A 62,840-nucleotide genomic window follows, 5' to 3' on the forward strand; every position below is an offset into this window, starting at 1 on the left:
GTTAAATCCAAAATAATAATAATAATAATAATAATAATAATTGAATGAAGGCATATAAAGATTATTGAGCACAGCACGGGGTGTAATTAAAGCACATATTTGTGTGAAGTTAATGTTAAAATTTGATTTCATGGGCACTGTCATCTTTGATTTACTCCTAATTAAGCATTGGTCAATACTATGAGGGGTAATTAAGCAACATTTCCGACGTAAAATACAAATTCAAAATATATATAAAAATTCTGAATAATTCTTGGTTCTTCTGCAAGATGGAATCATAAATCACATACTTCCATTAATGCCTTGTGTTCAGCACATTTTGAAAAATATGAAGATACTGCACATGCGCACTAAACACTGGACATACGGTTACACAGACCTAATATTATTATATTATTTATTATAGGATCATGTATCTCCAAAGAGATATTTCCATGTCATATTAGCTACTCTTTAGTGACCGCAGTCAGATTTTTACATGACTTCCCTTATAATATTATGGCGTATACGGCCTTCCATAAATCGAGTCACGTTTTTTACAAGAGCTAGTTCAGTTCTACCAAAGTCACGAATGAAAAACACTTGAAAAATGATATTTTATTTAAGTATTTTTCACGTGAATGATTCGACAACCTGCTTACATCACGCAGAAAACCGTTGCATAGATATATTTTCTTTAAATATCAGATCGCGGGCTTAGCACAAAATGGTTGTAACTTATATGAAATAAAGAAGGCTTTACAACCGTTTTGCACTAAGCCCGCGGGATGTATTGTCAAAATGCATAATAAAATATCCTTTACGCATTAACAAAGTTCATTAAAAAAAATCACTTCTTAGGTTTCAACGGTTTACAAAACTAATACATCAGAATGAGCTATACATAACCTTAATTACCTAACTCTCAGTGAGCACCTTGAACTTTTTATTGGTTGTCTCTGACCTACTGCAACCAATCAAAATCAAACTGCATTGACCTAGTATTACCTTTCAAACTAAAATTGTATTTTATTTCATTGAATACAACATTCTCTTCTATATTCTTTCAACCAAGATATGAAAAATAATTTCACAATGAAAAGAGTCCCAATACTCCTTACTTAAAATTTCCTTGTGCACTGTCTCAGCAGCATTGTATTTTCTTTTACTCTACTGCTATTTGTACCGTCTATTTTTCAGAATTTGCTCTTTTGCATGCTTGATAAAAATGGGAGTAAGAATTTTAGATAAAGGAAAGTGACACAGAAAGAAGTAAACAGTAATCTGGTTCCCGTCGTACTATGTATTTTATCGACAGTGAAGGGACAGGTAATCCAGACTAAGTAAAGAGAAGACCATTTTTTCATTTTTCTGCAGAAGATACGTATTTCATGATGGGAAAATAAGTGTCTGGAAATCTGTTATATTATTCTAGAAAATGTCTATATAACGTTATCAAGTGGATTCTGTTGAAATAAATGGTAGCCTGATTTATTGGTGTTCAACCTAAATGAACGGAATCGTTACGGTCAAGACTGGGGTATATCCTCATCTTCTTCGTAAAATCTCACAATTCGTGCGAATCGGTCAAATTCCACAACTTGGTCGTAAAAACAAATGTATTTTAATAGAATATCGAGAATTTAAGTGAGCACAGGACCACGTTAAATTGTGTAACAATGTTTGTTTATTTGAGCAAAAAGGTAATCACTTGGAATATGTGTTTATTTATTGTCAATCCTTGTTGCTAATGAAGCGTTAGACTTTGCGTTCGATTCGTACTGCAGTTTTTCGTACTCAAAACTGTGCCCGTCTGAATATTTATTTTGATTCATCTTTCATGTTATGTTCACCTTCAGGATTGAAGTGACACATGATTGCCAAAACTTATTTTGCTTAGGTGGTTTGTTGGGAGTAAGCTGCAATGTCTACATCTATCTACATCTACATGATTCTTCCAACAATCATTAACGATTATGACTGGAAGGCGCTTGTCTGGGCAGTGTTAAAAATGAGAAAACTCATTAGGTGCAAAGAATAAAAATTACTACAGGTGCTAAGTTAAAAACATAGTGAAGGAAGTTACTGCAGATGTACAGTAGCCAGCCGCTCAGCAAATATGTTGAGGCTGGGGCTGGACTGTACATATTGAGGAAGGCCATTCCATAGTCTGATTGTACGGGGGAAGAAGGAGTTCATGTGGTATTGAGTACGGGACTGTGGAATTAGGTAGTTCAGGTTTCTGGTCGGAGTTAGATGGTTATGGTCGACGCATACATGATTCGTTCAGATTTTGTAAAAATAGATGAGAGAATGCGCCGTTGTTTTAAAGTTTGCCAGTTTAAGGTGTTAATCATCTGGATTACACTGCTTGTATAATTATAATCGCTAAAGATAAACCGTGCAGCTGATCTTTGCACTTTTTCGACTTTGTATGAGAGGGACTTTTGCCAGGGGTGCCAGATGGATGAGCAATACTCGAGTTGTGGACGGACATAGGTGTTATAGGCTTTCTCTTTGACCTTTTTGTCTTTTAGAAGTCAAAGAAAAACTGAAAATCCCAGCACCTTCATATTAATCCATGAACTCTGTGGTGATATGATACAAGTTTATTAGCTATTTAAGATTGAATGACAATACCACTTGTGGACAGCTGTTTAAACTATTTAGTAAAATTTTTACTAAAAATCATGCAAGAAGGATACATGTATTTATAAATGTGCTATAATTTTAGGCAGTGGCTAAGATTACGGTACCGTAATCCTTACCTCAGGTTCTAGGATTACGGTAGTTCCGTATTCAGCCTAGATAATCCTTTAAGGATAGACTAGGATTACGGAAGTATTTAGAGTTATCAAATATATGTTAAGACAAGCATAAATGATGTTGTAAACTTACTTATTTCACTTAAAATAGCGAAAACAAAATTAAAAAAAAACGTGTACGGATGTTGATTTCGCCCGATTCTATACCCGCAGAAATCTTAAGTGACAGGCAAAATCAAATCATAAAATTTAAAGTATATTTTTGAAAATCCTTTTTAGCTGTTAATAAGAATATTATTCTTTGTTTGTCTGCCTTTTTTTAAAAAGAAATGATAATAAATATATTTAGTATAAACAACTCATAAAATTTAAAGTATAGAAACTTTGACCCTCATATTTCTATAATATTTCCGCACGCCCCCATTCATATATGGTTTTTAAAAGTTTATATCCTGTTTTCTCATATTCTCGGGGGCCTAAGGGGTTGTTTTTATTCCCAGTAACAGATTTACCATTTCATAAACAGCATTTGGGTGCTATTTTGTAGAAAATTCACTTGTCTTTCAGATGGAGTTATAAAATATTACTGAAATTATCCCATTTAATTATTTTGTTCCTGTATTTGATACCACCCTCACCCGCAGAAATGGACCAAGAGTTTCTCGTATTCCCGTGGATTTCGATTTGACTTTTCATCACAAATAAGTTGTAGAATTTAAAACATTAAAATTACCATTGTGTTATAAAAAGATATATTCTGTTGTAAATACATCAAGAAATACTACAATTAATTGTATAATCAATAATTTATGGCACATTTGCTAACACGGTGTCACCACCAGAAAAAAATAAGGATTTTTTTGAAAACTGAGTAAAATGCTGATAGTTTCGACAATATGCATTCAAATCACTTGAAATTTTCAGTGTGTCAGTTTTGTAGCATTCCTGTCTAGAAAATAACAAACATTAAATTATTTGACAATTTGAAGGCAAAAAAACGAGAATATGAGAAACCCTGAGAATACGAGAAACAGGGATACTAATCCAAAATGGCTGATATCGATAACAAGAAATGGTAAGAAAGCCATGAAAAGAAAAAAGCTACAGTAAGTGAAATAAGTAAGTTTACAACATCATTTATGCATGTCCTAACATACATTTGATGCCTCTTAAATACTTCCGTAATCTTAGCCTATCCTCAAAGGGTTGTCTAGGAATATGGAACTTCCGTAATCCTAGAATTTGAGGCTAGGATTACGGTACCGTAATTGTAGCAGTGTTTTTTTTCTAGCCAATTTGGGACTGAAATAGGGCCCCAGTCCCAATGGAAAATAGTATGTTTTTTTTTCCCAATTTCAAGGCTAAAATTCCCAAAGTTAATTATATTTTCTTTTTTTTCCAACTTCATCAAACAAGACTAAAACTACAAACATTTGAAACACAGACAGTTTGATAAATTAATGCATAATCATAAATTATGGCCATTTTCTTTCTTAAATGTGACATTTTAACAGAAGATATTAGTTTTAACAATTCCCAAATTAGGCATTTTCCGATGCATTTTTCCCAATTGTAAAGGCCCCGGCCCCATTCCCAAATTAGTGGGGAAAAACACTGCGTAGCCACTGCCATAATTTTAACTAAAATTAACCTTTCCCTTTATAAACATTTCTTTTTTACACAGGGTCATATAATCTTGGAATAATAGGTGTATATAATCAAGGCTGGTATATAAATGCCAAAAGACACCAAAAAACAGAAAGATACCGGAAGATACCTTAAGACACAAAAACCACTATAAAACTCATGAAAAGAATGAAATAAAATGTTTATACATAAGATATAATTATGATGTTATTGATAATCATATATAAATATTACATTTGATGACTAATTGGATTGTTCAAAAAAACGTTTGATTATTTTTTTTTTTATTAATTTGACCCTAATTTATGGTTTCAGAAATGTAGACCATTATTTATTTCATCTGTTAAGATATTAATGCAAATAAGATGTAAAATGTACACTGATATCCCCAAGACTAACATCTTCGACAGACGTAATTTAATTTTGACAGTGTTGTTATTTCTGGTTAATTTACATAATCCCGTGCATGTCAAGCGGTGATCACATAGTATTTTAGTAGAATGCACAAAGTTCTACATGTGACCTCTTTTCATCTCTTTATTTAAAGAAAAACAGAAAGTTAATCAATATATTAATATCATCATATTGTTGTATACATTTTTAGCTCACCTGTCAAGTAGAGACAAGACCTATGAGCTTTTGTGATTGTCAGTCGGCATCTGTGAAACAATAGAGACCACATTTTGCAATCAGTTTTAATTAAACTTGCACACAACCTATGTTGGTATAATATCTTAGTTCCATTCGAAAACTGGCCAGATCCCACCATTGGTTCCAGAGTTATGGCCCCTTATAGGGCCAGAATTTGCTATTTCGGCTTTTGCAGTCATATAGAGACTTCTTTTACGGTTTGATTTGATACAGACATGCACAGAATGTTTATCTTAATGATTTCTAGGCCAAGTTCAAAACTGGATCATGTGGGGTCAAAAACTAGGTCACAAGGTTAAATCAAAGGAAAGGTTGTGAACACCATAGAGGCCACATTTATGACCTTCATGAAACTTGGTCAGAATGTTTATCTTGATGATTCGTATTTGCTATTTTGGCTTGTGAACACAATTGAGACCACATTTTGTAATTGATTTTAATAAAATTTGCACACAACTTATATTGGCATAATATGATCTCGATTCCTTTCGAAAACTGGGTTTCAGAATTATAGCCCCTTTGCTATTTTGGCTTTTGCGTTTACGGTTTGATTTTATACAAACTTGCAAAATTGCCTGCTGCACAGTTAATGGGCCAAATGTGTTAGCATCAAAGTCAAAAATTAAAGTTAAAGATTTTTTACCTGTTAAGCCTTTTTCATGAAGTTGTATGTTTTAACTTCATGAAAAAGTAAAATAATAGATAACTTTTTGCTAATTTATGTTTTTATACATCATTTTCTATCAGTGGTTGGGCAAGGGGACGGACGTTACATGGGAATGTAAAAAGCTTGTTTCTGAGGCTGTTTACTGTCATTTAGATGAGAAAATTCACCAAATCAATAAACCAGTACATCTTTACAAGAAACTTATAAAAAATTTGCCAAAAATTGAAAAAAAAAATTTTTTTGTTATTTTACCTGTCGAAGCAGACAAGGAAAAAAACAGCCATACTCATATTTTTCCCGTTACCATTTATAATATTATACTTAACTGGATAACAACCTTTTAAATGAAGACACAAGAACATAAGTTATTAAACAATTCAGTTTTTTGTATATTTCTTTTTTATTTAGGCTTCAAAACTAGTAAAGAGAAACTGATGGCAAAGGGGGACGGACGTTACATTATGAGGGGACGGACGTTACACTAATTATATACATTTGTTTTTCAAGCTTTAATGTGGCTTTACTGAATAAATACAGATTCTGTTAATGTTAAACCTATCTAGATGAATGAAAAATGATACAAAGTAATAAAATAAACAGAAGTATGCTGAATTAGAGTTTTAAAATATGGAGAGAAAAAGAAAACAGTATTTTTTTATCAGGAAATTGATAGTGTTCATCCTATGTATTCACTGACTTAATGAAAGGTGTTTCTAAGTTTTCATTATACTGCTAATGTAATTCAATAAAAGATATGTGTGTGGTAATTAATGGTACATGTTACTGCTAGAGTTAAGTAAATTAGGATGGATGTTACAAATTCACCATAATTTCTAACAATTTATTTTTCAAAAACTATGTTGAAGCATAAAACAAAACGAAACAGAACAAAATGAGAAAACGTATTAAAATATTTCTTTTTATGAACATGTAAATGATATGTATCATGTAATATCATACACTTTTAAGAAAGTGACAGTAGTCATCATCCCAGCACAAGAAGGGGATAAGAGCTCTGACATCAAACACTTTTTGAACCGAGGTGAGGAGGATCATTTTGTTTCAGTTTGAATTTCACAGATACCACTATAAATCATATTCATAGATTAAGAAAAATCCCTGAAGTATGTAATCTGAAAGTAATGCTGAAAATGCATTTAGATAGACAGTATTTTTTATTCCCCAGTTTTGGGGATTGAAGGGCAGGATCCATTAGGAGGGGAAAAATATGCTGTAATGACTAAAAATATGAGTTTGAAAAAAAAATACCCTGGACCCTGTACAACAGTTGGTACATTTACTTAAAATATCTTTGATTCATTGCCATGACACATCAGATTTTGTTAAGGAACTGACCATAATTTAGAATTTTATTTATTCAATTTAAGGGTCTACACAACCGTATGGCCATCATCACTGGCATGAGCCTGTATCATAAAATTAGTTCAACTTAAAAGAATTTCACACATTTAGTCCCACTCCTAATCTGCATATGACAACAAGCTCCTCCCCTTTCTCAGTTTTTCAAAAGAAATCACTTTGTATAATATAGGAGAGATCGCCGTGACGTCACGCGTTAACATCTGTTTTTCTGGTGGTTGGCAAAACAAATGATTTTAACACCGTTTGCGTATTGAATCAGAATTTTTAATTTTTAATAACTTTTTTGCTCATTTATGGATTTTCAAAATTCAAAAAGATTTGAAATACTAACAATCTTCATATTTTTGTGTCCAAATATCTTTTTTCAATGAATAACCGTTTTAAATGACATATAATTTTAAAAGCGGCGTAGTGATTTTCACAACCTTTAGAAAAACAGTGTAAGTTACGCGTTCATAATTAATCCATTTTATTTCGAAATAACAATTAAAAGTAATCAATAAATTGCTTGTTTTATAACCTTTCCATTGATCAAAAAATTATTTATGTAATTTGTGTTTTAAGAAAGTTTAGACTGTTAGAAAAACATCACTGTTTACAAAAAACATGGACAGTCGGCTTCTGCCCACCCGATCACTGTCTTATCAGTTCTAAAAATAGAATTTGTTTACAAACACGATCTCTCCTATACAAGGTTCATTAAGAGAGTCAGTGTTTTTACAAGGACTAGGTATGGATCCAGAAATGTATATACAGGGTCCAGTTTTATGGCACCTTGTATAATAACGCTTAAGTTTTCCCAAAGTATGTGTTTATACAAGAAGGGTAAGTGTTGTTTTAGAATCTTACAAGGATCCAGAGATATACACATGTATAAACTGGGCCTAGTTTAGTGGATCCATTTTATCAGTTTTGTATATTTTTCTCATGTTGTTTTTATAGCCAACTGTTGTTCCAGCAGGGGTCTCGTTACATGTGACATATTATTCTTTTGAATAATGGCCTCATATTTGTAAATAAATGTTTTAGTGGGAATGATTTAACACATAGCATCTTTATTTATCAATATATAAACTACAAAAAGTTACTGATGGATAACAAAATCAGAATATAAGAAATATTCAATTATCACAATTTTTGTAACATCCGTCCCTTTTTTGTAATGTCCGTCCCCCCTATTTTTCAGATGAAGATGATACAACATCATATAAATCTAAATGAATCTTTTTATATACTTATTACTTATTGATGCATGTCCTATCAAACAGGAGTTAATTTCATTCAAATTTACTCACATAGCATAAAAAACTAAGATTTTTGCTCTAATTTTCTGTTTTTTTTTTTTTTTAGTTTTCAATTTAAAATTCTCAAAAGTATGGAAAAAAAAAATTTCAACATTTTTTTGATAATTTCATACTTTTTACATACTCTTGTGAAATAATAGTATCAGAAATTACCATCAAAACATGAAAACACTTCATTTTGTACAAGATTAAGAAAAGCATATATAGGGGGACGGACGTTACAGGGACGGACGTTACACATAACTTTTGATATTTCGTCATTTTTTTCCCCAGCAAGGCTACAGATCTATTTATTTTTCATATTTTCATGATAGGTATGTCATTAAGCATATATGAAAGAAATTAATATCAATATATTCATATTCAATTACAAAATAATAGTGGGGGACGGACGTTACACTTTTTTCACGCAAATAGTTTTTTGGGTGGTAAAATAGACTTTTTTACTTAAATGTCCATTGATAAGTGCTGCAAGCATTTTTTTCGTATTCTACAAATACATAGTAAGACAGTGAGCAAGAAAATTATTTTGAATATGTAAAATTAAGACATTTTGTGTTCAATTCAAAATTTAGCATTTTTGTTAAAAACAGTAGTGTTACACGAGTCACTTTTTATTATCATATTCATAAAAATGTAACGGCTTTAGTGATCATCAATGTTATACATCATTTTAAAGGTAATAAAATTATCTGTTTAAAGGTATTAAAATCAAACTTATATTTTGTTATTTGAAAATACTGTAGCATTTTTGAAAAGTGTAAAAATCCAATGCTAACGCATTACATGAAAAAATGGCCAATTTTCAGCCATAAAATGGCTTTCAAATTTTTTTTGGATTGATTATGTGATTTCTTTTTTACTGCAGCATTTGAATACTAATAAAACACATTGAATACAGTTTTAACAAAACTTGAAACAGATGTTCCTCTATGAAAAAAATGCAGTTACATGTTTTTTGAAAATATTGGCCCATTTACTGTGCAGCAGGCAAAATATCTTTAACAACAATTGATCTTTGATTCCAGGGTGAATCCGGCAGATCCAATCATAGGTTCAGGAGTTATAGTTCTGGCTGCCATAACTTAACTGACGCTATTTTTATTTTCTGATGGTCGCGTCCATTAACAGCATATAAACATCTCTGAGCTGAATTTTTTTAGCTACAGGAGTTACAACCCATGATTGACCCCTAGAGCCAAAATTTGTTAATTTTTACCTTGTGAACATGATAGAAGCAATATTTAACATTCAATTTTAACCAGATTTACACACATTTAAGTCTCAAGATCCCAGTTCCTTTCGAAGACCTGTTAGATTCCATCATAAGTACTAGTAAGAGATACTGCCCCTGAAAGGCGCAAAATTTTCTACTATGGCCCTTTTAGACATATGGAGGTTTCATTTATGCTTTGATTTGATATATACTTGCACAGAATGTTTATCTTGATGAGTTCGAAACTGGTTCATGTGGGGTCAAAAACGAGGTCACCAGGTTAATAAATGAAATGAAAAGCTTGTTTACACCCTAGAGGCCACATTTATGACCCTATCTTCATGAAACTTAGTCAGAATGTTTATCTTGATGATTCCTATGCCTGGTTTAAAACTGGGTTATGTTAGGTCAAAAACTAGGTCACTTGGCCAAATGAAACAAAACGCTTGTTAACAGAGTTGAGGCAACATATATGACCCAATCTTCATGAAACTTGGTCAAAATGTTCATCTTTATGATTTCTAGGCCAGGATTGAAACTGGGTCATGTGGGGTCAAAAACTAGGTCACACTAGGATCGAACGAAAATGCTTGTTAACCTTGTAGAGGCCATATTTAGGACCATATCTTCATGAAACTTGGTGAGAATATTTATCTTGATGTTTCCTATGCTAAGTTTAAAACTGGGTCATATGGGGTCAGAAACTAGGTCACCCAGTCAAATGAAAGGAAAATCTTGTTTACACTCTTGAGGCCACATTTATGACCCTATATTCATGAAACTTGGTCAGAATGTTCATCTTCATGATTCCTAGGTCAGTTTTGAAACTGGGTCAAAAAACAAGGTCACCTGCTAAAATCAAATGAAATGCTTGTTATCACTACAGAGGCCATATTTATGACCCTATCTTCATGAAAATTGGTAAGAATGTTTATCTTGATAGTTCCTATGCCAAGTTCGACACTGGGTCATGTGGGGTCAAAAACTAGGTCACCACTTAAATCAAAAGAAAAGCTTGTTAACACTGTAGAGGCCACATTTATGACTCTGTATTCATGCAACTTGGTTAGAATGTTTATCTTGATGATTCCAAGGCCATGTTTAACAGGTGAGTGATATAGGGTCATCATGACTTCTTGTTTATTTAATCCCAAAACTGGTACCACAATGACATTCATTCAATCACTGAGAAGCATGAAAAAGCTTTAGAAATTTGTCCGAAGACATGACCATCTTTGTTGTTATTGGTCATGTTGTGCTTTTTAAAAACCTATACCATACAGTTATAATATATTGGCCCGATTTATATGAACCATTGCTGAATAATTATAGAATGTTTAAGACATTCTTAAATATGTACTTGCAGGGGTTTTTATCGGCCGTTTTTATATCCGTTATTCGGCTATATTCCCAATGCCAAAAAGTGTATTTTTCCCAAAATGAGTGCAAAAATTCCCAATCTACATTCTGAAAAAAAATTCATCAAAATTGCACAAACATTGACCAAATTATGGACAATTTTGTAATGGCAGTATGTTAAGGAGGTTGTACAATGTGAAACAAGTGTGTAAGGAAGTGCTTAAATACATCTTTACTATATCCTATGGTACTAAACATTTCCCAATTTGGAACATTTATGCGTCAAAATTCCCAATTTAGGGGGTATAGGCTATGTTCCCAAATTAGCTAGAAAAAACCCTGACTTGCATTCAAGATTGTATATGCTAATAATTGAGAGTTCAGGGAGATGTTGATAAAAAATCAATGTTAAATGGGTGTTACTTGATTAATATAATGGTTGGGTCCAAAATTAATGTTAGCAGGATTTGCAGTGAGCATGGCTTTCAGTCATGTACCCTAAGTTTATCAATTAACATAATGTCCAGTAAATGCTGATTTGTATACGACCTACCAACAACTAACTGAAAATATATTAAACACCGTTGAATAGTGTTAAAATGTTGATATAAAAGTGCAAATCAATTACTGTTTTACATAGTGCTTACTTCAGTGTACGGTAAAGAGTTTAAGAGCGATTGGTGAAACCGTCAAATACATAATCATATGAAGTAAAGTGCTTTCAACTATCCATTTTTATCTGGAATGAACTTGCAAAACTCATATTTTCGGATACTAACCACAAACAAAATGTAGATGTACGTTTTGTATTCTTTTGGCGACTGACAGTAAGCACTTTAATTATATTCCTTCCAAACTTTGCAATCATTTTATTCATTACGTCGTAGAAAACCAATATCGCAGGGTTATATTTACAGATAATCTGTAAGATCAAGATTTTTTTATCAGTTTATAGATTTTCCGGTCACTGATGCAGGTGGCTGCTTCAGACAGGTGGAGACTAGAACAGAAAGTAAAATTAGGAAGTTACAGTACAACCTCTCCAGAGCGACCCTCTCCTAAGCTAAAACCTCTCTATAACAACATCACCAAATTTCCCTAAGTTGAAATATACTATCAAATTTACCTCTGCAGAACAACAACCTCTACATAACAGTTAATATTTGTATCTCCCAAAGGGTGTTGCTCTACAGAGGTTGCATTGTATTTGACTAGCTGTTTAACACTAGAGGCTGTTTAATACAGGCAATTGCTGAGCACGTTCAACTTTGTGCTTAAAACTGGCATTTCATGCACTACATTTATTTATTATAGATTGCAATACCCAACAACACAAAGTTGAGATGTGTATCGTGGAACAAAGACCAGGGCTACATCGCATGTGGCGGAGAAGATGGACTCTTAAAAGTACTCAAACTTGAGACCCAAACAGGTTTGTGAAGTTACTTATTGCCTATCAATATGATTAATCACTAATAGCAAGCTGCATGGTGCGCGATGTAACAAAAATTTTATTTGAGAACATAATTTTTATAAAGTACGGTAAGTATGATTGTACATTAGAAATTTGTACTTGACTAGATCTAAGGTTTAATTATGAAACAGAGTTTTAGAGATCAGACTAAAAGTTCTAAGCACCTGATTGGTTGATTTTGATATCAGTCTATATATTGACTAATGACAAAGCTGAATACTTAGACTGGTTTCTAAAATTAGTTTATAGCCCTGTACCCAGTCTAGATTAGTAATAGGTCATTGGCAGAAAGTATTTTTCAGGAACCCAAAATAAAAATGCAAACTTCTTTGATCTTATTTATAATGCTGTATGGTTAAATACTGTATTTAATAAACTTTCTCAAAAGCATTTAAAAAAACTGTATAGTTTGTGAACAGATCTTAATATCGTCAAACCTGTCTGTAAAGACCACCCTTGGGAACTGAGAAAAAACTGGTTTTTGTTGACAGGTTGTCCTTCAGTACAGGTAAATTTACATGATTTAAGTTGAGCTAATTGGAAAGAAAAATGGTGGTACATGTGTATTTATACAATTGTGGTACCTCACTAGTTAGCACAGGTTTATTTCTAATTTTTTATAGTTAAATGAAAGAGGAAACGGTGGTCTGTATAACATAATATAATACATGTTTTATAGTAGTGGAAGTTATACTGAGGTGATCTTTAGTGCAGAGTTGACATGAACAATTTGTCAAAAAAGTGTGTAGTATTTTCTACCATATTTAAAATATATTCAGTACTTATTTTACCCTTGCGTAATTAACATAAAGAATGAGTATTTTGAGATAAAATTTGTGATAAAAGTTTGATTGAGAACATACAACTGACTAAGTGAAGCCTGAAGAGAAAAAGGACATTAAATTATTTTGTTTCCGATTCAGCAAAGAAGCTAATTTTATCAGATAACAGAAGGGTGAAATATGTGATTTATTATTCATTTTTGGTGACTGTAAAAGCAGAAATTTTCGTGAGGGTTTAATTTTTGCAAAGCCCTACATCTCGTGAAAATTAATCCTTGTGTAAATATTTCACCATAAGTATAGTACAAATTAGTAGGATACCATTTTTCCAATGTCGTGAATATTTAACCCCGAGAACATACTCAAAATTTCATATTCGCGGAATTTTAACCCAGCAAAAATTTGTTCTTTTACAGTAATATGCCTATAAAATTAATAAGTGTTATTCTTCTGCTAAAAATTGTCTGATAAATAAATTTAGTCAATTGACTCTTTAACATTATGTGCACTGTTTTGAAATGCAAATTTCGATTTTGAATAATTATAATATATATTAAAAAGTATGCAACAATCTAAGGTTAAAATATCAACATTTTGAACCTTGACACTTCATGTGTTTATTAAGGAGAAAGTGGGTAAGTGGTTAATGTCGCTGTCATTGAATCGTTTATCCTTTGGTTTGAGCCATACTAAGCTTGTAACTTTTCATGTGAGGAATTCATCAAGCTTGCTTGCAGAAGATTGATGGTTCTTTCCAGGAATACATCCATGACTGAAATAGTTCCAGGGTTGGGTAATATCCATGGTTCTTTCAAGGTATACATCCATGACTGAAATTGTTACAGATTGTGTACATGTAATATCCATGGTTCTTTCCAGGTATTCATCCATGACTGAAATTGTTCCAGGTTGGGTAATATCCATGGTTTTTTCATGGTATACATCCCTGACTGAAATTGTTCCAGGTTGGGTAATATTCATGGTTCTTTCCAGGAATACATCCATGACTAAAATAGTTCCAGGTTAGATAATATTCATGGTTCTTTCCAGGAAAACATCCATGACTGAAATTGTTTCAGGTTGGGTAATATCCATGGTTCTTACCAGGTATACATCCATGACTAAAATAGTTCTAGGTTGGATAATCATAATGTCCATGGTTCTTTCCAGGTATACATCCATGACTTAAATAGTTCCAGGTTGGGTAATGTCCATGGTTCTTTCCATTGTATACATCCATGACTGAAATAGTTCCAGGTTGGGTAATATTCATGGTTCTTTCCAGGAATACATCCATGACTGAAATTGTTCCAGGTTGGGTAATATTCATGGTTCTTTCCAGGTATACATCCATGACTGAAATTGTTCCAGGTTGGGTAATATTCATGGTTCTTTCCAGGTATACATCCATGACTGAAATTGTTCCAGGTTGGGTAATATTCATGGTTCTTTCCAGGTATACATCCATGACTAAAATAGTTCCAGGTTAGAGAATATTCATGGTTCTTTCCAGGAAAACATCCATGACTGAAATTGTTACAGGTTAGGTAGTATTCATGGTACTTTCCAGGAATACATCCATGACTGAAATTGTTCCAGGTTGGGTAATATTCACGGGTCTTTCTCCACCATTAAAAACTGGATTAAATAAGACGTCATATAATATGACTTGAAGAGAGTCTGTGTAGGTGCGGCTTAAAGTTCAGCAAAATGAACAAACAAAAAAAAACAGTGGTTTTAAAATGTATAATAAAAAACATGCATATCCCATACAGGTATGAACTCTTGACCTCTCTCATTACAGTTCTGTATATTTACTTTTACAGGAAAGGATGTGAAGGCAAAGGGTCTAGCAGCCCCTAGTAACCTCTCCATGAATCAGACATTAGAAGGGCATAGTGGTAAGATAAATTCAGGGATCTATTATGTAGTTTGAGGATTCTGTTATTATTAATATCTTGAAAGTGTCTGTAAGTATTTGTTGATCGAAACGAACCTTTTGCCTTAAAGAAAAATGTTAAGTTAAAAGGTAAAAAAGTCTTGTTTAGCATGCCTTTATTAGGTAGTCGACGAAAGTCCTGGCCTAAAATGGATGGAGAAACTTACTTTCATGTGAGCCTATGACAGGCATCATATTTACCTCCCCAGCATTTAGTTTAGGCAGATACTACTGGAAACAGCATTTATTTAAGTAAATCACCTAGCACTGAACACTTGTCACGTTATCACCTTCAACTGGGAAGTGAACCTGGATTGCTGGCATTGCAGTCCAACCTGCTAGCCACTGCCCACTAACTCTCTTTTGGCAATTCACCTGAACTGTTCAGAAGTTGTTAAGATTGTCACCTTTTGATTTTCCATCAAGGCCAACCTTAGAAATACCTTTATTTCCCCTCATGCGACCAGTTAAATTAAATTTTTTGTGGGTAGGTAGGTGGAGGGGAAACAAACAGTGTTTTATTTTAGGCCAAACCAAGCTGAATCTGTTTCATCATTTAATGCTATTTTGTACTTTTCTGTTTGCAATCTTAGGTTATATTACATGTATAGCATGGGCACGTGTAAAGAATAATTTGCCACGTGTTGCGTTCAGCGATTCAAAGGGAAAAATATCTGTATGGGTGAAGAAAAAATTTGGTACGCATTGTTTGAAAAAAGATGTTAAAGTTTTTGCAAATGTTTCCACAAGATAATTTCAGAGCATGCTATTTTTGAATTTAAAATAAACACAGTATCTGATAAATTACTACAAAATAATAATAGTATGTTGTCAAATTCAAAATAGCCTTTCTGACAAAGGTTACCGTACTATCTTTTATCAATATGGCAGTTACAAATTGCAAAAAGTTAAGGATGTCTAAATTAAATATCTGATTGTTTCATGTGTGTAACAGTAGAAGTAAATCCTGTTAGCATATGCATAGATACATAGACTGCTATACAAAGCTTTTAAGTGTATCTGATTTTAAATGCACCAGACAACATTTTGCTATAAATAGCATTTTGGATATGAATCATGTCAGTATTTGAGTATTTGAGTTGCAAGACTTCAGATTTTTGTAGTGTGATGGAATAAACCTGCTTTTAAAGACATTTCTTGGAAACATACTGTTTATGTTGTTCTTTGTGGTTGTTTTGAGTGCCAAGAAGTGAAAATTCTGTAAACATTTAAAATTTGAAATATGTTCAAATTTATATTATTGAAGTACATAAAAGAACGCTTATTTCTTTGTGTGAGAAAGGTTCAGGTTAAAAGAAGAATCCGATATCAGGTTCCTTGTCTGTAAAAGGCTGAGATTGGGGACCAGACTTGTCACCTTAGTGCAAAAAGTGGATAACTCCATTGACTTAAAGAAGGACTTATTCACTTTTAACACTAAGGTGATGCAGTCTTTGAATTTGGAGACCAGTCCCAAAATTCAGCCTCTGATTGGTTGTTTCTGAGCATGATCTTGAATCGACCAATGGCAAGGTTGCATTTAGACTGGTTCCCAAAATTAGATTTGAAACCATGGAGTCAGGTATTTAATTCCACATATATTTTATATTCTCCATATCACATCTTGGTAAAATTGTTTCTTTTTAAAATATTTGAGTTGATTCTATGAGCATTTGATGTTTATTATGTTGCTGGCATTAGTACATGACAAACTGAACAATGCAAAATTTCTTTGAATCAGTCAGGCAAAAAGGTACTGTATTATAATGAAAATAATATATTGTCTAGTTGATATCGAAAAGAGGTTTTCCCGGGCCAAGAAATTTAATTTCGTGGTAATTTAACCATTTGCTATTACGTGTCCATTACCATAAGAAACATTGTTTTGGAAAGACCACATGCTTTATTTTACTGCATGCTTTAATTTTAACTTTAATGTAAAATTCATAGCATTAAAAAGATAAAAATAATACAGTGGCACTTTGTTAACTTGAACTTGTCGGGACCGACAAAATTTGTTTGAGTCACCAAACAGTAAACATTATACAGGGATTTTGCCGGACCTGACGATGAGTTCCAATGAAAGGTGTTGTTTGATTTATCCAATTTGAAACAACGAAGTTTGAATGTATGAGATGGTACCACTTTGCTTGGCATAGTTTGTTTATTCTTTAAAGTTCCGTTAACTTTGTTTATTTGTTTACCAGGAGCTGTTCAAGTAGTTACATGGAACGGTCAATACCAGAAACTGACCACAAGTGACCAGTATGGTCTCATCATTGTTTGGATGTTGTATAAGGGTAGGAACCAATTTTGTCTTACAGAAATTCTGAAAATGGTTCACATCATGATATTCATTTACATGTTCATAGTACCCAATATTTTTAAAATAAGATAAGTTGAATATAAGTGTTCGATCAACCCAATCCGTAACAGAGTTTTTCCTGGCTTGATTTTGCAATGTCCAGCTTTCATCTTTACTGGTACATCATTCTAAAGGTCTCTGAGGATTTTCAAATTTTAGGATTTCTTCTAGAATGTCAACTTTAAAGCCAAAAATATATTTTTCCTGTTGTAAAAGTCTGGCAAATTCACTAAAATATCTCCAGTTTTATAACAATCAGTCAACAAAAAAAAGCTAAATTTTTATTTTTTTTTCAAAAATGGTCAGAATTTAAAAGCCCTATCTTAATCATTTGATGATGTTAAAGATATTTTGAAAAGTAAAAACTTTCCTAGTACCATGCTCGGAGTTCTTTAGAATGATATATGACATCAGTGGTTTTGTCTTATATTTTAAAGGAAAAGAAATTAAGATGGAAAAGTTAGATAAAAGAATAGAGACCATCTTGGCAATTTGTAAAGAAACTAAATTGATTTAGTTTCATCTTTTATGTATTATTTCATTTTTCATTTTTTTTTTATGAATTTTTATCCATAATTATGCATTTTAACAGACATTGATTTATGGAAATTGCTTAATACACAAATCAATAATTATGGTCTTTTTTTATGACAGGCTATCTCTTTTTATGTTGACTTAACCAACATAATTTATCAACTTTTTGATAAAATACTTCTTCACCATTTATTATGTAATTTTTTTTAATGGAAAATTGAACTCAATTTCACTTATATTTATATTGTTGTGATACTTGTATTGGTAGATATGTGCAGTGCATATAAAAAGCATAATGATTTAGAAGAGTCCTTTTTTTCACATTAATTTTGCCCTTTATATTTCAGTATTGTATGGGGAACAATGTAACTTTTCATTGATTATTAGAGTTTTTTTTTTCTGTATCCATTAAAGTTCTAGTTGTTATTGTTTCATGTTATAACTTGGTCCAGTTTTTTCAGTTCCAAATTTTTAAGCATTTTGTTCGTTGTGTTTTTTTTTGGTAAATTGTTTTCTTAACTTTTTTGTCTCTTTGTTAATTATTTTGTTATCAAAGGCACTGGCCTCCAGATAGTTCGAAAACAAAAAAAGAGATTTTTTAGAGACCTGGAAATTTATGCTGTATTTCTTAAGAATGCTTTAAAACTTAAATACTGATGTCAGACTATATGTTATGGAAACACATGAGAATTAGTTGTGTTTGCTACATTTTACAATGAAAAATCCCAAAAGTCTGACAAAAAAGTATATTGTGTATATTGTGTATAAGTAAAATTTCATTTATATCAAAGTTCTGGCAAATTGAATATTTGATATTCGTAATGTTTAAGTTTCAGACTATAAACATTGATGAATACGGGCCCTGTTTTGCATAAATAAAACATTTTTTAAAGAAATGTAGTGTTTAAGGAGGTAGGTTACCTTCATATTTGTATGTGCGCATGTCCAACCGGAAGCTAATGTGACGATTTACGACGACGTTTACGACAAACTAAATGTGTTTGTATATTCATTCTTCTGAAAAAAAATCATGAATCTGTCTTCGATCTGATGCTTTATGGTTTAATAATGCAGAAATAATGAATAAATTGCCGCAGAAACGCTTCAAAACAATGTTGCCTTAAAATGACGTCATTCACGTCATGACGTTACGTGTCAGTTACCGCGCAAAATTAATAGCTTTTATCTTGAAAGTACGTAATTCTGTACATTTTCTTTATTTTAACTATTTTCAAATAACCATTATTTGCTGAAATATTTTTATGAGTCTTTTGGTCTGAATAATAATCAATATTTTGCTTCTTTTATGTAGTTATATTGAAATGTTATGCGGAATGTAAGAAAATGGATGATGGCAACCAATGTTATTTGGAATATAGTTGGGTGAAAGGTTACTTGTTACGGCCATTTTCAAATAAAAAGTCTAGCAAGTTTGATTTGTAATACCTATTTTTCAGGTTCCATTGGTAATTTGTTACTTACATACTAAAACTAAGATCTAAAATTGTTCAAATTTCGGTAGAAAATTGTGGTTTCTTGAATTGAATTGATGTTACCATGGAAACGAAGCCCGTGACCTATGTATCTAAATGTAAAATTCAAAAGCGTTGACACTGGTCTATTTAAGAAACACAGCTTCGACTTTTTATTTTCATTTCAACAATATCCATGAGAATAATAGCAGCACGCTGAACGATTTTTCCATGAAAAATGGCAGACGAGGGGTACTGCTGTACGTATTCTAAGCTGTGAAATTTGTTTGAATAAATGCAAATAACACAAAAATGTAACCTACGTTAGAAATAATATGTTTTAAAGCTACATCAACTAGAAAGATAATCTTATTCAATATTTTTTTAAAGAAATTACGACAAACAGCAAGATATAAGCTATTTTAAACATCTCTGTTGTCATGGTTACTTTAAAATTTAAGAAAAATAGGGTACCATGTAAAGTGCTTGGTATTTTGCTAATAATATTACCCAAATATTTCATGTTGGTCATTAACAGAATGGCACTGAAGCCGTCGAAAACCCCTATTTTTATACATAGTTGTTTAAAAATGATAGAAAATGCATTACCATGGAAACACGAGCCCCGCGACATATACATTTTAAGCTTATATTAGAAGGATAACGTGCATACCGGTAAAATTATCAATTATGCAGATTTCTACGGATATCAATGAAACTAAATTACACTGAAAAGTGTTAAATATCCGTATTTTCCTTCTTCTTTCAATATGAAATACCTTTGGAGGGTCATGTTCTTCAAACCTGGATAAAAATTGAACTTGAAGGGACAGAGACAAACGAAATTGAGATTGTAACAGTTAAAACTTCATATTACACGAAATACAAAATCATGCTGCGGTTCAACTAATTTGAATTTACCCTTGTAACAAGGTATCCTACCTCCTTAACCTATTATGAGTCACATAGTTGATCAATTATTATATGTACAGGTTCATGGTATGAGGAAATGATCAATAACCGTAACAAGTCTGTGGTGAAGAGTATGGCATGGAATGCGGATGGACAGAAGATCTGTATCGTGTATGAGGATGGGGCAGTCATTGTAGGCTCTGTGGATGGGAACAGGATCTGGGGGAAAGAACTTAGGGGAACCCAGTTAGCATCTGTCGAGGTATACAGTACATACATGCCATTTTCTTGTCACTGTCAAATCATATAATTTCGTGGGCATGAATGGAAACCTCGTAGGAGTATGAATTTGTGGATTCCAACTTTTGAACATAAAATGAATGGGAATTTTACTTGTTCGTTGGAATTAAATTTCGTGGATTGACTCGACCACGAAATCCACAAAAATTAGTCCCCCATGAATATTAATGATTTCACAGTATTATAGACATTTAGATTTCATACTTGTTAGTTCATGTAGGAATCACTGTTCATTTCAATAAGCATTTGAAATGTGAAAATTTAGCACATTGCAATTGTTCACATCATTTCATTGGCTGCACAAGTGGAAACTGCTGAAAGAAATCTGAAGATTTAAAGGTGTAGACTGAAGTGTATTGAGTATATTTATAATGTATACTTGTGCATTTTTTCAATCTGGCGGGTTGGGGTTTCAGGACAGTCCACTACATTATTGTGCAGGGTATGTAGTACATGTAACCAGTGTATCGTTGAATTTTAGTCGTTGGTTACTGAAGATCACGGAATTAAACAATTATATTCCTTTACCTATTTTGCTCATTTTTATGCCCCCACTTTGGGGGGTGCATATAGATTTGCTCTTGTCCGTCCGTCCTTCCGTCCGTCCGTCTGTCCGTCCTTCCGAAAATGTTATGTCGCGCGTAGCTCTGAAAGTATTTGACGTACAGTCACAAAACTTTACAGGAATGTTGGTCAGCATGTGTAGTTGTGCACCTGGGGTTTCGCGTCCGGATTCATTCAGTCATGTAGAAGTTATGGCCCCTGACTTTGTAAAAATTGGTCATTTTGAATGTTGTGTCGTGCCTAGCTCCAAAAGTATATGACCTAGAGTCACAAAACTTTACAGGCATGTTGGTCAGCATGTGTAGTTGTGCACCTGGGGTTTCGCGTCCGGATTCATCCAGACATGTAGGAGTTATGGCCCCTGACTTAGTAAAAAATTGGTCATTTTAATGTTGTGTCGCGCATAGCTCCAAAAGTATTTGACCTAGAATCACCAAAGTTTACAGGAATGTTGGTCAGCATGTGTAGTTGTGCACCTGGGTTTCGCATCCGGATTCATGCAGTCATGTAGAAGTTATGGCCCCTGACTGTAAAAATTGGTCATTTTAATGTTGTGTCATGCATAAGTCAGAGATTAACTCTGCCCCGCCAGGTCGAATAAAATGCACAATATAGGGCTTTACTATAAGTAAGCACACAAATACAACTATTGAAATACCAGCCTTTCTATTATCATCCATTTAATCTAAGGGAAGTTGCTTTATGGAATAGATCTGTAATTTCAAAAACTACAAACATTAAGATGCTATGGAGGAAACAGGAAATTTACAATAGAAAATTGGGTTAAAACACAGAATTAATACCCAAAGGTTTTGCATTTTATGTTGAAATTTGAGCCGCACCATAAGAAAACCAACATACTGCATTTGCGACCAGCATGCGCATCTGCTGTTTGCTTTCAAAGCTCATTGCAATTGGAGAAACTGTTAGCAAAAAGCATGGATCCTGACCAGACTGCACAGATGTGCAGGCTGGTCTGGATCCATGCTGGTCGCAAATGCACTGTTGGTTTTCTCATAGTGCGGCTCATTTATATCAGCCTTTGTGATTTCTTACAGTGGTCTCCTGATGGGAAGAGTTTACTGTTTGGCATGGCAAACGGAGAGATACACATTTATGATAATCTTGGAAACTTTATTGTAAGTATTTTTATGCTCCATTTCAGTTGATTTATTTAAAAAATAATATATCCCTGGCAGAGATTTGTTGTCGTATAAAATCATTGTTTGGGGTTCAGATGCAAAGGAAATATATTAAGAAGGTGCAGCCTGAGTGATATAATAATACGCTTCTAAACGACAATGATTTATTCAAGAGCGAATCACTGTTTGAGATGTATAATTTCGAACTTAACATGGTATCAATGATCATTATCTACATCCTTACCGACACTCACCTATTATTTGTCTGTATTGAGTGGCTTTCTTTTTCCAGCATGCTTCTATGATGTTTATGACATAGTAATTATCATATAGCACTCTGTTATTTCAAATGGATCTTTGTTCAAAGATTATACTAGCAAATTGATTTTTGTTCAGAGATTTTTTTTGCAAACTGATTTTTATTCAAGAGTCACATGAGTTTCAAATAGTTAAACATAAAAAATCATTCATTGAACAGAAATTATTTATTTTACATGGACTGTGTACAAATTTCTAACAACTTATACCTGCATTTACTGACTGATTTCCAAGATTATAAAACTTAAGGGTGGACCAATTAAATACTGTAAAAGTCTATTATTTTGCGAGGTTTTTATTTTTGCAAAATTTCACGAATGAACCTTCTGGCTAATTCATCTGTCTCACTAAATTTTCTGTCTTAATATTATTAAATTAAATTAAATGTAATTAATATATAAAATTATTTATATACATACCGGGAATTCCCAATTTTATTCGGCAACCTCGCGAATTAAAAAACTTGCAAAAAAAGCGGAAATCGGAAAATTGCGGGAAAAAAACAACCTGCAAAATATAAGACTTCTACAGTACTAGAGATTTGGAGACCTTGGTCAAAACCTACTCATAAGATCTGAACCCCTGGCCTCCTGCTTAATAGTAGCTCACTGCTGGGTCACTACCATATATCCGTGAAACATTTACAAGAGTATTCTAAGCAACATCAAGCTTTGTTAGCAATTGTGTTAAAATGAATAAGAATTGATTGATGTGTATCATTCCTTGTTTCAGACCAAACTGAACATCTACTGCCTAACCAACTGCACAGGGTCTATCAAGATTGCTGGAGTGCACTGGTATAATGGTTCTAATGGTTACGTTGAGCCTAACTGCCCGTGCCTTGCGATTTGCTTCGACAATGGTAGATGTCAGATTATGCGCTCTGAAATTGATGAAAGTAAGTATTAAAGATTACTATTTTTAGATGCCAATGAAATTATCTGAAAGAATAGTCTCTATGGCAAATTGCTTCATTTTGCTGATTTTATTCCTCTTGGTTAGGGTTCAAACCTATCAAAGGTAAAAATGAAATTGTCTGAAAGAATGATCTCTTAGACAGATTAGTGCTGATTTTATTGCTCTTGGTCACTGTTCAAGTCTTCACAAGGGTCAAAATCTTCAGAAAAATGTTTGGCTGACTTTCAGAAGGCAATGGTTTGTATTACAGTTGTGCACCAAAAAGTGAAAGCACCTTGACTCTCCACCAGTGAAGGTGGGAAGAGTTTATGTGGCCTCAACTGACTGTTGTGATCTCGAGACCAAATAAAACAGAAAGCAAAAAAAAAAAAAAACGTAAAAAATTACAAAAAAAGGATATTACTCTGCCATCAGAGTAAAACCGGGTCAGACCTGTATTAATCAGCCAGTCAAGGAAGAAACACAGGGTGGCTGTTTAAGGCAGGTGACTGCTTAAGTTAAAAGTAGAACAAAAAATCTTGTTGGGAAGTTAAGTGACTGGCTGTTGAAGGCAAGTGGCTGTTTTATACAGTAAGCTACTATGCAAATTTAGCTTTAGAACTTAACCCTTATCTGCTAAATTTCTATAATGAACGTGTCCATCTTTCAATTCTGACAGTACCATTAACTGTTAAAAGGAATGCATACCAAAAAGATACTGACTGAATGGCGAACAGTGCAGATCTTGATCAAACTAAACTGGCCACAAAGGCAGAATTAATTGCTTCCAGCATGATAAGAGTTAATACAGTTTTACAGCAGTGTGCTTGACTGTTATCAAAAATTTCCCCAATACATTTATTTCTCATTAGTTTGAACAAACTACAAAATATTGAGCCCGCCCGCTTAGCTCAGTAGGGAGAGCGTTGGTCTACGGATTGCAGGGTCGCTGGTTCGATCCCCGGGCGGGGCGTATGTTCTCCGTGACGATTTGATAAAAGACATTGTGTCTTACATCATTCGTCCTCCACCTCTGATAATTCATGTGGGGAAGTTGGCAGTTACTTGCGGAGAACAGGTTTGTACTGGTACAGAATCCAGGAACACTGGTTAGGTTAACTGCCCGCCGTTACATGACTGAAATACTGTTGAAAAACGGCGTTAAACCCAAAACAAACAAATAAACAAAATATTGTAAGAGTATATAGAAAATCTGGTATTTGATAGGGCATAAGCACATTTTTAAAGTGGTTTAGATATTTTATCTCACAGAATGATTTAATTTTTATAATTAACATTTTTTCAGCTCCAATCCTCATTGATACTGGAATGGCTGTTGCTCAGTTGGCCTGGAACCATAATGGGGCTGTCCTTGCTGTAGCTGGTTCCCAGAAAGCTATTGGCCAGGATAAGGAAGTCAATGTTGTTCAGTTTTATGGTCCATACGGAGAGGTGAGTACTGTGTAGTTGTCAAATATCAGGTAGCCAGGAACCATAATGGCTCTATCCTTGCTGTGCTGGTTCCCAGAAAGCTAAAGATAAGGAAGTCAGTGTTGTTCAGTTTTATGGTCCATATGGAGAGTACTGTGTGGAAACTAAATATCTGTAAGTCTGGAGCCATAATGGCTCTATCCTTGCTGTTGCTGGTTCCCAGCAAGGATAAGGAAGTCAACGTTGTTCAGTTTTATGGTCCATACTGAGAGGTGAGTATCGTGTGGTGTAGTTAAAAATCAGGCAGCCGGGAATCGTAATTGCTCTGTTATTGATATAGCTGGTTCCCAAACAATTACAGGTCCATTTTGGAGAAATAATTTCATTGAGCTGTAGCCTGGAACTGGAAAGCTTCTGATCTGTACATAACCGTAACCACATAACTTTAAAGACTTGTTTAGTTTTAACATGTTCATAATAAGGTTAATGTTTGTTTTATCTTTCATGAAAATGAGAAACTATTTTCAGTTTTCTTATATGTCATTTGAAGACACCAGATATGTTATGTTTCTCCCTAATATTTCCATATTTCACTGAAAAGCATGTAATAAATAGACTCTAAGTAGTAAACTGCTGTTTGCAACCAAGTATATTTTTTGTTTCTCTGTGTAGGCACTGTATACTGTTCAGCACAGTATATGTTACTAATTTTTATTCCAGCATCTGAGAACACTAAAGGTCCCGGGCAAGCAGATGTACTCGTGTTCCTGGGAAGGTGGCAGTCTACGTGTCGCCCTGGCTGTAGACTCTTTCATCTACTTTGCCAATATAAGACCTGACTATAAGGTTAGACTTACCATATCATCCGTTTAACCCTTACCCTGCTAAATTTCTATAATGAACTTGTCCATCTTTCAATTTTGACAGTACCATTAACTGTTAAAAGGGATGCATACCCAAAATTGGACAGTATCATTTACTGTTAAAGGGGGTACTTACCAGAAAAATACTGACTGAATGGGGAACAGTGCAGATAATGATCAGACTGCACAGATGTGCTGGCTGATCATGATCTACACTGGTTGCAAAGGCAGAATCAATCGTGTCCAGCATGATAAGGGTTAAAAAATGTTTGTTTTAAATTAGTCATTACATGTATTTTGATTTTTTATGCCCCCACTTTGGGGGGGGGGGGCATATAGATTTGCTCTTGTCCGTCCGTCCGCCTGTCCGTCCGTCCGAAAATGTTGTGTCGCGCGTAGCTCTGAAAGTATTTGACGTAGAGTCACAAAACTTTACAGGAATGTTGGTCAGCATGTGTAGTTGTGCACCTGGGGTTTCGCGTCCGGATTCATTCAGTCATGTAGAAGTTATGGCCCTTGACTTTGTAAAAATTGGTCATTTTAATGTTGTGTCGTGCCTAGCTCCAAAAGTATATGACCTAGAGTCACAAAACTTTACAGGCATGTTGGTCAGCATGTGTAGTTGTGCACCTGGGGTTTCGCGTCCGGATTCATCCAGACATGTAGGAGTTATGGCCCCTGACTTAGTAAAAAATTGGTTATTTTAATGTTGTGTCGCGCATAGCTCCAAAAGTATTTGACCTAGAATCACCAAAGTTTACAGGAATGTTGGTCAGCATGTGTAGTTGTGCACCTGGGGTTTCACGTCCGGATTCGTGCAGTCATGTAGAAGTTATGGCCCCTGACTTTGTAAAAATTGGTCATTTTAATGTTGTGTCGTGCCTAGCTCCAAAAGTATATGACCTAGAGTCACAAAACTTTACAGGCATGTTGGTCAGCATGTGTAGTTGTGCACCTGGGGTTTCGCGTCCGGATTCATCCAGTCATGTAGGAGTTATGGCCCCTGACTTAGTAAAAAATTGGTCATTTTAATGTTGTGTCGCGCATAGCTCCAAAAGTATTTGACCTAGAATCACCAAAGTTTACAGGAATGTTGGTCAGCATGTGTAGTTTTGCACCTGGGGTTTCGCATCCGGATTCATTCAGTATTGTAGGAGTTCTGGCCCCTGACTAATGTCATGTAGTGGGGGCATCTGTGTCCCATGGACACATTTCTAGTTTTTTCATAAATGAAGTTTTTGCTAAAACTCAAGGATATTATTTGCCTATTGAACAAAAATTTAGATGCATATAAATTTTGAGGAAAGGGTATCTTTTAACACTGGCGGATAAAGTCACCCATTCAGTATTTTTGTTTGAAATTGGAAAATTAAACTGTCAGAATCAGTTGAAATCTTTTTAATTTATATTTAAAATAGTTCTGAAAAGTTTATGAGTTCTGTTTTGAAACTAAATTTTGCATGTTTGTGTAAATATCAGTATCTGGTGTAATGGCATATGTGTACTGAAACATTTCATGTCTATTTTCAGTGGGGCTACTGCTCGAACACTGTGGTGTACTCGTTTACTAAGCCAGACAGAGTAGAACACTGTGTTATCTTCTGGGATACAAAGAATGGAGAGGTAGTATTATTAAACAAATTTGCTTTAAATTTATTGAAATGAGAGTTTCAGCCTATTTTAGCCACACTCGGGTCTGCTTCCTGAAGAGAAACAACAGAACTGGGGTCATGTGAGGAGATCTGATTGTGACTCAAGCAGTTCAGAATGAAAGCATGGTGGATAACCAGCCATTAACTTAACTGATATTATCATATAACACCATTCCTTTAATTAAAAAGTGCACACTTTTTTGTGTTATTTGTATATTATTTTATCACCTTATATTATCACATGAATAAGGTATGTGCCACCTTATTAAATCTTTCAATTTTGAAGAGTTTTCTTTATACTTTAGAATAAGTAACTTGGTTTTTATATATGCTGCACTTCACAAGGGCTTTGTGTAGCTTTGTTTTTGACGTTTTGAACTAAAAATATTTGTCTCAAAATAAATCATATCTTAAATTTCTTGTAGAAATATGTGAAATATGTGAAGAACTTGATCAGCATCACAGCATGTGGTGATTACTGTTGCCTAGCAACCAAAGCTGATGAACTCACCAACCAATATGTGCTGGTTCTCTGTAACTCAATTGGTACCCCACTTGACTCCAAGTACATAGGTAAGAGACTGTTTTATATAATATTCCAGGTTAAAGGTTATATAATTGAGTTTTGAAAGTTTAGTATCAGATTGCAGCCTTATTATTGGTCATTTTAGAATAGAAATAACCAATGAGATGCTGGTATTTTAACCCTTAGCCTGCTAAATTTCTAAAATGGACTGGTCCATCATTCAATCTGGGCAATACCATTTATTATTCGAAGGGGTGTTCACTGAAAATTTACTGACTGAATAGCCAGCAGTGCAGACCATGATCAGCTTGCATGGAATGTGCAGGTTGATCTTGGTCTGCACTGGTAGCAAAGGCAGAATCGCTTGCCGCCAACTGGCTAAAGGTGAAAGACTGCTTTCAAAACTCAAATTTATATTACCTTGGGTCCCGGTATTAAAGAAATGAGATGTAGAAATTCCATATTTAGGATGTGACAAGTATTTCCTTCTGTATTTGTTCAGTAGGAACATTTTAATCCCCACAGCTTTCACATGTAGGGAAGTTGCCAGCTTATATCACCGAGTGATTGAGGTCACGGGGTTTGAATTACTTTTTTCTTCAAGCTGTACTTGAGTCGTCATGCCAAAAAAAATCTGGCTGGCTTGAGGGAGGTATGTGGTTCTACCCTGGTGCCTGCTTGTTCTTGAACTAATGTCTAGGGTCTTCTATTTAAGCTGGAAAACTAGTGTTTGACCTGAGCTGCATCTTTGTGACTTACAACCAAACAAAAATTTCAAACTAAACATCAACTTATAACCACAAATTTAACCCACCCAACCTTAGATTCTACCTGTATTTGGTAAGTACACACATTTGACACTATCTCGTACACATTAAAGATAACAAACATAAAAAATAGAAATAATGGTATTTTGTTTTTTGCATTTTACACAGAGATGGACCCAGTGTACCTTACTATGACAAAGACCCATATTATAGCAGCATCTAGGGAGGCATTCTATACCTGGCAGTTCAAAAACCCAAAGAAACTCTCCACTCTGGAGGTGGCTGGCAGACGGAAAACTGGAGCTGAAAGGTGCGTTTTCTTGCAGTTTGGCCGTCATGAAAACTTTGCTAATGATTATAGTCAATACTGTTCTCATTATATGCTCACAATATAGAATATGTATATATTTTTTTCGAGAATATTGATGTAAGTTGAAAATTGAAAGCCTTAGGACATTTCCCACCAGAACCTGTACTATTTTTAGCCTATTTGCAGGTATAGGTACAGTAGATCATAAGACATCAAGAGTTCATTCCCCTAGAGACAGGAATGTACTCACTTAAAGATTTGACATTAAAGTACAGTATGTCTGAAAATTACTTATTCTTCATGTACGATTTATGTGAGGAAGTTGTTGGCTAATTGAGGAGAGTATGTCAGTCCTTATGCAGAATCCAGAGAAACTGGTAGGATTACCTGACCACCGTGAAAAACTGGCTTTTAAAATGGAATATCAGTTGAAAAAAATATTTTTTTAGACGTGTGAAATGTATTTTAACCTTTAGTCTGCTGGTGGCAAGTGATTCTGCATTTGCAACCAGTGCGGACATGCAGGCTGATCATGGTCTGCACTGTTCGGTATTCTGTCAGTAAATTTTCAGTGAACACCCCTTTGAATAATAAATGGTGTTTCCCAAATTGAATGATGGAGTAGTCCATTTAGAAATTTAAAGGCTAAAGGTTAAAGTTTTGATGTGTTTGTAGGTTACACCATATAGACGATCATCCTACTGGAGGAGCTGGTACTGATGATATAGACTTCAGTAAAGCTTTCACGGTTAGTATATTATTTATTGTTAGTTACATTCCACACTATACCCCTGTTATTTTTAAGTAAAAGAGGATTGATTCATGATTATTGATAAAGTACGGGAACATTTATTCATTGATATAAAGTCTGTTTAGTCTTAGGTTTTAGTTCTTTAACTTCTATGATACCATACTGCTGAAATTGTGACAACCTTTTTAGCTCCACTATTCGGAGAATAGGGGGCTATTCTACTCGCCTCGACATCGGCGTCGGTGTGAGCTTTCTTGGTTGAAGTTTTTCGGCAACCTTTGTTTTTCTGTCATATCTTTGTTACTATTGCTTATATCTTACTGTAACTTCACATAAACATTGTCCAGCATACAAACAAAGTATGTGCAGGGGCTGGGCCCATTATACATAAGGTCAAGGTCACCAAGGTGTTATACTTAGGTTATTTTTAAGGTTAACGTTTTTCGGCAACCTTTGTTTTTCTGTCATATCTTTGTTACTATTGGTTATATCTTACTGTAACTTCACATAAATATTGTCCAGCATACAAACAAAGTATGTGCAATCATCTGCATGTGTGGTTACAATTCCCATAACTCTAATTGTATTTTTGACAGAATTATGCCCCTTTCATACCTAATTTTTTTTGGCAATCTTCGCTTTCTGGATATATCTTTAGTACAATATAAGATAAAGACTTGAAACTTAAAATGTATCTTTATCATCATCATCTGCATGTGTGGTAACAATCCCTATTACTCTGATTTGTATTTTTGACCCAATTATGCCCCTTTCATACTTAATTTTTTTGAAAAACTTCGTTTTCTGGACATAACTTCGTTACTATATAAGATAATGACTTGAAACTCAAAATACATCTTTACCATTATCATCTACATGTGTGGTAACAATCCCAATAACTCTAATTTGTGTTCTTGACAGAATTATGCCCCTTGGTGTATCTTCCTTTTATAGAGGTCTCTTATTGAGACATATATTCATTTTACTGTCAAATTGCCGAATAGCGGTCTTATTGACAGCTCTTGTTATTATTAGAGGGACTTACTTGAAGACATTTATATCTCGAAGTAGATATAGGGACATGAATAAAATTAGTATTGATTAAACTCTTTCATGTTTTATCATATTTTTTTAGTTTGGTGTTTAGTATCAGATTTTTTCTTTCATAGTTCACTTGCACTTCCTTGTGTATGTCTTGTTTAAAACTGGAGAAGTAGAATGTATTACAATCATTTATTAATCAATTTTGTTCAACTTGGTAAAAATTGCAAATGTTCTGAGTTTTGACACTACAGGCACTTTAAATACTGAAATATGTAATATAAAATCTTACACTCTTACACATATGTGCATCTTACAAGTATAAAATCTTATAATGTTATATATTATACTTACTCCAAATATTATCCATATTACAGGGTACAGATGACCAGATCTGCTGTGTTTGTGCTTCAGACAAGATCCTTATTGTGGTATGTCTCTCCAGTCTAAATTTTTCCATTCATTAATTTGAAAGCAGTAAAACTTTTATGCGGTTCCTTTTAAAATCAATGTACATTGTTTTTAACATGTTTTTTGTGCCCCCCCATGAGTGGTGGGGGCATATAGATTTGGTCTTGTCCGTGCGTCCGTCCGTCTGTGCATCCGTCCGTCCGTCCGTCCGTCCGAAGTTCGTGATGCGCCTAGCTCGAAAAGTATTTGATATAAATTGATGAAACCTTGCATGAGTCTTTATCATGATATGAACTTGCGCACCTCCTATTTTTCGTCTGGCTCCGCCCCCTATTTTCAGAGTTATGGCCCCTGAAATAGTCAAAAATGCACATTTTTACCTTGTGACATGCCTAGCTCAAAAAGTATTTGATATAGATTCATGAAACCTTGCATGAGTCTTAATCATGATATGAACTTGCGCACCTCCTATTTTTCATTTGGCTCCGCCCCCTATTTTCAGAGTTATGGCCCCTGAAATAGTCAAAAATGCACATTTTTACCTTGTGACACGCCTAGCTCAAAAAGTATTTGATATAGATTCATGAAACCTTGCATGAGTCTTAATCATGATATGAACTTGCGCACCTCCTATTTTTCATCTGGCTCCGCCCCCTATTTTCAGAGTTATGGCCCCTGAAATAGTCAAAAATGCACATTTTCACCTTGTGACATGCCTAGCTCAAAAAGTATTTGATATAGATTCATGAAATCTTTTATGAGTCTTAATCATGGTATGAACTTGGGCACCTCCTATTTTTCATCTGGCTCCGCCCCCTATTTTCAGAGTTATTGCCCCTGAAATAGTCAAAAATGCACATTTTCACCTTGTGACATGCCTAGCTCAAAAAGTATTTGATATAAATTCATGAAACCTTGCATGAGTCTTAATCATGATATGAATTTGCGCACCTCCTATTTTTCATTTGGGTCTGTCCCCTATTTTTAGAGTTATGGCCCCTGAAATAGTCAAAAATGTACATTTTCACTTTGTGATGCACCTAGCTCAAAAAGTATTTAATATAAATGGTTGAAAACTTGCATAAGTCTTAAACATGATATAAACTTGCACACCTCTAATTTTTTGGCTGGCTCCACCCCCTATTTTTAAAGTTATGGCCCCTGAAATAGCAAAAAATGCACTTTTTCACCTAATTATGTGCCTAGCTCAAAAAGTATTTGATGTAAATTCAGAAAACCTTGCTGGAGTCTTTATCGTGATGTGACCTTGCACACTTGGCATTCTTCTTAAGAATCTTAGCTCTTATTACAGAGTTGTGGCCCTTGAAATAGCCAAAATAGTGGATTCTTTGTTTGTGATGCACATAGCTGAAAAAGTATATGGCCTAGAATAATGAATCCTTTTCATAAAATGTTTGTTGAGGCTATACCCTCAAACTGAGACTACAAACATTTGAATTATTGCCCCTTATTTGTGACAAATGTACCAGTGGGGGGCACACCCTGTGTCCTACAGACACATTCTAGTTTTTTCTTGCTAGGCTATGAATGAACATATTTTGGCCACATCTCATCTAGATTTGTTTCCTTAAAGGTATTATAAAGGTATTATGCAAACAAAAACTATGTAATGATAAAAATCTGATTTCTGTATAAAAAGTGTTTACAAAAGCGAAATATATATTGAAACAGTTACTTCTCACAAAACTCATGATTTTATACGAATATCTTGGGGCAGATGTTTGTTTGACCATTTTTCCTTGGCATATTTCAGGGTAGGGAGTCGGGAACGTTGATCAGATACTCTATGCCAATGTTGTCACTGACTCAGAAGTATGCTCTTGAGTGCAGACCTCATCAGTTGTCTCTCAATTGTACATCCAGGTTAGTACCACAGACTCACTGAGAGAAAAATAAAATAAAAGCTGTACTGTGAATTAATTAATATTCATGGGGACCTAATTTTTGTGGATTTCATGGTTGAGTCAATCCACGAAATTTAATCCCAACAAACAAATAAAATTCCGATTAATATAATGTTCAAAAGTTGAAATCCACGAATTCATATCCCCACGAAATTGCCGTTATGAAAGTTTATGTCTACGAAATTAAATGATTTTACAGTATTAAGGTTTTGGAGAAAAGAAATTGATAATACTGATATATCATAAGGGAATGTTTTATAAACAAACATAGCCCCTCACTGCTGCGGATCAGTAAACTCCCTTGCTGGCCTTCATGGCTAAATGCTTAAAGGTCTCTTGCCTGGAATTGCCCCAACCGATATGTGTTTGAAAGCTCTCTTTGGGTGTAGAATTGCCATCCAGCTTGATTACGGAGGGTCAGTGGTTCTATCTAGGTGCTTTTCCAAGTCTGACATGATGCACTGAGGGGCGCCTGGGATCTTCGTCCACCATAAGAAGCTGACAAAGTTGCTGCATGACTTAATTTGTGTATGGATGTGACTCAAAACTCGATAAAAACAACAAAAAATGATATTGCCTTGTTTGTAGATTTCTTTTATGTGAGGAAGTCCTCTAGCTAGCTTATGTAAGGTCAGTGATTCTACTTAGGTGGCCATTCTTGCCTGAAGGTATGTTTGGAAGATACCGTCTCCATCAAAAACTGAAAAGTTGCCGTACGACATATAATAATGTCAGTGTGATGTTAAGTATAACAAATAAAAACAAAATATAATGATTAAATGCCAATAATTAGCAGGGGAATTCCTTCAACCACATGCTTTGAGTTAATTATACCTTTCAAATTTTGTAAAACTTCAGTCGATTGGCCATCATAGACATCAGTGGAGTGTTGACCTTTTTTGACCTTGACACGAAAATGACTGATCAGGATGGAAAAGAAGTGATTGGAGAGCATCTCAAGTTCGAGAGGAAAGATGTCTGGGACATGAGATGGGCTGAGGTATACTTTTGTTTATGGATTAATTATACTGATGATATCATACTCTGTGGTAGCCTCCGTGGCCAAGTGGTTAAATTCAGTGACTTCAGATCACTTGCCTCTCACGGATGTTGGTTCAAGCCTAACTTGGGGCGTTGAATTCTTCATGTGAGGAAGCCAGCCAGTTGGCTTATGGAAGGTTGATGTTTCTACCTTGATGCCCGCCCATGATGAAATAATGCATGGAGGGGCACCTGGTGTCTTCAAACCATTAAAGCTGGAAAGTAGCCATATGACTCATAATTGTGTTGATGCAACATTAAACCCAAATAAAACAAATTAAAACCATACTTTGGGAATTTTTTGTGGTCAGAGTTTTAGACGATTTTATCAAAAACATAGCAGTTTCATTTGAACTTTAAATTCGTGTAATATTTATTGCTTCTGCCAAATGGCATAATGGAGCTTATGCACATTATATATTTCTTGGTTTAAACTTACAATTTTACATTGATTATACACATTAAGCTAACAAACCTTGATGACTGCTTTCTGGTCTTTGACTTCTGATGCAGGGAAACTTGTTTATAAGTCCCTCCAGCTCTATGTATGGAGGGGAGCCCAGGGCAGGGTTAGGTCTGGGACCACAGTAGCTTAGGAATCAGATGTAATCCGGGCTGCCCGCGAACAACCATCCTCATCAGGGTGTGCAACTGTTGGGACTGACACCAAAGTTTCCAACCTGGGTCACTGACTTGCCATTTAGGGAAGGTAGTTAGTTGTCTCCACGGGACTGTATAAAATTTAGGGGTTTTGCAACCATCTGCAGCCAATATTCAGCCACAATAAAAGTATTGATGTCAGACTGTTTAAAATCTTGTTTATTTGTTGGTTCTGGTTGCACATTTATGTGCCTATGGGATTCACTGTGGAAATCAGTCAAATGATTGTCAAGGGTCAGACATATTGAGTTTCTTTTCCAAGAACTATATATGTGTGTTCTCTTTTTGTCTGGTAGAGAAATCTGTATAGTGATCCCTCTTTGTCTGTCTTGTAGTTTTAGGTCTAAAAACTAGAGGTATGGGATTTAAGTAACAATTATTCAGTGTTCGCTTCATCTGACTTTACCTTTACCTTTCAGGATAATCATGAGTTGTTTGCAATGATGGAGAAGACAAGAATGTACATCTTTAGGAGCCTTGACCCTGAGGTAAGCGATGTTTTCTAGTGTAGTTGTGAATCATCATTTTTGTGTTGATATATCTGTACAAAAATAGCCTGATCAGTGATAAATTATGATGAAAATGAAATAGATTAATGGCATACCAAATATAAATTCAATTAACAAGCATTATTTCAAGAAAATACAACATATTTCCAGGAGCCTATCTTGAGCAGTGGATATATCTGCCAGTTCAATGACCTGCAGATCAAGACTGTGTTGCTAGACGAGATCATGAAAGATCCGGAGAGTCCGACCAAGGAATATATGCAGGAAATGGAGATCAAAGTCAGTAAATTGTGTTATATTATTAATTCTGTTCTTAAGTTTGACACAAATATTGTACATAGAAATGTATTGTAACCTTTTACTTACCCCTCGTCGATGTGGGTTCGAGCCTCACTTGGGGCATTGAATTCTTCATGTGTGGAAGCCATCTAGTTGGCTTGTGGAATGTTTGTGGTTATGTATTATTTCTTTCCGGACAGACACCTAGGGGTTTCCTCCACCATGAAAAGCTGGAAAGTTGCTGTATGACCTGTAATTGTGTTGATGTGACATTAAACCCAGTTTATCATGCCTGACTATATAAGGCATTCACTAAAATTACCCTAAACTTTTATTTCATAGAGATTTGAGATGGCCTCTTTGGCCAAGTGGTAAAGGTTGCTAGGTAAATCTCTAGCCCCTCACCACTGATGGTTTGTACTGTGCTTGGGATAAAGAATTATGTGAGGAAGCTATCGGTAACTGAAGAAGGTCCTACCTGGAATCCTGAAATGTTGTCAGTAGGGTCCATTGTAGGTGGAAAGTTACCATGTGACCTAAATTTTGTGAATGTGACTTAAAATTATAGGAAACACAGAGAGACATAGAGAATTGAAATCTAATATCACTGTGTAATCTGCATAGAAATTTGTAATTACAGTTCATACTCAATATCTCGATCTGACTTATCTCAAAGTTTCGGCCATCTCAAAGACATTTTCAAGTCCCATCCCAAAAGCATGTGTACAGAACTTGAAAATAATCTGTTTATACAGCTGTTTAAAACAGGTTTTCCAATTTGATTTGTTTTCTCGTGGTTTTTTTCTCGGTCTGACTTATCTCAAAGTTTCGGTATCTCAAAGACATTTTCAAGTCCCGTCCCAAAAGCATGTGTACAGAACTTGAAAATAATCTGTTTATACAGCTGTTTAAAACAGGTTTTCCAATTTGATTTGTTTTCTCGTGGTTTTTGATTTTACAGAAGCAGTTAATGGGGGATCTGATTCACAAAGACAGGAGTATTGCAAATTTACTGTAGTTGATATAAAACATGAATCAGTTTAACAAAAAACGAAAAATCCTGAAAAAATTAGCTTGCAATGAGTATGCATCTGTGCAATGTTTTGATTTTTTTTCAGTCCCTAAGAGACACTAGGGACCTGCTGGAGAAGATTGGTTTGCAGGATGCCCAACAGTTTATAGAGGACAACCCTCACCCAAGATTGTGGAGGCTGCTGGCCGAGTCTGCCCTCGAACAACTCAACCTGAAAATCGCTGAGCAAGCCTTTGTTAGATGTAAGGACTTTCAGGGCATTGAGTTTGTAAAAAGGCTGGGCAATTTGCAGGTAGGTGGTGTTAACATTGATATGTATCATGATTTTAAAACATCTTTTAATGTGTACTGAAATGTGTTGTGAACATCATAGCTTGATAATATTGCACCATAAGAAAAAGGCACATATGTGTAATAAAACTGTTTAAACTAGGTCTTATTTTGATGCATGTATTGATATTGAGTCAAAGTGATTGGTTTTAGGATTATACAGTCAAACATAAAGCAGCCCGCTTAGGGAGCAGCACAAAGTGGCTGCTTGGGACAAGCGAAAATAACGTAAAATCAGTTTGGAGTGTCAGATGACTTGCTGCTTAAGGCCAGGGACTGTTTCATACAGGTGGCCATTAAGGCAGATTCCGTTGTAACTTTCTGAAAACATATGAAATCAGGATCAAACATTATGGATGTCGTTGAGAAGACGTGAAGTATGCAATTTTCAGTCATGTTGGTTTAAGGTCACGGTCACATAATGATATCAAAGGTCAAATCAGGATCATTGTATGCCAGCACGCTTAGTCTAAAATCTTATCCAGTGACATTTTAATGTTGAATTTTTATTGGTTCATCTACCAACATATCTCTTCGGGCTATGATCATTTATTATGTATCAATTCACACAACCTTTGAAATGAAGCTTTTTTTTGGAGACATGCACTTTTTTTCAAAAGCAACCTATATTTTAGATAATCTACATTGTTTATCTACTGTATTTTTATATAGTACATTGATTTTCAGAATGAGAATATGAAACAAGCCGAGGTGGCTGCATACTTCCGTAGATTTGAGGAAGCTGAGAGGAAATACCTTGATATGGACAGAAGGTAGTGTTTAATTCAAGATTTGCTATTGTTTTCTTATTAAAGAAAATCGTTTTGATAAAGGGACCATTGCCCAATTTTAAAAATTAATTAAGCTCCAAATATTTCAATTCTGAGCCAAAGAACTCCAGTTTAAAACACGAAAGTTCTCCAAGAAAGCAAAAACTTTGTACTTTTCTTGGTCATTGTATAGAACAGTCATTTAGCTTTACACAGAGACCTTTTAAAGGAATTGAGAATTGATCAAACAAGAAGCTTTTTTCTTTTATCAGAGATCTCGCTGTGAGTTTGCGTAAGAAACTTGGAGACTGGTTCCGAGTTGTTCAGTTGTTAAAGACTGGTTCAGGGGGAGATGATCTTCAACTTGAGGAGGCATGGAATGCTATAGGAGATTACTATGCTGACAGACAGAAGTGGTGAGTTCATAAACATATCTCATAAATCTGTAATGAGATAATAATTAGATACTGTGAAATCATTAATATTCGTGGGGGCCTAGTTTCCGTGGATTTCATGGTTGAGTCAATCCACGAAATTTAATCCCAACAAGCAAGTATAATTCCCATTCATTTTATGTTATAAATTAGAAATCCATGAATTCATATCCCAACGAAATTGCTGTTTTGACCCAAACCACAGAATTTCATGCCCACAAAATTAAATGATTTTACAGTAATTTTGGTTATGATACAACTTTTGTTATTTGATAAACCTGTCTTGAGAAAATACTTTAATGGGTAAGTACACCATGAGATAATTATGTATTGAGATAAATATACAATGAGAAATTTCTGCATTATGATTCATTTTGTAATGTGATAATTCTGTAGTGAGATGATTTGTAATGTGATAATGTAATGAGATAAATTATGTGATTTGATAAATCTTGAATGGAGATAAATATGTAATGAGGTAAACAGATAATTATGTAATTTGATGATTATTATGCACTGGGAAAAAGCTTTAATGAGATAATTCTTCAATGTGATTATGATTTTATCTGATAGTTTTGAGGTTCAGTTACCAAGAAATTGACTACAGGTTGAAAAGAAAAATATCTGGCTTTGAAAGGAGATATTTATTCTGTTGAGGTACCCAGAAGAAGCTATAGTGTAATCTGGGAATCAGACTTCTTAAAATATGTGGCACAAAAATGAAACTTTTTGTATTGAAAAGCATTAGAAATTTTGCACCTTTGGAAACTTTGTAACTGTTTAAGTTTGATCATTTAAAATCAAGTATTAAAAACTTTCTTCCCGCTTGATGTAGTAAATATGAGCCGCGCCATGAGAAAACCAACACAGTGGGTTTGCGACCAGCATGGATCCAGACCAGCCTGCACATCTGCGCAGTCTGGTCAGGATCCATGCTGTTAGCTAACAGTTTCTCTAATTGCAGTAGGCTTTAAAAGTGAACAGCATGGATCCTAACCAGACTGCACAGATGCGCAGGCTGGTCTGGATCCATCCTGGTCACAAACCCACTATGTTGATTTTCTCATGGCACAGCTCAATTATATTGATATTACCCTCATTAAATATCAGTGAAATTCTTAACAAATGTAACATTCTCAAAGAGCTTTCTTATTTATCCCAGTTATTCTTTGATGTTTGCAGGCAGCAGGCAGTGACATACTATGTTCAAGGTCGGAATCAAGAACGCCTCGCTGAATGCTACTACATTCTTGAAGACTATGCAGGACTGGAGAAGATGGTTTCCAGCCTCCCAGAGAATCATAAACTTCTCCCTGTATGTTAGCATTTTAAATACTAGGAACTAAATTAAAATATAAGTTTTGTCAAAGCATTTTTCGCAACACAACATGTTTACTATACTGTACAGCACCAGTCACTTAAAATTGAATGGGGATGAGCAAAATGTTAGTTGTTCTGTTTTCGAGTGATCAAAACATAGAAAATATATGTCCACATAATTTCCTTTATAAGTGCTTGAGCACATTTGCCTTATAAGAACAGAATACACTTGAAATGGTAAATATTACACCTTAATGTAAGTATTCCGCAGGGATACTGTCAAAACATTGAATTTCGCGAGCATAAATGTACTGGTGTTTGCTTAAATGACTGCTGTTATTTTTGTGGGGTATGGGGGAGGAAGCCATCCAGCTGGCTTACGAAAGGTCGGTGGTACTACCTAGGTGTCTGCTTGTGATGAAATAATTCACGGAGATGTTCCTGGGATCTGCCTCCCCCATCAAAATTTTAAGCTGCAAAGTCGCCATATGACCTATGATTGTGTCTGTGTGACGTTAAACCCAACAAAAACAAATAAATCTCAGTACGCACTTATATAAAACTTTTGCTCTGGATAAGAATTTAAAGAGTATTGCCCCTTGTTTGAAATATTTGATTGGAATAGCTTTGATCATAATGCCAGACTGTTACTTGTTCCTTGATCTGTTTAAATTCTTCTTTTACAGGACATAGCTTCAATGTTTATGACTGTGGGAATGTGTACCCAGGCTGTTGATGCTTTCATAAAGGTTTGTATAATACTGTTTTAAAGCTATTTATATATTTTCGCCCTATTCTATTTTGAAAATTGCTTACGATGGTTCTGAATAATTATTTAAAATCAGAACTTACATGTTGCAGCAAGGAAATATTTAGACAGAGTTATGAGGAATTAAAATTAGAATTCGAGTCAGTTGTAATTCTAGCATTGTATGTAAAGAAATAAGTGAACTTTTCATTTTTTTTTTTTTCAGTGCAACCACGTCAAAGCTGCTATAGACTGCTGCGTGAACTTGAACCAGTGGAACATGGCTATTGACCTTGCAAAGGCACATAATGTACGGGAGATCGACTCACTTCTAGCTAAGTACGCTCAACATCTTCTCGAGAAAAACAAGATTGTGAATGCTATAGAGCTGTACAGGAAGGCCGGGCACCATCTTGAGGCAGCTAAGCTACTGTTTAAGGTATGAAAAATGAACCTTATTTTCATAGAAAACAAAATTTACCTACTGTCCATAGATAGTTGATAGTAGTTTTTAGAGAGATTTTGTTTACAGGTGCAAATTACAGTTAAATTAAATCTACTAAAATATATCTAATGCACATCTTTCACTTAATTAAAAAAATAAATTTTAGGTGCTTACTTCAAATACAAAAGATATCTCATTCAATGAATATAAGTTTACTAGATGTATAAACTTTGTTTTGTAGAACTACATTTGCAATTAAATGTCGTGTTTTACAGTAGTTTAGTCATTCTCATCCATCAGATGTTCGTCAAAATCCCGAGATGAACCTCTGATTTATTTCTGTTGTTTATTTGGTGAGCATGCGTACTCATAATTACTACCGGGAGAAGTTTCAGCCAATCAATGTTCGCCGCTATTTGGCACGCCGAATTGAAATTTCAAACAATATGTAAGCAAGGTAGTTGCTAACGATGGATAAGGCGATATTCCATGATTGCGGTTGATAAAGATTTATTTCTGTTATTCGATGTTAAGAAATTTACCTGAAGAGATGATAATATTCCTCGTAAGTCGGCATCGATATGAAAGGACGCGGTCACGCTTTTCACAGACGATTTTGATTGGTTCGCTACATTTTGTCGCGAAACTACGCTGATTGGCTGAAACGTTTTACCTGTAATGTAATCAAAACACAAATATCGGCAAAATGTGCCAGAGGTTCATCCGGGGAACCACGGTAGACCTCTGGTATGCAAAAATGTAGTTTAGTAAAAAACCTACCAGTTGTTTTGGTGGTATGACACATTTGAGCCACACCATGAGAAAACTAACATAGTGCTTTTGCGACCAGCATGGATCCAGACCAGCCTGTGCATTTGCGCAGTCTGGTCAAGATCCATGCTGTTCACTTACGGTTTCTCTAATTGTAATAGGCTTTGAAAGCAAACAGCATGGATCCTGATCAGACTGCGCAGGATCCATGCTAGTCGCAAATGCACCATGTTGGGTTTCTCATGGTGCGGCACATTTATACTTCGCTTAGCTTTATATGTGTTAGATGTGCACTATTTCAAATTTAATCATACTATTATTCTGTTTTTTTACACACATAAATACTATAGAGAAATGGTTCATATTTGGGTTGGATGTATGGAATGGAACCATTTGCCGGTGATCTTCCATCCTTAAAACTGTCGTATACCTTCAATAAATTGCAACTTGTTTATTAAACGTAAAAATACATCTCCATATTTAGTATTCACCTTTTTTGCCTTGTAGATTGCCAATGAACAGAGGGAGAAAAAACAGAAACCATTACATATCAAGAAATTGTTTGTACTTGGTGGCCTGTTGGTGGAGCAGTATCATGAAACTATGAAGATGACCTCTAGAGCAAAGGTCAAGGACAAGCGGGGTGCCATGGTAACATTTTTATTTATAATTTGTAATGTTAAATAACTTTAGGAGAGAAGATGGTGACTCATGTACTGGAAAATAATTTAGCAAGAATTTTGTGAGATCTCATGGCAGAATATGATTTAATGGTTTATGTTAGCTATGTAATGTGACTACATTATGATCAGTACTTGTGCTTTGGTATTATAAAGACTGAGGTCAGTTTTTGCTCCCACTAGTATTTCAACAACCTCCGGATCAGGATTCTCATGCTCTACCTCTACACCACTGTACCGCCCCAAAATGCTTTCAGTTTAATTTGCTACAGGTGTGATGATGATTCATTATAAAAAAGGCTACCTAGATGTCGAGTATAGATCTGTCATGTGATTTCAGCAAAAAATGATGATAAGGAAAGTAGCTCAAATAGCTCAACAGAGCAAAAACAGCTGAGAGAACTGTTTCAGTCTGCAATTATGCGACTACCATTTTTTACGCCATTGTCTTATTTAGTGTCTGTATACCTTAGGTATTGTTACAGGTTTATTCTTGGTAAATTTGTGGTAACATTCTACTAACAGTTCTTTATAAACACATTCATATTTATATGTTTGATCCAATCAGTATGGACCAGAGGTACTTTTTTTCCACGCATCTATTTTCATGTTGTTTGTTGTTTATGTTGATATTTCTTATTTCATTTCCTTTCATATTCACTGTAGAACTGTTGTTTTTAAATGTTTGGTTTTAGCATAATTTGACATACAATAGCAGTGTCTTTGTGTTGTCTAATATTATACTATAAGATGTTAAATTTTGTTTATTTTTGTTTATTTGTGTTTTATGTGGTGATAACCAGTCAAGACAGACTGCGTTCTGTTACTGTGATGTAGTTCCTTTATCAGTTTGCTTCAAACTTTTAAATAAAATTTCTGCACATATCATCAGTTTGATAAAGGGAAGTTACTCCATAGCCCTGTTCAGTAAAGTGAGATAACTCTTGATTAGACGTTCAATAAAGCTGTATTTGTAGTCCCATTCAAATGCATATTACAATTAGACGAGAAATGATCATTTAAACAACAGCTGTGATATACATGTATGTTCATAATTCTTTATTGTAGTGATTAAATGATCATTTAAACAACAGCTGTGATATATGTTCATAATTCTTTATTGTAGTGTCAAATGGGTAAGCACAACCCTGTACGTCTTTAAAAAATATCATAACAGTTCACTACCTTAGCTCAGTTGTGAGAGCGCAGATCTACAGATGTTCTCCACCTCTGATTCATGTGGAGAAATTGGCAATTACTTGATGGTAATAGGCTAGAACTGTAACAGAATCCAAGAATACTGTTTAGCTTACCTGCCTCCCATTACTTGAATGAAATGCTGTTGAAAATTTACACTAAACCCAAAACAAACAAATAAATATACTGCAAAAGTTTTAAAATGAGCCACGTCATGAGAAACCCAACATAATGGCTCTGCGACCAGCATGGATCCAGACCAGCCTGCATGTCCGGTTTCTCTGATTGCAATGGGCTTTGAAAGCGACTAGCATGGATCTTGACCAGACTGCATGGATGCGCAGGCTGGTCTGGATCCATGCTGGTAGCAAAGCCATTATGTTGGTTTTCTCATCTTGCGGCTCAAATATGTTTTGTTACATAAGACTTTAGATTTTGCAAATAATGTTACAGGCAACATCGGCTCTGGCAGGGTTTCTAGAGGAGGATACAGCAGCGGTGTCAGACACCAAGCTGATAGAGAATGCGTGGCGGGGAGCAGAGGCGTATCATTTCTACCTACTAGCACAGAGGCAGCTTCAGGAAGGTAACAGAGTAGTAAATTTGACTTGAGAAATGTTAAGTTTGAGGTTATTGGAGATACCAGCAGAAATTCATGTTTGGGAATCATAGAAGTGCAAAATATTGGTAAAAAAGTGATTCATAATGACATTAGACAATTTCTGTTGGGCCTTTGTGGCAGAGTGGTTAAGGTCACTGACTTTGAATCACTTGCCCCTGCAAATGTTGTTGGGCGTTGAATTCTCTATGTGAGGACATGTGTATTTTACTTTCTCGTAGTTTATTGAAATATATCAATCAAATACTGTTACTGTAGAACTAAAAAATACATGTAGCTTCAGTTTTACCTACTCAAGTCATTTTTCAAAGGCAATACATTCAAATCTATATTACGCAGCCAGCCAAGGGCGTGGAACCTTTCGGTTGCATACAGCAGGTTGTTGATGCATAAGACAAATTGAAATTAGAATGAAAAGTTGGGATGCTTAAGACAACTTGCTGCTTAATACAGGTAAACTCTTAAGACAGGTTCATCTGTAGAAAGTGTATTTTTTTGACAAAGTTTGATATTGTATGAGAAATAATGTCTTCCACAGGGTATGTTGACTTGGCTATGAAGACTGCTATAGGTCTTAGAGAATATGAGGATGTTCTGGACCCGGCTGATATCTTCTCGTTACTAGGTAGGTTTTCAGTAGTGTCACCCCATAATTTCATATTACTTGACCACTACGTGTCTTTTGAAGTATTTTCAAATATCTTAGCAAAATAAATTCATTCCCCATTGTTCACCATAATGAAACTACATGCAGAACTTAACTTTCAAACATCTCAGTGCAAAACAAAAGTTGAACGGTGATATCAGAGGTCAGTTTGGGGATTATTTCTTGTCAGTTTCATATTGTGTTTCCCCCACTGGAAGGATTTTCAGGTAGCACAAATGTAAACCATAATAAATTGTGCACAAAATAACTTTAATTTGGTCATTTTGTACATTGAGACCAAAGGTAAAATTTCATGTTTAAGGTCATATGGTGAGAACAAAGATGAAATAGGCAGTACATTTACATCCAAGCAGACTTTCACTCCATGTAAATAAATGATGCCAGGATTGAACCTTTTTAATTTGAACATATTCAGATAGATGTATTTTATTTGTAAAGTGAATAGTGCGGTTCACAAGGGGCTTAAGTTTTATTTAGTCTGTTGCTATTTAAAGTGAGTATTCTGTTAATTCTTTTTTTTTAAATTCCAGCTCTGACTGCAAGTGCAAATAGGGCATTTAGGATATGTTCTAATGCTTTTATAAAGTTGGAGACGTTAGATACCCTCAGTCCAGAACATAGACAACAGTATGAGGAGCTGGCCTTGGAAATATTTACCAAGTAAGTTACATGGTGGTGTTTAAATAGGCATTTTTGCAATGAAATTTGATGCCAGTTAGATTAGATAATTTGGCAGCAATGTGTAATAATGATGAGTGTTATTTCAATAACTTATATTCAAAAGTATGTCAGAGTTATTTATACATGAGCAAAATACTGATTGAAAAGGAGTTTTTTGACAAACGTCATAAGTTAATATTCATTGCAGAGGGATAATTGAAAATTGGGTTTATTATGCATTTAAAGTTACACTGGACCTTTGTTATGATTATTTCAGACACAGTCCAAAGGATAACAGAAACACAACTATAGAGTGTACAAGTTGTTCAAGCACCATCCCTGACTGGTATGTAGTAACTATTTAATATTTGGGTGGTTTTCAAAATAATGAAGCTTTTTCTTTTCTCTCACCTTACTTTAATTCAGTTTAGTTTTAGAATGTATTTTGGGGCAAATTATATCCAAATCAATGTAGTCAATAAATGCGTGCAATTTCAGCTTAATGACTCAAACAGTTTTGAAGTTATATTAAATTATATAGCTAATTTTGTCCCCTGTGCACCCAAAAAAGTGTGACATTTTACATGAAGTATAGTTTTCAACTGTGGCTTACTTTTTAAAACCATGCTTTTTTGTTACAGCTTTGGCTTTTTCGTGTAACTTAAACTCTGCACATTTAAATAAAATACTTCTTTTCATTACCTACATCTTATTGTTACCAATATTTCACATCTTGTGATGGAACCCCCTTCACAAAAAATAGTGAAAAAAATACTAGATTTAAATGTTGAACACTACAATTTCATAACCCTATTACTTTTCTAAAGTCTTAATGTTTTTCTAAAATCTTTATCCTTTCAACTGTGAAGACACAGTATGATTTTTTTCTTTAATAAATCAACTTTCTCAGAAACCTGATGGATGTCTATACACCTAAAAATGTCCCCTGTGCACCTTTTCAGTTGTTAAGTGTCAGATTTCTTTTATTCTTTAAATAAAATGGGATTTTACTTTATTTTCCTTGAAAGGGAGTTACAACAGATACAAAAGCAGCATTCAACTTCACATATTACTGACTGTTAAACATTCACAGAGCCAAAAGTGATGTCCCCTGTGCACCCTTTTTTGACATTATATCAATTATCATAGCATTACTGTAATTTGTGGAGGCAGTTCTATATTCTTAGCAGTGTGAATGCAAAATTTAGGCATTACTTGATAATTTAGCATTATATAAGAAGCCCTGGACAATTTAAAATTCATTGTTTGCATTTTTTTCTGAAGTTGCCAATTTTCAAGTTTAAAAGTGGAAACATCAATTTTATTGCTTCTTAAGCTCTTAAGTTTACCTAAATATGTAAATGTTCACTAGTGAATAATGTGTAGTTGAAAGAATTTTACTTACCATGAACATATTCTATGAATAAATATTTTGATACAATTTGTCCCCTGTGCACCCTTTTTAGTAACATTATAAAGTATGTATCAATTTTACTATTCCATTTTATCATGCATGGCATTTTGTCATTTTTCTACTATGAATAAGCACTGCATGTAAACTAAATGATTTCAATGTGTTAGTTATGTATAAAGTCACTTATTTTTTCATTTAAAGCATTACATTCTGTTGAATTTTCATGTTTTTGTAGTGAAAATTTTCAATTTTGTAGTTATTTTGTGGAATAAACTAATTTTTTAATAGTACTTGTCTAAAGTTGATTACCATTAGTCTTTTTATGAATAGAAAACTAATAATGGATGAATATTACACTGATCTTCAGTATGTGTCCCCTGTGCATCTGTAAAATAACTCAATTTTGAGCTGACAATTCTAGAAATTAGAATTACTGGACATTCTTGAAATTTGGCATGTGGTTTATAAACATGCAAAGTGGGAGTTAAAAATAGGTTTTATAATTATATGTTAGTTATTTTGCATTCAGCAACAACTTTTCTAGGTAAAGTTTTATTTTCATGTCAGATTTGTGCAGAAAGGGTGATTTTAAAAACCAATGTCCACAAACATATGATTAAATAAGTTTCAAACCATACACATACACCCATTACTTATCATTTATGTTGAAAAAATTACTGTTATACATATTTCCTTGTCATAAAACACTGCAACATTTATCACCCATCTTTCGGGAAATTCACTGAACTTTCGAATTAAAGGCTGAAATATTTTCTTATTGGCATTTCTCAACACTTTCTGAGAGTTATTTCCTTCAAATTTGAAGTATTTGCTATCATAAAAAATAGGTGACCACCCTAAGAAATAAGTTTGAATTTTCAACCCCTATGTCACACTTTTGCTTCATTATTTTGAAAACCACCCATTTCTAGATTTTAAACATTGGTGAAAGGTATGGGGAAACACTGCTCGGCCTAAGTGCTGCAATATGATTTCAGAAATTTCAGGGCTGTTTGTACTGTAACACAGTTGTATTATTGTTGTAGATGTTTATTACCTCGACTATTTGAAGAATAGGGGAACTATCCTACTCGCCACGGCGTGGGCGTGAGCGTGAGCATCACACAAATGTTAGAGTTTGCGTACCACCCCAAATATTTTCAAAGTCCATTGAGATATTGCTTTCATATTTTGCATACTTGTTTACCATCATGACCCCAGTCTGTAAAAAGGAGGAGGCAACTCTATCAAGCGTTTTGACTGAATTATGGCCCCTTTTTGACTTAGAATAAATGTTAAAGTTTGCATACCACCCCAAATATTTTCAAAGTCCATCAAGATATTGCTTTCATATTTTGCATACTTGTTTACCATCATGACCCCAGTCTGTAAGAGGAGGAAGCAACTCTATTAAGCATTTTGACTGAATTATGGCCCCTTTTCAACTTAGAATAAATGTTAAAGTTTGCGTACCACCCCAAATATTTTCCAAGTCCATTGAGATATTGCTTTCATATTTTGCATACTTGTTTACCAGCATGACCCCAGTCTGTAAAAAGGAGGAGGCAACTCTATCAAGCATTTTGACTGAATTATGGCCCCTTTTCGACTTAGAATATGCTTATTATAATGTTAAAGTTTGACTCATAGCTTATATTATACTATCAAGCACTGAGAATAGTCGAGTGCGCTGTCCACTGACAGCTCTTGTTTTTATTTTACCCTAGTATTCTTTCTTTATTTTAATATTACATTCTCATTTTCAAATAGGGACAACTTGCACCTATATTTTACATTTTGGTTTTTTCTAAGCATGATCTTTCTATACAGGTTTGACTGTATATTAATAAATATTCCTTATAATTTAGGAAAAAGGAAGAGAATTTAGGTGCTAGAGGAGTAAACAGGTCTGAACTGGTTACTTTGATCAGTTAAAATGTTAGACTGGTTGCTTTAATTAATTAAAACGTTGACTGGTTACTTTGATCAGTTAAAATGTTAGACTGGCTGCTTTAATTAATTAAAATGGTTGACTGGTTACTTTGATCAGTTAAAATGTTAGACTGGCTGCTTTAATTAATTAAAATGGTTGACTGGTTACTTTTACGACTGTTTACTCGTTTTTAATCAGTTAAAATGTTACACTGGTTACTTTTATTAGTTACTTTTTTCAGTCAGTTAAAATATCAGACTGGTTACTTCTGTCAGTTAAAATGTTTGACAGGTTATCTTTGATGAGCTAAAATGTTTATTCTTCTGTTCTTTTGTTGACTTGTTTTGCAGTCATTTTGTTTAGAAGCATTTTTGCACTTGAATTCCTAGTTTTATAATGTTAAGGATGGTCATTGTTCAGATTGTTTGCCTATCTAGCTTTTAGTTTAAGATCATCTTATTTCTCCCATAAAAGACTTAAGTAAGTATAAATTCTAGAAATAAAAGTTTGTTTAAAGCTTAGCCATAACAACCCTACCTTGCTGGAATGATGGTTACATAGTTTAATTTTGCCAATAGAAACCAGTATTGGCTCTAACTCTGGTTCCAAAGTTATGAAAAAAAACAACTTTGGAGACCTGTCAAAGACTTTAACCAAACCAGCTCACCCATTTAGATCAATAAGGAGAGCGCAGATCTATGGATCACGAGGTCATGAGTTCGATCTCTGGGCGGGGTGTATGTTCTCTGTGACAATTTGATAGAAGACATTGTGTCTAAAATCATTCGTCCTCCACCTCTGATTCATGTATGGAAGTTAATTTAGCAGTTACTTGTGGAGAACAGGTTTGTACTGGTACAGAATCTAGGAACACTGGTTAGGTTAACTGCCCGCAGTTATATGACTGAAGTACTGTTGAAAAATGGCGTTTAACCCAAAACAAATAATAAACTAACATGACCATAGATTAAATACAAACTAATCTCAGAAGCTGTTGATTAGATCATCAGTTGGACTGGCCTTTGAACTCTGTAACATAGCCTTGGGCCCTTGTGAACTATTTTAGTAAGTAGTATGAAACCTATATTCACATTTTTATGCCGCCGAAGGGAGGCATATTAGTTTTCAACTGTCCGTCAGTTCGTTCGTTCGTCACAACGTTAACTTTTTGCATGAAGGCACTTTACTCGCGAACCACTGCACCCAGGACCTTCAAACTTCTTCACATGCTGATAGTACTTATTGAGTACACGACCCCTATTGACTTTGGGGTCACCAGGTCAAAGGAGGTCAAGGGGGTGGGGGGGGGCATTTGTCACCATTAGTGAAAGCTCTTGTTCTCAGTTTCAGTCTCAACTGAGTTAGATATTGAAACTTTGTGTCTATTAATTTTATATCAAAATTGCATGTGTAACAATATGATGTTAAGTTAATGACTATTTTCAAGCTGATGGCCAGTCTCATGTGGAATTTTTTACTGGAGTTCAGTTTACTATTAAAATAATTTCAGTCTCAGACTTTGTTGAGACCAAAAGTGTTTTGTAAACATGGGGCGAGGTTATAAGTCAAATAAATCTTTAGATGATGTTAAATAGTTCTTTATTCCCTATTTCAGGTCTAATGCATGTCCAAGCTGCGATACAAAGTTCCCAACATGCATTGTGACAGGAAAGCCATTAATGGAATACCAGTTTTGGATGTGCAGTGCGTGTAAACATCGTGCGTACGAGTCTGAAATCGCTCAGCGTCAGACGTGTCCGCTGTGTCACACCCCTGTGTAGATATCACCAGAACTGACTGTCCGTTACATTCCTGTGTCTGTTACACTCCTGATGCACAGTTACAGAAAGCTACCAAATCTTGACTCTAGCACTTTCAAAACTCTTTGTGGATTCTCAAACTGATGGGAAATGGAAAGCAAAAGCTAAGGAATTTAAACTGAAATGGAAAGTTTTCTGAGAATTCAGAGCTGTCACGTATCTTAAAGAACAGGTTCCTGCTAAGGTTACATGATATTTGTCAAGAATAAACTTTTTCAAAATTTTGCCTCACAAGGACTAACCTTTCAGGTAAAATTTGGCCTTTATCTGAAATAAAAAGAAACTCACTATTCACAAAATTAGAAAGTATTATTACTATGAATACCGGTAGCCTTATTGTCACAATATGGCTATATACAATGTATTTAGCAAATAGTCTAATGAACAAGCCTATTCAAGTCTCTAGTGTCAACTTCTAGACTTGTGAAAATATCAGATTTTAGAATATACATGGATTAAATGATTGATAGGCTTGCACAATTGATACACTATAAGAAGTTAAAGAGGCATGATATTTGATTAATATGTTATAAAATAACTTTTTTTCCTTATGTGATTTCAAATGTGTACTTTGTGGATAATGCAGTTGGTAGACTTTCTTTATAATTTACAACAAGAGTGATATAGATAAATTCTGTGCATTTCATTTGAGACATCATGATTGTTGACTTGTTTTCGTTTCAATCAAAGTATTTACTTTAGCTTTTAAGAAAAACAAAGATACATGTACAAAAATCTGGAAGGGTACCCCTTAAAAATGATGTAATAATTGAGTCGTGCCATGGGAAAACCAACATAATCGGTTTGCGACCAGCATGGGTCCAGACCAGCTGGTCAGGATCCATGCTGTTCGCTAATGGTTTCTCTAATTGCTATAGGTTTTGAAAGCGAACAGCATGGATCCTGACCAGACTGCGCAGATGTGCAGGCTGGTCTAGATCCATGCTGGTCGCAAACCCACTATGTTGGTTTTCTCATGACACGGCTCATATATTCTTAAGAAATGTATGTTTATTTATTAATTTATTTTAACATATCAGTTGTGATTTTGTTAAGGTGATTACAGTTCTTCTATTTATTTTTATTCTAATAGATAGATGATTTTTTCTATGAAGATTTATCTTTTGTTGTTATTTATCTTGCCAAAAAAAAATTGAAATATAATTTAAATGCTTTCAAATTAAGCTGCAGTCAGATCTGTGTGACGACTGCAAGGATCCGGGGAGTAACTTCCGTATACATGATGCATCATTCACACACATTTTACTCATATAAACTCAAAGTCATCATAGTGGCACAACATCACTGATAGCAACTGATCTTAAATTTTATCGAAAGCCCACCCAATGTTTGTTTAAACGCGGTTTAAATGCATTTACTGAGGGTGCTGAAACTACATTATCAGGTAATTCGTTCCAGGTATCGATTACTCTCTTGACTGAAAATACTTTTCGGTCTCAGTTCGGAGTTATTTCTTCTCTTACATAATTTATACCTGTTACCCCTAGTTCTGTTATGACCTACCAAGGAGAAAAACTTTTCGCTATTAACTTTATCGTACCCATTGAGGACCCTGAACACCTGTATTATGTCCCCCCTAAGCCTTCTGTATTCCAGAGCAGGTAAGCCCAACAGCCTCCATCTTTCGCAGTATTCCATATAACTTAAATCTGCTATAAGCCTAGTTTTATCATTGACACTATAGCTATGAAACTGTCATCCGACTTACTTTCATAACTTTTTTTTTTCATCTTCAAGCACCAATTTAAATTCAATTTGTTTCAGATCTCGCGATTAGCCAAATCTAATTTTCCCGTCCTTTCCGCTTGTGCTATTACAGAAGAAATATCGAGAAGGATATTTTACGGTACTGTAACGGTCTGTTTAATCTGATTTTGGAATCATAAATGGGAGTCCTTGGCAGAGTGGTTAAAGTCACTGGCTTTGAATAACTTGCCCCTCTCCACCGTGGGTTCGAAACCTCGCTAGCGATGTAGAATTATTTCATGTGGAAGGTGGGGGGAGGGTGGTGGGGACGGCGGTATGTAGCCGGCTTGCTGAAGGCCAGTGATTCCACCCAGATGCGCCACCTGGGGGTTTTCTCCACCATGAAAACAGTCGCCACATTTTCTATAATTGTCTCGGAGTGACTTTAAAACCGATCGAAAACAAACAATAGTTGACCTCATAAATCAGTGTTACTTAAGTTGACATTTTATGAGTCAGATATGCATACATCTAAATACATTCCATGTCACATCAATTTTCCGCTTTTTGTGATACATACATTACAACACAAGACACGTGAATAAAGTATAATATACTAGTAATACCCAGTGGATTGACTTATTTACACATGTAATCTAACGAAAGTGATTTCTAAATTTCGAAAATTAGATAGTTTGAGATGTGCCGCACAAGCTATAAAAGAGTGTTGAGGTACTTCTGCACGTTTGGATCGAAATTTTTTCTACAATGAAGAATTTGATTAAGCACTGATTTTTCAAAACTTCAGAATATACCAAGAAAATTCAGCAAATAAAATAGATAGGGTCGTGTGCTTGATTTTTTTGCTAGACTGATTTGAAAAATTTGGACCTCAAACAATATTCCATAATGGGGGGTCTATGGGAAAACCGTAACTTTCATAACATTTGCGCGAATAGAATTTTTTTCTACAATGTAGATTTTTGATGAAACTTCTCACAGTTGTAAGTAAACATATGGCCTATAATATGGTGAAATAAAATGTATAGGTCCGTGCACTTATTTTTGAGATATTTGACCAAGATTAAAGTGAACCGGACATTTTAAGCAGATTTTAGGACATTTTTTTTAACGTGTCATGTTTTAATATCATATTTTGACTTTAGAAATATAGCAACAGTGCTAGTGTAATAAATTTTCTCACAGTTTTCGATTAAATCATAAAATTATTCTCATTTCCGTACGCCGAATCCAGGCTTTATTCTACGTTTTCCGGATAAATGACGTTACGCCATCACTTCCGGTTTATCAAACGTGCAGAACTACCTTAAGGCGAAGTGATTCCATGCGAGGCAAATGACGTTTCACATAATTTGAGGACACCTTATCTTATAAAAACCTGATAAGGATACGGGCTTAGTACGAACACATAGGAATATGCAAAAGACGTTTTTCTTTTTGTTACTTTTCCTGTCTTGTTTGAGAACAGGACCTTCCTTTCTAATAGCTGGGAATGCACCACGACGCGTTGTGAAAATTTTGAAAGTGACAAATGGTGCACCATGGGGACATTGGGGACCGCCTCAGTATTGTGCGGAAGGTACTTACGCGATTGGATACTCATTGAAGGTACATTTGTATATCATGTTTTCTCAACAGTCAAAATAGTTAAACTACGCGTTTTGTGCTAGTTTATTAGAACCTTTAAAACACGCACGCACGCAGCAAACATACACACAAGAAAACAGCAAAACATATTTATTACATCTTAAGATTTATATCTCTGTCAATGATAAAAGATAATTGCAGTTATATAAACCCATCCGGTTCGGAATGAATGTTTCTGACGTCAGAAGAGATATCACTTCTCCAATAACTCATTCTCATTCTGCATCATTGCTTTTATCATTTTATGTTTTTGCTTGCTTGGGTTGTGTTCTATGCTTCCAAAGGATTTTCATATAGATTATATCAACTTACTCAAAGCTGTCTGGAAGCGGCGTATGGTGGGCGTAAAACGGCTCCCTGTACTTGGAGTGTTAATATGAGCCGTGCCATGAGAAAACCAACATAGTGCGTTTGCGACCAGCATGCACATCCGCGCAGTCTGGTCAGGATCCATACTGTTCGCTTTCAAAGCCTATTGCAATTAGAGAAACCGTTTTAATGGTTATTTTGGTATGAAATACAAGGTGCATAACTAAAGTGCGCTCGGAGGCGCTCGACATCAGCACACTTTAAACGTTAATGTATTTCATACGCAAATAGTAACCAGTAAACCGTGATTCAGTTCCGACGCAGAAACAGTATTATCACATTGCAGTAAAACATACTGCCTGATTTAGATAAAAAGTCTTGGTTTCTACATCGAAGACCTTATTTTTGCCAAGGCAATTTAAATTCAGTGACAGTTCTTCCAATAAATGCTCAAATATGAGAAAACTTAGAAATGACTAAAAGTTGTAAATTTCTATGTGTGGTGATTAAAATTATGGTATGACCGGCAAATCAATCGTCTATATTCCTATATGCAAATTTAAAAATTTCTCCTTCGAATGCTTAGAAAATTTTGCGAACCAGTACCACGATAGTTCTTGACCTTTAAGGGATACACTTGCGAAATAGTACATGAAAAATTAAAGTCCTTTTCATTATTGCGGAATCGATGTTTCGATGAATTCGAGGAATTTTTAATTTGACAATACATATATAACTGTGCACTTTTCATTATTTTGCTAACCCTACTTACGTATGCCGTATGAAAATTGCTATAGAATATCATATTTCCAATTTCCTTTTCAAATACAATCCATTTTTTTTTTACTACGGAAAAGGTTCGTGTTCAAATTATTGATCGGACAATCTGTCACATCTTTTCGCGACTTTACATATAATATTTCATACATAGAATTAAATGTTATGTAGTCACGTTGTGACAGCATGATTAATTCGATAATATAAGATCTTTCTGCCGCGTAAATTAGTATAGATAAATCATGTCTTGAAAAAAATACCAGACACCACGAGTTTCAACTGATTTGTCCCTGTATGCTAAAATATATATTTTAAGGTTGAAGGTGTCCAAGGCAATGGGGACGACACGGCTTTAAACGCAATCGCTTTGCACTGCAAGGGACTGGATGACGTACGATCTGGTGGGGCAATCACGTCTACGCAAGGAAATTGGGGGAACTGGCTACGCAGCGTATCGTGCCATGACATAAATGGAAGAACACCTTCGTTTCTCACAGCATATGCTCTTCAAGTTGAACAGTCAATAGGGGTATGTATAGATTTCTTATGTACTAAGAGATTTATTTCGTAATAACGTGACGTTTTTATTTTATTCCGTAAATAAAAAAAAAGGCGCAATTCTCATCACTTTGCTAACCAAACCTACATATGCCGTAACATATTTCAAGTTTTTCTTCCACTGCAATCCCGTTTTTTTCTAGTACGGCTCAAAATTAGTCGTGGTTTTCTGTACTCCTTCAACACGGAAGTAAGAAACACGACGATATTAGGTAAACCGCTACGTATGCATCTTCCATTTAAAATTAAGACAAAATTAAGCCGCACCATGAGAAAACCAACATAGTGCATTTGCCACCAGTATGGATCCAGACCAGCCTGCGCATCTGCGCAGTCTGGTCAGTATCCATACTGTTTGCTAACGGTTTCTCTAATTGCAATAGGCTTGAAAAGCGAAGAGCATGGATTCTGACCAGACTGCGTTGATGCGCTGGCTGGTATGGATCCATGCTGGTCGCAAACGCACTATGTTGGTTTTCAAATGGTGCGGCTCAAATTAAAATTTTATCCCTGTTTCTTTCAACAGAAAGGTGACGACACTGCCGCAAATTACGTAAAGTTTGCCTGTAGAGACTTTGCAGCGACAATACGCCCCTATGAACTCACTGCACCACCTGGACAAGGATCGTTCGGCAATATGGGAAGCTGGAGCGAAAACTGTCCAGCAAATTCTGCAATTTGTGGATTACAGACAAAGGTGGAAGAGGTACAGAATGGAGGTGACGATACCGCTTTAAATAATGTGGAATTCCATTGCTGTGAAGAGAATTTAGAAGCAGGAAAATAAATTACTCTTATGTTTGACATAATTTATATATTATCTGGGAAATCCAGTTTTCGAAAATCTATAAAGGCGATGAAATCACTGGAAGTTGCCTTTGTCTATACGTTATACGTTTTATATGACAAATTTTGTAATGCTGACAAAATATGCATAACATGCATAACATGCATTTATGATGGAGTCAGTTTTGCCATTTCGAGACTATTCCCTAACGTAGGATTTGGTCATTGTTAGTTTAAAAAGAACCGGGCAATCTCGTGTTTATTCCTCAGTTATATCTCGATATTGTACAGTGTCTATATAATCAAAGTAGCGAAAGTACAGAAAGGCTGGCGACCACAAAACACTGAATGACACTGTGGTAAATTAATTTTACAGTTCATTGTTTCGTGCAGAAACTTTCGTTTTCTAAGACAAATCAAATTGTACCATAAATACAATTAAATGTTATTTTTGTTGCCTAGGAAACCGAAATTCAAAACGATTCATTCACCATGAGAATATAGTTAACAGACCCGTGATGAAACCAAAATTAACGGTTAAGTTAATTCTCAATTTGTCACATAAATGACATATAATATGCATGCCATGCACGACAACGTCATACTGCTTTCACGGCGTTATATACACGTCATGCACGACGACGTCACACTTCTTTCACGACCTTATATACACGTCATGCATGACGACGTCACACTGCTTTCACGACGTTATATACACTTCATGCACGACGACGTCATACTGCTTTCACGACGTTATATACACGTCATGCATGACGACGTCACACTGCTTTCACGACGTTATATACACGTCATGCACGACGAGGTCATACTGCTTTCACCGCGTTATATACACGTCATGCACGACGACGTCATTATGCTTTCACCGCGTTATATACACGTCATGCACGTAGGCGTCATACTGCTCACATGACGTTATATACACGTCATGCACGACGACGTCATACTGCTCACATGACGATATATACGCCGACGTCATACTGCTCACATGACGTTATATACACGTCATAGACGACGACGTCATACTGCTCACATGACGATATATACGACGAGGTCATACTGCTCACATAACGTTATATACACGTCATGCACGACGACGTCATACTGCTCACATTACGTTATATATACGCCATGCACAACCACGTCATACTGCTCTCATGACATTATATACACGTCATGCACGACGACGTCAGACTGCTCTCATGACGTTATATACACATCATGCACGACGACGTCAGACTGCTCACATGACGTTATATACACGCCATGCACGACGACGTCATTCTGCTCACATGACGTTATATATACGCCATGCACAACCACGTCATACTGCTCTCATGCCATTATATACACGTCATGCACGACGACATCAGACTGCTCTCATGACGTTATATACACATCATGCACGACCACGTCAGACTGCTCACATGACGTTATATACACGCCATGCAGGACGACGTCATACTGCTCTCATCACGTTATATACACAATGCACGACGATGTAATACTGCTCTCATGACGTTGTATACACGTCATGCACGAACACGTAATACTGCTCACATGACGTTATATACAAGTCATGCACGAAGACGTCATACTGCTCACATGACGTTATATACACGCCATGCACGACGACGTCATACTGCTTTCACGACGTTATATAAACGTCATGCACGACGATGTCATACTGCTCACATGACGTAATATACACGTCATGCACGACCACGTAATACTGCTCACATGACGATATATACGCCGACGACATACTGCTCACATGACGTTATATACACGTCATGCACAACGACGTCATACTGCTCACATGACGATATAGACGACCACGTCAGACTGCTCTCATGGCGTTATATACACGTCATGCACGACGACGTCATACTGCTCACATGACGTTATATACACGTCATGCACGACGACGTCATACTGCTCTCATGACGTTATATACACGTCATGCACGACGATGTAATACTGCTCTCATGACGTTATATACACGTCGTGCACGAAGACGTAATACTGCTCACATGACGTTATATACACGTCATGCACGAAGACGTCATACTGCTCACATCACGTTATATACACGCCATGTGCACGACGGCGTCATACTTTTTCACGGCGTTTTATACACGTCATGCACGACGACGTCATATTGCTCAAATGACGTTATAAACACGCCATGCATAACGACGTCATACTGCTTTCACGACGTATTTGACGTAGCGTGTCGAAATGTCTTCGGCGGCTTTCTTAAAAATATTGTTATTCTTGAAATAGTGAATGTGGTTTCTTCAAGTTTTCTGACTTGAAAGGTTAAATATGTTCTGCATGAATATTTTATTATCTCAGTTTTGATTTTTGTCAGGCAACAAATATGAAAACTGCCAAATAACACTTGCCTGATATTTGTTTCCGTTATCACGCCATGACCTGATAAGCCCGCCCGCTTAGCTCAATAGGGAGAGCACAGATCTACGGATCTCGGGGTCGTGAGTTCGAGCCCTGGGCAAGACGTATGTTCTCCGTGACGATTTGATAAAAGACATTGTGTCAGAAATCATTCGTCCTCCACCTCTGATTCATGTGGGGAAGTTGGTAGTTACTTGCGGAGAACAGGTTTGTACTGGTACAGAATCCAGAAACACTGGTTAGGGTAACTGTCCGCCGTTACATAACTGAAATACTGTTGAAAAACGGCGTTCAACCCAAAACAAACAAAAACAAAAGAAATATTTGTCCCGCTATACTGACGGACTAGGTTCTACATCAGTTCCTTTCCAGATTCAATTCTATCATAGATTCTAGTTTTAATTCGCATGACTTTTTTTTCTAATGATATTCTGCATTAAATGAATGCATCATAAATATTGGTCGAAACTGATCTTCAAACATTTAGTAGATCTAAATTAAATGGTTTAGGAAACAATGATAAAAGTGATCATAACGTTTTATTTTTGCTCCCTCCACCCCTTCCCCATGAAATGCGTATAAGCGTTTAAAGGTCTACTTAGTAATGGACGATCTATCGTCCACGCCCACTAGCCTAAGGTCGAGCAGAACTCATGATTTACTCTTGTTACAAGTGCCAAAATAAAATTTAGAGACATCCGCAGATGTTCTCATACGGCGGTGTACATGGGACCTTCAATTATACACAGTGTGCAGTTCAATGCAAAGCGACGTATTTTCCGCATTTGAAATACTGTTTTGCCCTAAATGAGAAAACAACAGACAAAACTTAACAAAATGTAGAGAAGGGATCTGAGACCGACATGATAACTTGTGAAAATATAGATTTTTATCAAACATTTTATTTTTTATTTGGGTTTTACAACGCAATACAGGTTATACGAGGTCAAACGGAACTAAAATATTTAGTTTCATATCTCATTAACATCGAGATAGAAATATGAGGTATGGAATCGAAACTTTTATACCTGCTGCTGGAATCACAATTCTATTAGTCGCCTCTTATGACCATGCAAGGGCAACACAGTGGTTCCAGTTCTTCTCAGATAGCTGTATCAAAGATATTTTTTTTATAATAAGTGTTTTTTGCAAAATAACTGAAACGTGACAAATGAGAAATAAAGGAAGTTATTCGCGAGCAGTCTATTACCTCACCGAAACCTGTTCGACTACCTTTCAAAAGGCGATGGAAAAATGTCGCCATTAACATTAACTGTCATGCATTACAATTTCCAAGCGTTCACAGAAGTTTATAAAGTCTAAAGAAGCTAAGTATTAGAAATGCCAAAACGGGAAGCATGGCAAATGCCTATATAATATTTTGGTTACGCTGCCAAAACAAACAAAATAAAAAACGCTCCTAGCAATTTCGTATGTGTTTAGATCAGCACCAAACAACCTAAATTTAATTTACATAATCTTCTGACAAAGCAGCCATAAATAAAAAGACTCCACGTAACACCGTACCAATATCGGTAAAGTACCTTAATGGTGAATAAACCTTTTAAATAATTATTCCATCAACAAAAAAAAATCAATTTCAATATAACTCCTTAGTTTATATTTGCAATAATGTCATTAAAAATATCAATTTAGAACAAAGAAATATATAGCAGGGGGTGCAATTAATATATTGAATAATATTTAAGAAACTTGTTATTTTGTTTATATAGTATAGTCCAAAGTATGTTGAGAATTCATTGTAACCATACGCTGTCTCAACGAAATTAAATTCACAAAACAGTATACAAATAAACAGAACGCATTTTGATACATTCAAACTGGCGGTGAGTTCCTTTGAAAACGGCAGGGGACAAATAAAAACGTATTGTAACTACACGGTTAGTTAGCAGCCTATCCTGTTAGTGTAACAGTCCTGTAAAAATTGTGAAAACAATGCAAGTCATGCATTATTTTAAGGTCACCAATACGACAAGCTTGTTTTTATTTATTCAAAATTTGTTTAAATGGGTATTGTCCGTAATATCTAACAGAAACCCATCAATCGTTTCCTATAAATTTCAATGCGTTTCGTTGTTTTACAGTAAAATTGTACATTGAAAATATTTCGACGTCCCAGAAGTATATAGAGGATATTACATGAGTGTCTTTTCATACTGAATTTATTTTTAACGAGTTGAATAAAATAGTAAAATGCAAGGCTCTGCCGAGCATTTTATCAATTTTATTCAACGAATTTAATAAATTCAATGCGGGAAGGCACAAATGTAATATTCTTTTTATCACATGTAAGCTTTCCTCCTGGAAAATCAAAATTTCTTCATTCTTTACCTCTTATAGATCAAATTTAAAGAAGACTGTTAAAAAAGGTGTACATACAATTTCTTAAATAACTTCGGCTCCATAAATGTACGACAGTCGATACTGACAGTATTCAAAAGTTTTAGCCATGAAGTTTCAATATGGATAGGAACAGGTTAGAAATCTGTAAAACAAAACATAGATTTTCTGTTCAGTTTTCTCAAAAGTACTATTTTTTTTCATATACAATCCTTTACTTCTTGGACATCGATTTATACTAACTAAAATAAATCAAATAGTCAACCGATGATACAATGGTTAACATAAATCGAATTTCATTTTACTGGCGTTATAAAATTTCTGTTTCCTAATTTAATTCATTTTTTGAATTACGTGTATATTGTAGTGAACTGAGAACAGTCAGCTATAACACAAACTCTTATACATTATAGAACACTTTTATCTTTCATTTGAAGCTTTGTTGCAATTAAGCATGTACCAGATTGACATTAGTTCTAATTCTTTAAATGGTTGGTACTTTATTCAAAACAAATGGTACTGTAATGATTTTTTCCGAAAAGAAGTTCATGCGGAAATTTTCCATAATGCTATTTTAACGGTTAGCTTCTTGAAAAATAGGTAAGTTCCTTCAAAAGTGAAGTCGTTTTTATTAAGCTAGAACGCCGCTACGCTAAACAAACATATTAACGCTTAACCTGCTAAATTTCTATGATGAACTTGCCTATCTTTCAATTTTGATAGTACCATTAACTCTCAAAAGGGGTGGTTACCAAAAATATACTGACTGAAGATCTCAGGCTGATCATGATCTACACTGGTCGCAAAGACAGAACCAATTGTGGCCAGCATGGTAAGTGTTAGGGCATTTTGGAATTCGCTAGAAATATGTTTTATGGTCCCTTCATTGTTGTATTCATTTTTTTTTCTATCCATAGGTAATAAATGACAAAGTGCCACTAAATTTAGCATGGATATATACATAAGATACATCTACACCCCGCTACATTCCCCGATATTTTGAAAAAAATGACCAATGCAGTAACAAAATTTCAAAAAGGAAGAAAAAAATCACTCAGCAATCTCGCTTGTTTTGTAAAGATCGGCGAAGTACCTGCGGTACCGAAAGCGAAGTGCCTTCATTCCTCATCTGCACAGGCGGTACCACAGGCACTGTTTAGTACCCGTGGGTATATAAGAACGTCATTACATTCTACATACATTACATTCAAATAATTTTGAGATTTATGGTATTTATAAACGTGTTCGATTTGTAATCTCGCCCGACTGTTTTCTGCCTTTCATTGTAGTCTTTATTAGAAAACGATGTAACTCATTGCAGAGCTGGAGCGGTCTTCTGCGCATGCCCGGAAGTGATTTTTAATTGGAGCGCACGGCAAAAATATGCCAATTTTTGCATGTCCGCACGCATTTAGTGTAAAATATATATAATATACTGACTAAAGGTTAGGGTTGGTGTTACGATGGTTACAAAATATATTCATTTAAGATACTTTTCGTTCAATTTTCTGGAATCCGGTATATACCGGAATCTGTAATTTATACCGGCGCTCCAGGTCTG

At 35.0% G+C, this 62,840-nt stretch overlaps 2 protein-coding genes across 6 annotated transcripts; both read left to right on the forward strand.

Annotated features, from left to right (window-relative positions):
- Nucleotides 1-1,547: 1,547 nt before the first annotated feature.
- Nucleotides 1,548-51,798, forward strand: LOC123544334 (WD repeat-containing protein 35-like). Of its 5 annotated transcripts, XM_053526431.1 has the most exons (32): nt 1,548-1,682; nt 12,286-12,403; nt 15,054-15,128; nt 15,760-15,864; nt 18,413-18,430; nt 20,530-20,711; nt 22,372-22,452; nt 23,506-23,671; nt 24,977-25,122; nt 25,822-25,947; nt 27,495-27,587; nt 28,042-28,189; nt 29,078-29,219; nt 29,895-29,967; nt 31,389-31,442; nt 33,197-33,306; nt 34,206-34,347; nt 35,468-35,536; nt 35,708-35,836; nt 36,955-37,161; nt 37,887-37,972; nt 38,242-38,385; nt 39,586-39,718; nt 40,410-40,472; nt 40,698-40,910; nt 42,195-42,338; nt 44,018-44,150; nt 44,722-44,808; nt 45,381-45,510; nt 45,788-45,856; nt 48,793-48,831; nt 50,473-51,798. In XM_053526431.1, exons 1-32 carry the CDS (start codon nt 1,659-1,661, stop codon nt 50,636-50,638), a joined length of 3,615 nt encoding a protein of 1,204 aa, XP_053382406.1. In that variant the 5' UTR covers nt 1,548-1,658; the 3' UTR covers nt 50,639-51,798. The 5 variants fall into 5 exon arrangements, with proteins under 5 accessions (XP_053382406.1, XP_053382408.1, XP_053382407.1 ...); XM_053526433.1 differs by lacking the exon at nt 48,793-48,831 and having other exon boundaries at nt 50,473-51,797; XM_053526432.1 differs by lacking the exons at nt 15,760-15,864; nt 18,413-18,430 and adding an exon at nt 17,374-17,466 and having other exon boundaries at nt 50,473-51,797.
- A 1,977-nt stretch (nt 51,799-53,775) lies between these two features.
- On the forward strand, nt 53,776-56,505 carry LOC123544335 (vitelline membrane outer layer protein 1-like). The gene is made up of 3 exons (XM_045330414.2): nt 53,776-54,013; nt 55,455-55,667; nt 56,223-56,505. Exons 1-3 carry the CDS (start codon nt 53,822-53,824, stop codon nt 56,481-56,483), a joined length of 666 nt encoding a protein of 221 aa, XP_045186349.2. The 5' UTR covers nt 53,776-53,821; the 3' UTR covers nt 56,484-56,505.
- The last annotated feature ends 6,335 nt before the right edge of the window (nt 56,506-62,840 follow it).

The sequence above is a fragment of the Mercenaria mercenaria genome, chromosome 16 (genome assembly GCF_021730395.1).
Source record: "Mercenaria mercenaria strain notata chromosome 16, MADL_Memer_1, whole genome shotgun sequence".
NCBI lineage: Eukaryota > Metazoa > Mollusca > Bivalvia > Venerida > Veneridae > Mercenaria > Mercenaria mercenaria.

Coding starts and splice junctions, on each gene's coding strand:
- LOC123544334 (XM_053526431.1), top strand. CDS start 1,659: ATGTTTGTTTATTTGAGCAAAAAG. Junction 1,683..12,285: donor TTGTTTATTTGAGCAAAAAG/GTAATCACTTGG, acceptor TATTTATTATAG/ATTGCAATACCCAACAACAC. Junction 44,151..44,721: donor ACAGAGGCAGCTTCAGGAAG/GTAACAGAGTAG, acceptor TGTCTTCCACAG/GGTATGTTGACTTGGCTATG.
- LOC123544335 (XM_045330414.2), top strand. CDS start 53,822: ATGCAAAAGACGTTTTTCTTTTTGTTACTTTTCCTGTCTTGTTTGAGA. Junction 54,014..55,454: donor CGATTGGATACTCATTGAAG/GTACATTTGTAT, acceptor ATATATTTTAAG/GTTGAAGGTGTCCAAGGCAA. Junction 55,668..56,222: donor AAGTTGAACAGTCAATAGGG/GTATGTATAGAT, acceptor TTCTTTCAACAG/AAAGGTGACGACACTGCCGC.